The sequence below is a fragment of the Dermacentor variabilis genome, chromosome 1, assembly GCF_050947875.1.
Source record: "Dermacentor variabilis isolate Ectoservices chromosome 1, ASM5094787v1, whole genome shotgun sequence".
Lineage (NCBI taxonomy): Eukaryota > Metazoa > Arthropoda > Arachnida > Ixodida > Ixodidae > Dermacentor > Dermacentor variabilis.
The window spans coordinates 180599343-180671431 of NC_134568.1; the positions used below are offsets into that span (position 1 = coordinate 180599343).

The window sequence follows — 72089 nt, forward strand, 5'->3', positions numbered from 1 at the left end:
TCGCGTCCCTCAACGCTCGGCTGTGGCTTGCGTCCCCTATTATAATACTGCCTAATATCTGGCCCGGCCAGATCGGCGACCGGCGTAAACCTTTCTGACGCTGGGCATCTGGAATTAGCCACTACAGAAAGTTTGTCGTTTGGACGGCAATAGTACGGCTCAATTACTTCAGGCTTAAGTGAAAGTGTGGTGAACCGGTAAGACGAAATGCCGCCTCTCGACAAGAGACACAGAGCGGACTACGGCAAACGAACGCGGGCCACATCAGTCAGCCCAGGCTGCGGACAAATGCCCCTCCCCCTCCCCCCCCCCCCCGACATGGCGCCACCACCGACCGCAGCATCCGTAGAACTTCCAACGCCACAAAAAGGCTCGCTCGACACTGCGGGCGTCTCAAAGAGCTAGTTGGCTTTCGGCGACAAACGCAACCCGCGACTCGATTGGATAGTTCAAGGTTACTTGGATAGATTCTTCAAATCACAACCAAAATTGCAACAAAGCAGTGTTATCTGAGCCCCGGAATGTTCTATCGACAAAGAGGTCTTTTCCGGCTCCTATAGAATCTTTGCGCAGCATTGGTGCACTCTCCGTAACGCCTCGTCGAGCCATGGAGTATTACCGCCTCTTCAGGCTCTGAACCAGTGACACATTGCAATCAACGCTCGTACACTATGACTTATCAACTTGGAAAGATACTCTGAGCCCTTGCTTGAAAGCGCAGCCAGTCTTCCGTATTGCGTTTGCAAAGTTTTATGCCGAAATGTTTTCCGCACAGCAACAATTCTAAACTTTATTTTACAATCCAGTGGAGCACTGTAAAGGCTCCAGCAAAAGCTTAAAGAATGCTAACGTCGCCCCCCGCCCCTCATGCACCTAAAATTACTTAAATTCTTCAGCATTCTGGCCTCAACAGACAATTTGTACCTGCATTTATTTATTCTGTTTATTCCTTGAAAAGCAAAAAAAAAAACGCAAGATATTTCAGTCTACCGACAAACATCGAGAAGAACCTCAAATAGCAAATGTTTTTCACAACTCACGATGGCTCAGAACATCCTGGAACAATAAAAATTTATATAATAGCGTTCTGTGTTTCTCACACACGATAAGATGTTATTAGCGCGTTAACAATGACGCTGAAAGAGAGAAACAATGTACCCTGAACTATGCAACTAGCAAGCAGAATACTTTAGGATTACCTGCCATCGTTGTCGTGACCCGCGAACGAAACATCTAGCTACGCCATTGCACAGAACAACGGATGCGTGTAAAACTAAACTCTTAGAGGTCCAATCCAGTAAACCTTAACCAGTAAAATGCTCAAAAGCAAGGAGTAACTACACGAAAACGACAGTCCCCTCGTGTTGGTGTTACGCCACATTTTTTTGCAGATTTTTACTTACGCTGCTCAAGAAAGCACGCGTCCCTGTCCCTTGCACTGATGCATTTTATATCATGTGCAGTGCTGTTTGATGGGCGAGCGAACAGGAAGACACAGAGCGCATATATTACAGGATCTGCTAGCGCTATGATGAACTTAACCAAAGGCTTTGCATTTCGTAACGAAAAGCATCACGGTACAATCCTTTCTACGCGAATAGACTCTTAAAATGCCGCTCGTAGTCCTTGTGCGTCTTTAACAAGAACTTTCTAGAGGCAATCATGCGTGCAGGTAAATTCTGGTGAAACGTTTTTTTTCCTTTAGTTTCCCGCTTCCTTTCTTCCCCTCCCAAAGCAGCTTTCAGTCGCCGCCAGCTGCGAGACGTTGACACGAGGCTCCGGCCCTTTTCCTGGACAGCGTACGTGCGGGTCAGAGCCGAGGAGAGAGCGGGGCCAGCATGGAGCAGTTAATCCCCGAGCACTAGAACCTGCTCCGGTGCCTTCTTGGTAGTAGCCGGGGGCAGCGAAGCGAGGCCGTTTCCTCGGTGTGCCGGGGAGACTCCAAGAGTGCGAGTGGGCGCGATCGACCGTGATTGACATTCGTAACTTCCTCGGACATACAAGAAGGAAACAAAGGAAACACGGTTAAGATGCAGGCAAGGAAAAGAGGTCTCGACTTAGCCGGATTCATTACAACATCCGTCCACAGGGAAAGACATCGACACGATAATGATTTCTGCACGCCGGATGAGCGGCCTTCATGTTGTTCTCGGTGTGGCTATAGTATGCCGTTTGTTCCTTTTCCTGCAACGCGGTTGCCCGCGCACGCAGCAACGAATGGAGGAAGAGTCGGGGCACGCGCGTCTCGACGCAGCTAGAGAAACGGCTTCCTTCTCTGATTACACATTACTCGATATCCTTCCTAGCGGCCACATACAAGCCCGCGATAAAGCACGCATTGCTGTCATGTATTGCTACGCCACACCAAGCGCAACCGTGGAGGGGTGACGGGGTAATGAGGTATTGACGTTTCTGGAGCGCTAAACGTATAGCATTCTACGCGACATATTTCTGCTGCAAAGCCTGCCACGTGCAATGGCATCAGTAGTGCCTGGGAGGGGTTGAGTACTTGCCCATCACTCGACTGACCGGCAGGTATATGTATCTGCAGCAGCAGTCACCTCATCTTGAAGTACTTGATAAAAGCAGGGGCAATGACAGGATTCCCAGTCTGTGCTTTTGTCGCCGTTGGTGCTGTAAAATGTGAAGGACTTCTTATCTCGAAGGAAGAAAGTAGTAAATTTATAAACACTTTATTTTGGCACTAGGTGACGTACTTTTCGAAAATGTGTTTTTTATTGTATCTTCAGAATTACGAAACATCAAATGTACCTATGGTTGGTGCAAGTGACTTGCAAATGTACCATGTTAGAGCCTGGATATTGCAGTTACTTGCAGAAATTTTCAACCTCTTAGTCTACTTGTCAGCCCCGCGGGCAGAAAACAAAGCTGCATGCGATTACAAAATGCTGCAGACAAAATGAGATGTGAATGCATAAACCTCTTCACATTTGTTAACGCTCGCCGGTGAGAGTCGATAGTGCACTAAAGGATGGAAACGTGGCGCAAAGCGAAATCGTCATGGTCGTGTTCTGGTTGTGACGTAAAGAAAACGTGCTTTACGCCTTATATGTCTCAGAAAAAAAACTTCAATTCCTCGTTCTTTTTATATTGAATCCCAAGAAATGAAAACTAAATGTAGCACTACCTTTCTTGGTGTTATTGACTCTAAGGTAAAATTCCACGACCATATTTTATCGACTATTAGGAAAATCGCACGAGGACTTAGGGCACTCATTCGCGCTCGAGCTTCTTCTTAGATCAGAGCACTTGTGACTTTATATTATGCATTTATTCACAGTCATATCAAGTATTGTATTGAATATTGTGGCAGCCCCTATAATATCTACCACCTCTACAACTATTCAACCTGATCACAAAATTGAACCTGACCACAAAAAAAAAAGATGGCACAAGCTTGTGCCATTCGTCAATTTTGCCTACAACATGGCAGTTCAGCGCACCACCAGCTACTCGCCATTGTATTTGGTTTACGGCCGGTCGCCTACTTCCCTTGTAGCAAAGAATTCGTTTCACGACTCTCTCAGTGTCGCCAGCACGCTCGCGTTGACACAGCGGCCAGATAACAAGACCGGAAGATCATTTATGACGCATTTCATCCCGTTGTGCCCTTCCGACCTGGTGACGAGGTACTCCTATTGACGCCCCTTCGAACTCCTTATTTGGGTGGCAGGTTCCAACCGCGACTCATCGGGCCATACATAATCATGGAGGAGACATCACCCGTCAATTATTGCGCGAATCCTTTGGTAGCTGCAACGGGCCGTCGTTGTTGCAGCACCGAGGTCGTTTACGCTTCCCGCATGAAACCCTTCACGCGCCGTTCTTCGTCGCCCTGACCCGCGGCCAAGATGGCCGCTTCCCCGAAGGAGGGAAATTAGTGTCGGCATTTATTGCGCAAGTCTTCTTCATCCGTACGTTATCATCATCTTACGTTGATCGACCCTCATCTTCAGTGCCATAGGATCATCCTCATCATCGGGTGCTTGCCTTTGCTGGTTCGATGCCAAGTACTTGGGCAAAATAAACGACGTTCGAAGAGAGACGTCATAATATCTTTAATAAACAAAAATAGTATGCATCTGATGGTGAGCACCTAACCCTGTTCCGTAGCACTGCAGTCCAATGCTCAACCCTTCTATATGAATGAGCAACTAGATCTCGTTAAGATTAAAATCAAAAGTAAATTCTAGGGCTGTGCCAAAACCACGATCTGATTATGAGGCACGCCGTAGTGGAGGGGCTCCAGAATATTTTTAACCACTTGGGGTTCTTTAACGCGCACTCACTGCACGATGCACGAGAATACATATATATGCAAGGGTTGATCAAGAAATAAGGTTCCCATCAATTTTAGAAATTGACCGCATTGTTTGTTCTCAAAGAAACTTACACCATTGGAAAGATGTAAGTTTGTACTATTTTTCTACATAATCACCATGTTTTTCTACGAATTTTTGTAGACGCTCCTCCAATTTCTGTATCCCAATGTTTTAGAACTCCGCCGCCAACCCGTTGAGGAAGCGCTTCACATCTTCCTTCACTTCATCGTCGCTCCGGAAACGTTGGCCAGCCAAATGTTCCTTTAACTTTGGGAACAAGTGATAATCACCAGGTGCGAGGTCTGGACTGTACGGTGGGAGGGGCATGACAGTCCACCCAAAGTCTGTCAAAAGTTTCCGGGTTTGACGGGATACGTGAGGTCGGGCGTTGTCGTGAAGCAGCGTTACACCGGGTGCCAGTCATCCTCGCTGGCGGTTCTGGATAGCTCGCCCGAGTTTTCTTAGTGTTGCACAATAACTGCCTGAGTTGATTGTTGTCCCACGCTCCATTAAATCGATCAGCAGTATCCCCTTACGATCCCCCCCCCCAAAAAAAAACACTGGCCTAAACACTAAACTAACTGCACCACTTTCGGACGTGTTGAACGGCAACTCGCAGCACGTACTGCCGTTCGCGGACCGCAGTTCGGCGGTGGTTTTTCTCGTGAATGGCGAAATTTCCTTGCCGCAGAGAGGATGCGACTGGGACCCATTTGTGGGGCAGCCGCACAGCGAAGTGGCCAACAAGCTAGCGAGGAGTGGTCACTATGGCCGCGACGGCAGCCTCACCGCCGCTGATCGCTCGGCGGCGCCGATATCGTCGCTAGGCCGTCTCCGGTTCACTTCTACGCTAAAGCTTACGGCGCTTCGGAATAAACCACCGACGATTACTAGCCGCAATATTTTCTTGCCATTGTTATCGCTCTTCGCAATAATTCTACACAAAAAAGAAAATACGCCAATATCAGCGGCACCGTCGGCTGCGATGCGAGCACAACCGAGCCGGTCGTCTGCCGTCCGTAGCCATGCATTGCAGCTGAGCTCGACAAGTATCGGAGCTCTCGTTTCTGTTTAACGTTTGGTAGTGAACATCGTTTTCCATAAAATGTACCCAATTTGCGCATCGCGTTACATAGTGGAAAATATTTTGCTTGGAACAGAAGCTGCAGCCTATGTTTGCGCCGCCAGGGGTGCAGGCGCGCCTCTTTGCAGCCGTCGATTGGCCCGTCGGTCGTGCGGCGGGTGGTGCGGCGGCCGAAGTGCTGTCTACTTCGGACACCTCTCGAATGGCAGACGTTCTACTGCGGTTCTACGGCACTGGAGGCCGGTTCATCGTTACGGCATTTTTGCCGCTAGCGTGGACGTGCCTTTAGTCGCGACGGCCTTGATCAGCTGAGCGCCTATCGAGATTCGGCTAGTAGCCGCACGTCGTCTTCCGCCTTCATCCGTCTTGGATGCCGCACATCCTGTTAAGGTGTAAACTGATTAGGCACGTAAGAGTGTCACAATATAATGACAATGGAATGACGAGGAACGTATCACGACGATGGCGCGACGACGATTCGACTCTATGAGGACGACGATGCTATCACCAGCATGGGATGTCGAAGGTGGAATGGCGACGATGGAACGACCACGACGGAACCACCGCAACGGTGTGATAACGAATCCACAAGGAATGTATGATGACGACGCAATGACGACGAAGACAAGGCGCGGATATATAACTGCGATTGAATGACGGTAGCGTGATTATTATGGAATGAAGAAGGATTGATGTCCAGAGAACGACGAAGTCGCTATGACAAAGATGCCATGACGACAATTAAAGGACAATTCTGAAATTATGACGATGGAATAACGAACAGCCTGACGACGACGGCATGATGATAATGGGATGACTGCTATGGCGTGACAACGACTGTATATATGGTGATGATATGATGTATGGTGATGATGGCCACGATATGCTTCGTCGTGTCTGGTAGAAGTCCATGTTCCGGGGGCAGCTGCTGTAGCCGGCGGCTTGCTCCATGTTCCGGGACGACGATGGTGTTGTCTTTACGGTCCGGGCTTGGATCACGGCTTGTCGGGGGCGTCCGGTACATGAACGTAAAGCACCTCCACCTGATGTCACGTGGTAGTGACGTAAAACAACAAAGTAGCAATACAATGAAAGACGAAACTAACTTTTATTGGGCGAACTTGTGCCCACAAAAACAGGTTACACTTAAAGAACGGCGACAGCGGCGAACACAGTCGGCGATCGTCAAAATCTGAGCTGCCGGTCAAGCGCGTCGGCTTTTATACATCAGTCGTCGAATGTTCCAGAGTAATCGCTGGGACCCGCGTGTTTTCCACAGAGTTGTACATTATTCGCGTCACGCATGCATCCAATCAGATTCAACAAGGTTAGGTGACCAGACATCGGATGGAACCATCGATAACATTCCAGAAACTTCCGATACACGCAGGCGCGTCCTGCGCTGTGCGATAACATTTGGTAGGTGGTGAAACGCGGTCGCTCGATAAAGATAAACATGTACACGTGTCAATATTGTGACGACGATGGTATGACGAGAACTGGATGACGAAGGTGGAAAGACGACGATGGAACGACCATGGCGGCATCACAACGAACGCATGACGACGACTGTATGACGACGATGGGATGACAATGGCGGCATAATTACGATTGAATGACGACAGCATGATTACGATGGAATGACGTCAACAGAACGACGAAAGCGGTATAACGACGATGGCATGGCGACGATGAGATGACGTTTCTGAAATGGTGATGACAGTACGATGATTATGACATGACAATAATGAGATGACAAGGACTGTCCAGGATAGGAGACAACTTAAGGTCACGGTGACCGAATGGGACTAGACAGACAGACAGACAGACAGACAGACAGACAGACAGACAGACAGAGAGAAGTAGGCAATAATGCTAACTGTATTAAAATTTATTGAAACATTAGAATTGCCAATGTTTAAACATTGCATCATAAACTGGAGTCGAAGGAATAAATCAATATCACATGACATGAGTATTCACACTGCTGGCGTTCTCTTTTTCTTTTTTCTGTAGGATTTAAGCACGAATGATCACAGACGGTTCCGAAGACGCTGAATTACTAGTTTACATGCAATAGGAACACGACCATTTTATACGCCTGGCAGAAGAGGCACATACATATATGACAAGAACAGGACTTTTGTACGGGGGCCATCGTGAGTGTATTTCGTTTAAAGCATTTATACAACGATGTAGAATTTTTTACACGACGTTGCTTTTGTAATCTTAGTTTGCGCATATCGTTGCATACGTGCGGCGCTCATAAACTACTGCGTTCGATATTATCAAAGCCTATTGGATGTACACCGAAGAATGAAGGCTTCGCCGAGAATTTTCCGATTACCCAAGTCTTGCGTCATTTGACAACATCAGAAGCATACAAATTTTCTACTCTTGTCATACCATATATAATCCTCTGCTGTTCGCCTATTATGTTTCTTTTGTCTCTGACTCCACTCCACTCCACTACTCCACTTGACCACCGGTTACCTGCCCTACGTCAGGTGATGCGTACGCATCACCTGACGGGTACTTTGATGTCAGGTACACTAATTTGATCTCGAATCTATGGAGTCGCGTTCTTGTCAACTTAGCTTTAGGCATATAATTTTTCATTTCAACGCTAATTTCCGCAGTAATTAGCTTCTCTATTTTGCTTGCTAATTTCTAAGCCTAAGGGTCATAGCCTCATAGCGACAGAGTGCCCAAGTTGATTAGTTTTCGAGGGCGTTGGTAACTTCTCAAGAATATCGCTAAAAGTTGGCGGTCACTGATTTTCGTTCCCACCTCCCGAGTTCCCCTTCGTGTCGTACAATGGGTATCCAAAGCAACGCACACTGTGTGAAGTGTGGAATGACAGTTCGTGACTTCAACATTGTTCCAACTAAGTGTGCACGGGATGTTGATATGTCGCTTTCGAGTGAAAATATTTATCCACAATTATCGACTCGCAGTAGAAAGGTCATTCGCCCACCTCAGGCACTGGTTAGGAAAAAGAGAAGCGTCGTGCTGCTTGTTCAGTAGGCAGTCGCTCTCGCAAACTCTAGATTTACACGCGGCTTTCCCCCGCCTGTGCTATACGTCCACCAATGTCTACGCGGTCGGAGAAAAGCTATAGGAGCCTTACTGACGGAGAAGGTGGTGCACGCGAGACGATGAAGAGAATACGAATTCTTTCCCAAAAGTTCATGCAGCGAGTCGGCAATAAAAACGGTGAGAGGCTGTAGAATCGCCGCTCTCGCTCTCCCCACTAGAAAGGACCCGGTGGACCTCTAACACGAGCCGGTCTACTGTATGATTAGGCAGAATCCTTAGTCTGTAAAAATGGAGCCGCTTGAACAGATGGCAGAGAGGATGAATAACAAATTTCTTGTGCAAATGGACAAAAATGGGTGCAGAAATTTGCCAAATCTTGCGTAAGTCCTGTGGAAAGAATGTCCTAAAGGAAATAACTATGTTCAAGTGGGTCCAATGTTTTCGGGGAGGCTGTGAAGACCCCAAGAACGAGGCATGATCAGGACGCCCCTGTACCTTGCGCGAACATGAAAACATCAATTTCGGCTAGTCGTAAATGCGTGAAATTATTACGTGCCCATCAGAGGGGAAAGTCCGAAGCTGGAAAACTGTGCGGAAACCACTTACTTACCATTCACATGGGCGTCATCAAGCCTGCTAAAATATATTTTACGCTGCGTAATGATTCTGTTGTTAGTCGCGTGAGCAATGCCAGCCATAAAACTTGTTGGTACTTCATGACGAAATTTTTTAGCGCGCAGGAACTATAGACACAAAAGGAATAGGAGCCCCCGCGGTCGCCATGCGCCTATGGAGTTGCGTTGCTAATTTCGAACTCCAGGTCGCGGATTCGATGCCGGCGGCGGTGGCCACATTCTGAAGGCGGCGGAATGAAAAGCGCCCGTGTACTGAGCATTGGGTGCACTGTAATAAACCCCAGATGGTCAAAATTGATTAGGAGCTCCCCATTACACATTCCACATAATCAGATTAGTGTTTTGGCACGTAATGCCTCATAACTTATATTCAACAGATTTGTGCTAGCCTTATCCCTTTCGTGTTAGTGGTTTCTGTGCGATAAAAGTGTCTTGTTCGTGCTCAAATGTGCACTATGTCATTACGGATTAGAAAGAACGCACTACGTGAAACGTCTTCTAGCCACGCTAACAATGAAGAATTGCGCGGCTGTATAGACGGATTGTGAGCGGGTGACGCCCTCGTGAAAAATACCCTCTAGTATGAGTTTTCTGTTCTATTTTTGGAATACCAACTGCGCCATAAAACGCGTTCAGAACACTACTTTGTGTACGTAGAACTAACATAGCTATAGTTTTCCTCATATTTGATTCTAACGTTTGCAGGGTTCTGTGCACATTTATCGCATCAAAGAAGTGGAATAACAGGCGCGGACTACAGCGTAGTGATCTCCTTGAACAGACAATAAAAAAGTCACAATTTCCTTGAAAAGGCAAAGGTTCGACAGCTACAGCATACCATTAGACTATTTCACAAAGCAAGGCTGTAGCTACTGAAACTATAAACAGCAGTTGACGTTAGCTTCCTAACAAAACAAACGTGGTGTTACGCTCTTAAAGACGCGATGATCTCGAGCACTCGCCGTCCCAATGCGGCCGTGATGACGAGCGCATGCAGTGCTTGTAAATTAGCGCTGTCGGTGATGTTTATACCAAGAATAAAAAAAGTCGTAGTTTCGAGTGAAAGGCGGAACATCTATTGCCATTGAGCGAGATTGCCAGATTAAGCCGCTATCGCCGACTCACCCTCGCACGCTTTCACTCAGACATACAGCCTACAGCTCGCGGAGAAGTTGTTACCGCCCTTGAAATTGATGCGGAACCTCAAGGCGACGTCGACGGTGAAGGCAGAAATGCACCTGGAATGTCCCTGTAACTGCTATCGCAATAAAATTCACGCATAAACTCGTTCGGGAGTTGTCTAAGGATGCGTTGTGCCGCTTGCCCATCTCCACGCAGCCCAGTGTCATTACCAATGTCATGAAACCTGATCCGACCAGTATAAACGACCGCGTATTTAAGAAAAAAATCTGCCAGAAAAAGACGCACACAGGAAACATACAAGAAGACACGAAAGGGGCTGGAAACGACAGCGCTGCGGCGACACAAACTGCTGGGGACAGTGGCGCAAGGTGAATTGATGGAGCAAGTGCACTACTGCAGCTCTACTGCAGGTGGCGGCGCCAGGTGCTCTAATGACGTTCAGATCATCATAAGCCGTTATCGCTATTTAGCGCCTAATCCACCCGCGTCGAACCATTATCAACCGTGATCAACCTTACTCTGGCGCTGGCTGGATAAGGTGCGGCCACGCGGGCCATATATCGAAAGTAACCTGCGATGGGGACAGAATGCGCCGACTGCTGAAAGCTTCGTCTGCGCTGTGTTCTCGCCGCTTAGTTCGCGTTGAAGCGACAGGCAGCAGGACTGTCAATGCACTCGCTGCTGCGGGCCCTATATTGAAAGCGATCGCCTTAGGTGACGGACGGATGGGTTTCCTCATTGGGTAAGCTCAGAAATACCTACGCACTTATTAACTCCAGAGGATTTGATTTCTCTAGTATGCAGTAAAGTCACCGTTTTTTTCCGTATAGCATTTCAGATGCGCGCATCCTAGCTAGTCAGACGCACGGAAGGGTCCTCTATTAAGTGCTCACTGACGGGGACCAACAAGGGACCAACCGGTGACGGGGACCAACCGGTTATCATGACGCGCGTTTTCAAATAACAGCATGACCAGCTGTGATGCTAGAGCTTGGGAGAAGCCATACCGCGCAGCGTCCTTGCCTAGCAACTACTTTCAACGTCTGTACTTATTCGGCCGGAAAAGATGCATTGCACACGGACATGTGCTTTTTCCTACAGCTTCTGTCACTCTGGCCATTCTCAATGCTTTACTATTTTTTGACAACCTAAATTACCATTTTCCTCAGTGTGCTTCACCTATTTCCACCACTGAATATGACGAACGGGTAGTTGTTGTTTCTGAGGAGGTTTGAAAGGAGTGCCAATATATATATATATATATATATATATATATATATATATATATATATATATATATATATATATATATATATATATATATATATATACACTTGACGGAACGAAGGGGCACACTAACGAAAATTGCACGTTTAATGCTTTAACGTTTCGGCCATGTCAGCGCAGTGGCCCGTTTCGGGCGCAACATTAAACCATTACTCGTGCAATTTTCGTAAGTGTGCCCCTTCGTATCTTCCACTACCTATGCACCGGACCTACATAACTTTTCCTTAATATATATATATATATATATATATATATATATATATATATATATATATATATATATATATATATATATATATATATATATATATATATATATATATATATACAAGCTGTCCCACATAAATTGAGCCAAATTTTTAAAAAGAAGACACTCTGGACGCCAGTTGCACCGAATACAATGTTGGCACGGGCCTAGAGTTGCTCAGACTGTATTTATTTTCCCCTTAACTTAAGGATCAGTTTAGTTTAGTTAATCACCTTTTTAAGTATTGGCTGCAGACCCCAAGTGTGATACTCAAAGTTGTAGACCGCCTTGAGAAACCTCTCAATATATAGTTTCCAACACAATTTATCTCCGCTATTGCAAAAACCAGTGTCTTCCAGTGTGAAACCAGCGCGTTTTTGGCACTGGATCGAACTGGGTACGCTGTCGCTCGCTGGGACTGACTGGGACACCAGTGAGAACGCTGAATAAGAGCTGGGTCACACTGGAAGAGACGCTGGTTCCACTGCCATGACGCTGGGGCGCACTGGTTTGTGCTGTACAGGCGCTGGTTCTCGCTGCAGTTGGCTGGTTCGCACTGGAGACTGCGCTGGTTGTGTTTGTGCCGCACTGGTTCCAGTACGCAAGAACGAGCGCTGCTGAATATTAAATGCTTTATACAATTTCATCGCTTGATACTAGTCTCTTGTCCTAAATAACGCTATATCTTGGGGTCATAAAACCATGTTTCGCGTCGCAGCTTGGAATAAAGGCGCGTGAGCTACCCTGTTTATTCATGGACATTTGACACTGCCAATCACTTTCGTTTTTTGCATTTTCCCTTTTGACTGGGCGGATAGCCAAATTCTTGAACGAAACCACGCAAACGCAGAGCACGCCACATTTTTTGGTAGTTCGCACGCAACATATGACTGGGAGTTGTCGCCGTTGTCGCAGTGTTGTGGAGTGGACATGAAATGCAGAAGTCGTACGGACGCGCGCGAACGGACCCCGAGTTCGAAGCCTATCGCTGACTGATATTATCGCACCGGTAACAAAGCTGAGTTGATTCGTGTTCTCCCACTTTCCCTCTTGTACTACAAAAAGTTCTAAGGCTCCAATACACACATTTTAGCTTTCACTAGCTACCCGCGCCGAGATCGGTCTCCACCGATGCTTAGGCCTAGCGTATCCGCCGAGTCCCTCTTCACGGTATCGGCGCGTCTAGGCTCAGGAATGAAGAAGTGTAACAAGGATAAATCCCTCTTTATTTCAGCTTTCCCAATGGTGTTCTTAATAATTTTTTCATGTCTACAGTGCCAGCACATGAAGTGATGACCGCCGATGTTGCGAGAAAAATAACTATTTTTCTTTTGTTCGGTCAAATCATGCATAATCAGTGTGTACACGTCATATCAGATGAGGAGCTATCGCGGTTTTCGTGACGTCGCATGACAGACAGGTGAAGTGGGGGTGGTTCAAAAGTCTTTGACCAATCGCGTAGGTCCGATTGCAGAATTGGAATAGAAAAGTTTGGAATAGTTTTACGTTATAGCGCACCTGCTGCTGTGGGCTGCTGTCGCTCACACACGTCGGGGGGTGGGTCAGAGCGAGTAACGGGCCCGAGCTCTACACCCAGCTGCCCGGCCAGAACGCCGCCGCCGTCTGCTCGTGCCGCCAAGCCGCCTGCTTTACCTCTCCACGCCAGAGCTGGCGCGCTCCGGTCGCCCGGTCAGTCAACTCACACCACGACCTTTGGTGAGACCGGCGCAACTCCTTGCGCCAACTTGTTGCCGCGTCTCCGCATCGAGACTGTTAAGCGTCCCTGCCGTCGTGGCAAGCCCGGACTCGCGCACTAGTCAGCTTCATACCAGCCCCAAATGTGTCTTACCGCCGTGATGTCTATTTGAGTGTTTATTTTATTCTTTCTATTTCTTTCTATAATTTATGTTACGCTTCTAGTTTGATTAAAAGTCTTTGTGTGTGTGTTCGAAACCGACGGCTTTGTCCTCAATTGAGTTCTCGGTTCTCCGCCTAAGAGAACTGTTAAAACCTTTGAGTACACGAACCGTTGTACCCATATTTGGGCATCACAAATTGGCGTCCGCGACAGGACAAAGCCGTTCGTTCGGATTTTTCGTCTAAAGGCTAGGAACTATGGCTGCTACCACACGATATCTGTTAGCCCTAGCCGAACGCATGGGGCTAGAAGGCGCGGAGTTGAGGGCATGGTTGAACGAGCAGGAAGCGCGCGCGCGAGAAGAGCGGGCAGCAGAGCGCGAGGCTAAAAAGCAGGAGCTTGTACTAGAGGAAAAGAATTTACAGTTACGGCTTAAAGTCACGGAAGCTGAGGGCAATCGTGGTAAGACGAGCCAACGGCAGCTAGAATTGGAGGAGGGAACGCTTCAGTTGCGCCTTCAAATGGCGGCAACGGATGCTGCAAGAACAGCTGACCGAGGGCCTGGATGGAGTGCCCCATTCAGCGTGAATCCTTAGTTTAATGCCGGGATTCAATGAAAGCCGGGACGACTTGGATGCCTATTTAAAAAGGTTCGACAGCGTCGCCACCGGACAAGAATGCTTCAGCGGAGAAGCTCTGAAAGTCTTTGGACGTCTGTCTCCGGAAGACTCCCTCGACTACGATAAAGCCAAGTTGGCGTTGCTCCAGCGTTTTCGTTTTACGGCGGAAGGCTACCGGGAGAAGTTCCGACAGAGCAAACCCCAAGATGGCGAAACTGGAAAGCAGTACACAACCAGGCTACTGAGTTTCTTTGATCGGTGGGTGGAAATGTCCAAAACCGAAAAGGAGTAGTTGGCACTTCACAACCTAGTGGTGACGGAGCAGTTTCTGAACAACTGTCATCATCGGTTAGGACTCTTCCTGCGCGAGAAGAGCTACCGCCAGCTAGATGACATGGCCGAAGCTGCCGATAATTTCTTAGAGGCTCAGAGACAGCCCAATTTGTTAGTGTTCCGGCAGAAATCGGAAGGCATTAGCCCTACGGAGAAAACCGGAAGCTCATCCGAGAGAGTTCCAATGCGATGCTTCGTATGTGGAAAGCTGGGTCATGGGGCATCGGACTGCCGATCTAAGCTGAGGCAACCGTACTGCGGATATTGCCGTAAGCCCGGGCATGATGTCAAAGCCTGCACCAAGAAAAACGGTCCACCAATGAAGACGTCTTGCCTATTGTCGCCAGAAGAGCGCCTGGAAGATTCCAACGCAGTAGTCGTTGAACAAGAAGACATAGCTAGCACGGTGAAGACCCACACAAGGACTGTAGCACGCAAGATGCCAGTGCTAAAGGGCGTCATCTTCGGACAGACCGCGTCAGTCTTGCGAGATACGGGAAGCAATACACTGGTCGTGCGTCGTTCCCTCGTGCCAGACAAGGCTCTGACAGGTACCACCGCTAAGCTTGTCCTGGCGGATGACAGCAGTATTGAAGTTCCCGAGGCTAAGGTTGAAATTCATTCACCTTATTTTTCTGGTACGTCGATTGTCAAGTGTATGACAGCTCCTTTATTTGATGTTATTATCGGAAATGTACCAGGCTCACGAGAAGCTCATGATCCAGATAAAACCTAGACAGAAAGGCTGAAGAAGAAGCCCATCGAACATGGTATAGCAAGTGAGAAAAGAACCAAGGGAGAAGACCATTCCCCGGATGCTTTGCTGGTCGGCATCAAGAGCCGAGACCAACAGCCGAAAACATCCACGATCAATTTCAGCACCTTGAAAATAACCAGGAAGGATTTTACCACGGCCCAGAACGAAGATAAGACCTTAGAATCTTGCAGGAACAAAGTGGGCCAAATGTTCCAAGGCAAAGGATTAGCATCCCACTCACTCGAAGTAGTAAGGGGAGTGCTGTACCGTCGTTACCGGCTACCCTCGGGTAAAATGACCGAACAAGTGATAGTACCTCAAAGATTACGCTGCCATGTGCTCACTTTCGCACACGAAAGCCTTATGTCAGGGCACCAAGGAATTAAGAGAACAATTGATCGTGTTCTAGAATCCTTCTACTGGCCAGGAGTCCAAGAAGCAGTGAGAAGATACGTACGCTGTTGCGACACTTGCCAGCGAACGTATCCTAAGAGCAAGGTGGGCAAGGCACCTCTTGGTCGCGTGCCTTTGATAGACACTCCATTTGAATGAGTGGCGGTGGACATAATTGGACCCTTAAAGCCTACGTCAAATAAGGGTAACCGATACATACTGACCCTGGTGGACTTTGCTACACGATATCCAGGTGCGATAGCTTTGCCGTCGATCGATTCGGCTACGGTGGCCGAAGGACTGATAGAAATGTTTTCTCGCATTGGATTTCCACGTGAGATACTGTGCGATCAGGCCTCCTGTTTCACGTCGGACCTAATGAGAGAGATAAATGACTTGCTGGCTATCAAACATCTAAGCTCGACGCCGTACCATCCCGTGTGTAATGGTCTGGTGGAGCGATTTAATGGCACGTTGAAACAAATGCTACGAAAGATGTGCCAAGAAGGACCAAAGTCATGGGACCGATTACTAGCACCCCTCTTGTTTGCGTATCGTGAAGTGCCTCAAGCCAGGATGGGGTTTTCTCCTTTCGAGTTGATCTACGGTCGACACGTCCGAGGCCCACTCAGTCTACTTAAGGAACTATGGACAGGAGACCACCTAGGCGAAGAAATCAAGACCAGATACGGGTATGTCTTGGATCTCCGAGATCGTCTGGAAAAGACACTACGGTTGGCACAAGAGAAGTTGTCGCGATCTAAAACGACCCAGAAAAAATACAGCGACCGGGGAAGCAAGATACGCCAGCTGAAAGTTGGTGACCGTGCCCTTATCCTGCTTCCAACAACGGCAAACAAACTGTTGATGCACTGGAAGGGGCCTTTCTTGGTCACAGGAAAAAAAAGCAACTGTGACTACTGGTTGGACTTGGGACATACTACAAAACTGTTCCATATTAACATGCTGAAGTGCTATGAAGAGCGGTCCACACAGTCAGCATCACTCCTCGGGGTGGTAGAGGAGGTGACGGACACCCCTATACCTACCTTCACAACAAATGAGGGCTCGGGTGTAGAAGCAATTGAACTTGGCGATGACCTTCAAGAAAGCCAATGTGCGGAACTTCGTAGGGCGGACTACATGAGTAGAATACAGGGGGGGCTGCAACCCTACGCCTCTTGATGTTACCCTTACTATAGCAAGCTTGTGTCCTCGTAATTATTAGTCTTTGATGCTAGTTTTTCTTCCTTTTCACTTGCTGTGCTTTCCTTGAATTAGTGTTTTCCTTCAATGTTTTTTTCTGTGTGCTCAGTGAACTCTGCCACGGAAGCATACAGTGAGTTCTTGTGAACGGACCATGACTGTAGTGTTCCGAGCATGCGTGAACTATGTCGCGCACTGAGCGGCAGTTTTTCTTCTGAAAAACTTGTTAAAAAAGGGGCTTATGTGATGTGTGGTGCGCGACATGGTGCGGTGATCGGGACGGTCAGGAGCAGACGACAAGGAGTGCGCGCGCCAAGGCAAATTCCGTGCTGGAAGGTGAAAAACGACAACGCCGAAGAGCGTCCGGCACGTGAACGCGCGGCGCAAGAAAAACAACTAAAGGAAGAAAAGCAAACCAATTAGGAAAGACCACGGGGCGTCAGGCAGCCAATCGGAGAATGCCTAATCGGCTAGAGAGAAGAAAAAGCGTGGTGCTCTGGCAGAACAGAGGAGACGCAGAGAGACGCAGGGGAGACGCCGGGGGGTTCCAGGAAGCGACGCCAGGAGGAGGTCAACCACCGGACCGGGAGTTGAAGACGGGCAGTCGGGTTCCGGACCCGAGCCACCAGGACTTCACCCGACCGGGGCCTCCTGCCAGCCCGTTCCTGTGCCGCGGCCGTTTACCCGAGCGTGCCGCCAGCTGCTCAAGGCTGGTGAGCGTCTGCGCCCGTAGGCAGGGCGAGACCAGTCGGGCTACGAGCCCGAGTTCTACGCCAGCTGCCCGGCCAGAACGCCGCCCCCGTCTGTCGTGCCGCCTGCAGCCCGAGGCCGGCGTTCGAGCTTCTGTGCCCGTGGCCAGGACAAGAGCAGTCGGGCTACGGGCCCGAGCTCTACACCCAGCTGCCCGGCCAGAACGCCGCCACCGTCTGCTCGTGCCGCCAAGCTGCCTGCTTTACCTCTCCACGCCAGAGCTGGCGCGCTCCGGTCGCCCTGTCAGTCAATTCACACCACGACCTTTGGTGAGACCGGCGCAACTCCTCGCGCCAACTTGTCGCCGCGTCTCCGCATCGAGACTGTTATGCGTCCGTGCCCTCGTGGCAAGCCCGGACTCGCGCACTAGTCAGCTTCATACCAGCCCCAAATGTGTCTTACCGCCGTGATGTCTATTTGACTGTTTATTTTATTCGTTCTATTTCTTTCTATAACTTAATTTACGATGTTAGTTTGATTAAAAGTCTTTGTGTGTGTGTCGAAACCGACGGCTTTGTCCTCAATTGGGTTCTCGGAGGCTCCGCCTAAGAGAACCGTTAAAACCTTTGAGTACACGAACCGTTGTCCCCATATTTGGGCATCACACATGGGAACAAGCAGACGAAGCTGAAGTTCATCTCTCTTGCTTCGGTGCGAAGCAAAACAAAAAAAAACGCACAAACATTACGCTCGTGTGTTTTATTATGTCTCTAAACTTCAATTCGTCAGTTCAAGCAACATATCGCACAGATAACATATATCTTGAATAATTCTCGAAGTGAAGTGTCACCATGAGCGACGTCGCACTGCGGACACGACTACGTAGGCGCAGGGGCATGACTACGTCACGATCCGGCTTGGTGCGCGGTGGCCGCGAGGAGAAGGAAAAACGGCGTTCGGTTTGAAATTTCAGATATTTCCACGACGCGTAGCGTTGTAATACTTTGCAGACACGATCGTTATCGCGCAATATATGCTCTGCGCTTCTGAGCTCAAAATGGCCCTACCTGGTGAGGGGCCCTTTGAGTTCAAGGTATGGTACAGTACGTTGCTGCTATTTCTGAAAAATAAACGCCATGCAAATATGTCAAGCGGGCAACTTACGCATGGCGTTAAGAAGCAGAGCCGCAATAATCAAAGTGCACCGCAGGGTGCCGGAGACACTACTGAAGTGGTCAACCGTCAAATCGACACTTCTGTGCCCGTCGCGTTAGCTATGCGGCTATGGCATTGCTAGAGGTCGTGGATTTGATCCCAATTGCGGCAGCCGCCTTTCGACGCGGCGAAATAGAAAACGCACGTGCACTTCATTTTGGGACACGTTAGAGAACATGTCAAAACTAATCCGGAGTGCGCCACTACTGCTTGCCTCATAATCCGAGTACGGTTTTGACACGTACAGCCCCATAATCCCATTCAAGCTTAATACTTCGGCCACAATGCGATGCGCCATGTGAGGAAATGACAACGCTCAACCCTCAACCCTCTGAGAGGTTATAAAATAAGGCGCACAACAACGCCTCAAGCAAATACCTCTCCCTGTGTGTTCTGTGTATTACGCTAACAAACAGCAGTGGTGCACGCAAGGTAACGTTCAACATCAACTCCCAACTCTCGTGCTAGCCTAAATGTTGAGGAAATTAATCTTTAGCCGTCAACATCACCGCTAATTATCGTCAAGCAAAGAATCCAGCACGGAAATATTCGCTTACATCAATTCCGACAGCGCGTAGGATCTGGATAATCTTTTGACGCTTGAAATGGGCAATAGCTGGCAGCCTGCCAACTGAGTGTAATGGGGTCGGGTTGGGAGAAGGCGTTAGGGCAGGAATGATTTTCCAGTGACCTTCAATCTAAAAAGTGCCCTTTGATTATAATGCGTGTTCGAAGAGGTCATCATCTGCTGCAATGCACATTTGGCATCTCATAGGCACATTTTCAGAGGCGTTCTTGATGATGCTATCAAGGATGGAGTTGAAGATTTGTCTTATTTTTTTAGGTTATCTGATGTTGTGGTTGGTATCCGGTATACTTGATCCTTGACGTAGCCCCAGAGAAACAAATTGAGGGGAGTTAAATGTGGCGACCGTGCCGGCCATGCAATGGGCCCATGCCGTCCAATTCACTGCTGCGGGAAGATTTCATGCAGCCATTTGCAAGCTTTGCGGCTGCCGTGCGCGGGAGCACCATCATGTTGATACCAATTATCCTTGATCGTAGCCAATGGAACTTCGCAAAGAAAATCCTCAAGCGCCCCATAAAGGATGTCGTTGACGTATCTTTCACGTGCAAACGTGTTATCAAAAAACACGGGGCCAATGATAGTGGCACCGTAAATTCCGCACCATACATTAACCCACCACTGATATTGTTGATGTGTCTTCGAAACCCAGTGAGGGTTTTCGTCGCTCCAATAGCGAGCTTTCTGAATGTTCCCTTGGGCATTACGTCCGAAGGTAGCTTCATCGGTACACAGTATTTTATGACAAAGCCTGGGTCCTCTTCCGTCCTGATTATAATCCAGTTTGCAAAGTTCTTTCGATTTTGGAAATCGCGGGGCTCCAACATCTGGTGCAGCTGCGCGTGGTACGGATGAGTTGCCTCTTCTTAGGTGCTCTCCACACTGAAGACTTCGACGCTCCAGTTTCAGCACCCACACTACGAACACTTGCATGTGGGTCTCAAGAAAGCTTTGAGAAAATATTTGTCGCCACTTCTTCGCGAAGAATTGAAGATCTATGTCGTTTCTTTGTAAAAGTCCCAGTCTGTCTCAGCGTTTCATTTGCACGCCCAATCGTCATTGAGCTCGGACGCGTACCTGGATGCCATCGTTAAAATAGCTCAACTGCGCGCTTTCTATGTCCACTTAACGCACCAAGAGCTAAAACCATATGCGCTCTTTCCTCATTGGAGTAAGCTATATCTGCTGCTCAATGTTGGTCACAGCCAAATAACGTTGCTGCAGAGAACGCGCAGGGATACGGGCGCCTGAGGAGCACTGGATATATTGCAGTTCGTTGGGATTGGTTCAAACGAGGTACTTAAGGTATGATCAACATCCGGTAATTTGGAAGGTCCTGCGGGCACACTGTCTCAGGTGCTGACGCGCCAGTCACGGTGCACAAGTGTGACGCCAGACGCGGCCACCCGATACTGCGACCACGAAGCGATGTGCACGTGCGGGGTTCGAGATCAAAAGGGAACATCCGGCAGACAGTGTGAGAAGGCTAGCAGACGAGGCCAGTGCAAAAAGAGTCATCGTCTGAAGAACACATGCGTAACCTTCCTTGAATACAGCCAAGGTTTTTTTTTACCATTGGTTAGTTTTGTCCCCGTGTGATTCATCCGCTATTATTTGAGCCCTAAGGTTTAAAGTTGTAGCATCATCGTTCAATTCGAAAACTACCGCAAGGTCGTGTGTGTACAAAGGCAAACCTGTTGCAGCCGTCATCGCATTTCCATCGTTCTCACGCGCTTTCCCCTTTCCTTCTTTCAAGCAGAACCAAAATGCTGCTTTCGACTTTTCGTTTTCGTGGCCTCAGACGCTTTATCTCTTCGGCAACGCTCGGCCAGCAGAAATGTATTTGCACCGTCATGCGACAAGAGCCGCATGCACAGATACTTAAACCAGGCATGACGCGCTGTCGTGGGCCAGTCTCGCCGCAGGCGACCTTATTCATACATCGTACGTTCGAGAGCAGCACAATAACAGTGCCCAAGAACCCGTAATATGGTATTTTTTATCATATTTCGCGGGCTTTTTTGGAACGGGGGAAAAAGGACCACGTGAAATATATCGTGTTGGAAACAATTTATAGATAGGTTTCTCAAGGTGCTCTACAACTTAGCGTATCACACTTGGGGTCTGCAGCCAGTACTTAAAAAGTTGATTAATTAAACATAACTGATCCTTTAGTTAAGGGGAAATGAAAAAAATGGCCTGTGTTACTCAAGGCCAGTGCCAACATTATGCATGCGGTTAAACTCACGTCCGGAGTGCCTTCCATTTTTAAAACTTTACCTATATCTATATATATATATATATATATATATATATATATATATATATATATATATATATATATATATATATATCGTGCGTTCCGTCAGGCCATTTGTTTGGGGATGATACGGGGTGGAATGTTGAAACCATGAAGCACGTAGACGAAGCATCTCTTCGACTACATCTGCAGTGAAGTGCCGCCGACGATCCCTGATGATGACTCTGGGAGGTCCATGTTGGAGAATGACAAAACGTAGCATAAAATACACACTTCGGTTGCAGTAGCCGATGGTATTGCAGCTGTCTCACAGTAGCGTGTCAAGTTATCGGCACACACGATAATCCAGCGATTCCCATCGGATGAACGCGGGAAATGACCGAGGAGGTCGATGCCAACTTACTCAAAGGGAGTGATGGGGGGTGGCACTGGATGGAGTTGACCAGGAGGAGCACTCATCGGACGTTTGTAACGTTGACATTCGCTGCAGCTGGACACATACTAGACGGTCGTCTGGCGCATTTTGGGCCAGTAGAACCAGTAGTAGAGCATTTTAGGCCAGTAGAGAGTTCGCGCAGAACCCAAATGACCAGATGGATCGTCGTGAATAGCGCGCAAGACGGAGACACGGAGACTCTCCGGGACCACCAGAAGATATCGTGGGCATATAGCAGAATAGTTCTGTTTGTAAAGAACCCCATCACGAACGCAGAAAAGAGTGGATGGTGCTGATTGCCTTGCAGTAATGAGCAGTGGTTCTAAAGTTCTGTCATTTCGTTGCTCGACCTTGAAGATATTTATATAAGAAAATCCCGGCTCCAGTGAATCGTGGGCCTATAGCAGAATAGTTCTTTTTGTAAAGAACCCCATCACGAACGCAGAAAAGAGTGGATGGTGCTGATTGCCTTGCAGTAATGAGCAGTGGATCTAAAGTTCTGTCTTTTCGTTGCTCGACCTTGAAGATATCTATATAAGGAAATCCCGGCTCCAGTGATGCGATATAGCAGTCGAAGTTGTCCGCGTCGCAGTCCGTCGTTGGAAGCGGCATGCGCGAAAGGCAGTCAGCGTCGGCGAGTCGGCGGCCGCTTTTATAAGAAACGGTAAAGTTATATTCCTGTAAACGATCGGTCCAACGCGCAAGCCGGCCCGACGGATCACGGAGATTAACCAGCCAGCAGAGAGAATGATGGTCTGTCACCACAGTGAAGGGGCGCCCGTACAGGTACGACCGGAAGCGCTGTATTGCGAAAATAACCGCAAGACATTCTTGCTCTGTAACGGTGTAGTTACGCTCGGACTTACTTAAAGAGCGACTCGCATAGGCGACGAAGTGTTCTTTGGTGTCGACGCGTTGAATAAGGACAGCGCCGATGCCAATACCGCTAGCGTCCGTATGAACTTCTGTGGGAGCCGCATGGTCGAAGTGTCGGAGAATGGGATGGGATGTCAGACGAGACTTCAGCTCACGAAAACTAGCTTCACATTCAGGAGTCTATTCAAAGGGAACGCCCTTCTGGAGGGGGCATGTCAGCTGATACGCGATGTTGGCAAATCCACGAATAAACCGGCGGAAGTACGAGCAAAGCCCTAGGAAACTGCGTAGCTCTTTTACATGACGACGTTGCTTGAAGGCTTCCACCGTAGCAGTCATCGCTGGATCAGGTCGTATACCGTCCTTATCCACTAGGTGTCCCAGAACGAGTGTTTGGCGCTGTCCAAAATGACACTCCTTCGAGTTGAGCCCCAAACCCGCTTAGTCCAAGCAGTCTAGCACAAGATCGAGACGTGCTTTGTGCTCACTGAACGTGCGCCCGAAAATCACTACATCGTCTAGATAGCACATGCATACTTCCCACTCCAAACCATGCAGGAGGTTGTCGATGAAGCGCTAGAAAGTTGCAGGCGCATTACAGGGCCCGAGCGGCATCACATTAAATTCAAAAAAATCCATCAGGTGTCACAAACGCCGTTTTCTCCTTGTCTGCCTTGTGCATAGGAATCTGCCAGTACCCCGACCTCAAGTCAACAGACGAAAAGCAAGAAGTGATGGTGTTGAGGCGGCGGTAGTCAACACAAAATCGCCATGTACTATCTTTCTTTCTAACCAGAATCACTGGCGTTGCCCACGGAGTACAGGATTCTTGGATTACATTTTTTTTAGCATTTCGTGGACTTGGTCATTGATCACTTTGCGTTCCGATGGTGAGACTCTGTACGGTTTCTCTCGCAACGGTTGGGTAGATCCTGTATCTATGCGATGGTGTATACGAGAAGGAGGAAACAATGGTGGCCCCTCTTGCTGGAATAAGTCAAACAGTCGGGCATGTTTTAGCAGAATATTCGCCACTTCGGGACGCTGCTTAGTGCTGAGTGACTTGTTTACCATAGTCAGAAATGAGGAGTGCGCCGCAGGGCAGGCATTAACGAAATGGCGCTCGTCTGCAAAATCAAGGGCCTCTGTAAGAATGGCGAGCGCTAACACTTGATCTTCATGGTAGGCGGCAAGTTTCAGACCCTTTGGTAGTATTGCAGGTTCACTCGAACAGTTTACTGCCCATAAGTTAGTGCGTCCCTGAACAACTGACAGCGTGCAATACAGTATCAGTACATTCCTCTTGATGCAACTCAGATGAATGGGCTCCACGGTAGCCTCAAATTTTCCGTCGGTGGTAGGGAAACAGGCAACTGAAACACACGTTGCGGATAACGGAGGCACAACTGTATCCCTGGATACACAAAGCACACTTTCACGATAGGTTGGGCCTTCCATAAACGCAGCAGAAAAGCTCGTACCTACACTGATTTCACCAGTTTTGCAGTTGACGGTGGCACCATACAGTTTGAAAAAATCAAGGCCCAGGATTACGTCATGCGTAGAATGAGGTAGGACAGCGAACTCCGCGTTGAATATCTGACCACCCAAGGTAACGTCTACATTATACACGCCACAGGATACAACAACTCCCCACTCACTCCGCGAAACGTATCGGCACGGTCCCAGCGAAACATCACTTTTCGTCCTAGGAGGCTTTTGAACGCAAGACTCATCACTGAAACGGTTGCTCCCGTGTCCACTAAGGCCATGGATGAAACCCTGTCAAATAATACAGACACCTTATTCTTAAACATAGAAATGATTGGAGGTATCTGTGTCGACATCGAAGATTGTCCAGTGACCTCACCTCCAACGGCCGCGCTGGCTAGTTTTCCGGAGGTGGCGACGGGTATCGACGCCGCGGAGAAGGCGATCGGCTTACACGAGGAGCGGGTGGTGGTGTCAAGCTGCGATCGGATGCTGGAGAACGGTTCCGCAGCGGCGCCGGGTGCTGGTGAGGCAAGCTGCCTAAATATGTGTGTGAGGGCGAATATGCTTCGCCCAGAGGAGCGCGGTACCGCCTAGACATCGTCGATCGGTCGAACCTCGGTGGATGGCGGCGATTGCAGTACCTGGCAATGTGACCCAAGTCGCCACAGCTGTAACGCACAGGTAAACGACGATCGATGAACTGCCCTTCGAAGCACTCAGCCATGGGGGGTCGTGTAGCAGAGCGAAGCGGCTGAGCCTGCTGCACAGGAGCAACGGTCGGTCTGCGTGCAAACCTGCTGGGGCGAGGGTGTTGTGGAGGTCGGTGTTCGGGCGTACATGTGCCCTCACGTGGCCATGGAGCTCCTCTGTGGTTAACGTCTGTGACACATACCGCCGGTTGCCAGGAAGCGCAGGGTGCGACAGGCGCGATGTGTTGCGGGTAATAAGCATCAGGTTGTCGTATGACGTCACGTGCAAGTTCCTGGTGCCGCAGCAGTTCTTCACGCACGATCTGCCGTATAGTAGACGAAAGATCGGTGGACGGGCTCTCATCGACGCTGGCAACGGTTGTCACATTCGCAAGGCGTCCAAATTTTGACACAATGCGACGTCTTTTCTACGTCTCAAACGTACGGCGATGACGCAAGACATCTGAGATGGAATCAACGTGTTCCCGGCTTATGAGGAAATTGTATATATCTTCTGCAATTCCTTTGAGGAGATGTCCGACTCGGTCTTCCTCGGACATCTGCGAATTTACGATTTTGCACAGCTTGAGGATTTCCTCTATTTATATAGTGCTTGCTTCTCCAGGAGCTTGAGCTCTTTGGGCTAGTGTTCTCTCGGCGCGTTTCTGTTTGGCGTAGGAGTCGCCAAAACGCTTCTTAATTTCCTCAACGAAGCGCTCCCACGTTGTTAGGGAGTCTTCATGGTTTTCATACCACATCAGCGCTGTCTCACTCAGAAAGAGTACGACATATTCAAGCTGAGTGACAGAATCCCTACGGTTGCAGCGGCTCACCCTTGCGTAGTGCGTCAGCCACTCGTCGACGTCTTCACCCACTTTTCCCGCGAACGAGCGTGGTTCCATGTAGTGCTGGAAAGGTCCAACTGGCGCTGATCTTTGAGCAGGTGAAACTAGAGCTGGCATTTGTCCACCTCCGTCCTGAGCCACAGGGAAAGTCGTTGGCAAGAGACCGGGAAGACGACGGCTCCGGCGAAGTTCTAGATGTTGCGACTCCGTGGTACGTTGTGTCGTACCCAGCACCTCCACCACATTGTTACGCCCACAAAAGGCGTTACTTTGAAGCCGGGTAGCGTTAGATGCGATGGCCTCGATCAGCTGAGCGCCTGTCGAGATTCAGCTAGCCAGCCACCCGTCGTCTTCGTTCACCACTCTTCGGTGCCCCCGCATACTGCTTGTTGAGGCGTGAACCCACTCTGCACGTAAGAGCGTCACTATATATATATATATATATATATATATTGTGAGCATTATTCATACGCTTCATATTCTCACCTGTACATACTCATCATCACCGTTTTGGACCCTGGTGGTGGGGCTCTCACTCGGGAGAATAAAGAAGAGACTGGCTGCCTAAACCTCGTCTCACAAGTGGTGGAGTGTGCTGTCCGGTTCCTTCGCCCTCTCGCTCCCGGTCTCTCTCCAGCTTCACCTACGCTACATCCCTGGAGCTCCGCTCGGGTCGCCGCCTCTACCAACTGCACTCAACCATGTCGCAAGACCAGCAGACCAGTACCACGACATCCACCTTGCCTACTCCTGCGGGAACCCCTTCTTGGACAGTCACCACCCCTCAGAAGGATCCACCGCTCTTTGCTGGGCTTCCAGGCGACGACGTTGAAGACTGGTTGGAGCTATACGAGCGCGTGAGTGACTTTAACCACTGGAACGAATCAGCAAAACTTGCTCACGTCGCCTTCTACCTAACCGGAGTTGCGAAAACTTGGTTTTCCAATCATGAGCTCGATTTGGTCAACTGGAGCATCTTTAAACACCATCTACGCCAGATTTTCGCGAACTCGTCTGTCCGCTCCGATATCGCTAAGAAGAAGCTTGCTGAGCGTGTACAGCACTCAGGCGAGTCCTATACTTCGTACATAGAGGACGTCCTCGCCCTCTGCCGCCGCGTGAACACCTCGATGGCAGAGAGTGACCGTGTACGCCACCTGCTCAAGGGTATTGGGACTGCGGCATTCAATGCTCTTGTAGTGCTGAATCCAACTACCGTCGCCGACATCATCAGTACGTGTCAGCGTCTCGATGACCTTCATATGCTCCGCTTACACCCTGACACGTCTGATTTCAAGGCGTCCAACGACAGCGAGCTACGTGCTTTGATTCGCTCCATCATCCGTGAGGAACTGCACGCCCAAGCTTCGTCAAACCCTCCTGAGGTCCATCTGATGCCCCCTGGTCGCGGCCTACGCCATATCGTGAGGGAAGAGCTAGCTGCCGTGACCTGCCCGCAAATCACGAGCCCGCGCCCTATCCATACGCCAACGTACGCTCAGGTTGCCTCTATAGCGCCACCCTCCCAGCAGCCACCACAACAGGCACCTGCACCGCACATGTCCCTGAATCCTATTACTGCAAGGCCATCGCCTGTTCCGTCTTATAACGCATGGAGCCCACCTCGAACGGTTTGTTACTACTGCGGCATCCGTGGCCACATTTCCAGGTTTTGCCGACGCCGTCAGCAAGATGAAAGACGTGGCTATGACGGCTTTGAAAGGGATCAGTTTTCTGGCCCTGTACCACGACGTCGGCGTTCTGACTACGATTATTATCCACGACGTTCCCCATCTCCACAGGACTTCAACACTGCCGGTTCATTGCGTTTCCCGCGTCGTCGCTCTCCATCACCGAGGCGGCGCTCTTCTTCCCCTCTACGACCGGCTACTTCGTCCTCCGATCACCGCCCGGAAAACTAAATGGTGCAGCTTCAGGAGGGAAAGCTGCATCTTTTGGACAACGTGAAACTCCTCCGGTGCGCCCGTCAAATGTACTTTTGGTGTGTGTTGAAGGTGTCCGAATCGAAGCCTTGGTTGACACAGGTGCATCGCTTTCCGTTATTAGTGCTGACTTGTGTTCTCGATTGCGAAAAGTGAAGACACCGTATAATGGCCCTCCCCTTCGTTGTGCTAATACAGTTCTTGTTCAGCCCTCCAGTGTTTGCACTGCGCGCGTTTTCATTGATGGCATCCTCCACCACATTCAGTTCGTCGTGCTATCTTCGTGCACTTACGCGATGATTTTGGGATGGGACTTCCTGTCCTCCGCCTCAGCTTTCATCTCTTGCCGTCAGCGAACTATTCATATGACGGACACTGAATCTTCGTCCGCTGTCAATGCTCATAGCCTGCGTTTTGTCACGTCTACCGACTGTTTCATTCCCGCGGGTAATGAGCATATTCTGACGCTGACTTCCGACACTATTATTTATGGTGATGTGTTCCTTGCACCGAGCGGTTACTGCATTTCTGGTGGGCTTAGCCTTACTCCTAGCCTAGTACGGTTTCAGGATGGTAGAGCGTTAGTCGCTGTTCATAACCCTACTTCTTCGCCAGTTGTGCTCTCCCAGGGCTCTACTGTGACATGCTTTACTGACACCGAACCTCTTTCGCTGGTACCGCTTCACACCGAATCACCACCTTTGTCTACCACAATTGATTATCACACTGCTACCGCTGCTTTAACGGCCGCGATAAATCCCGATTTGACCGCTGCGCAGAAAGAAGACCTTCTGGCACTCCTGCACAAACACAGAGCCTTATTTGACGTCCACTCCAAGCTTCTGGGGCGCACTTCCGTCGCAGTACATCGCATCGAAACCGAAGGCAGTTCGGTTGTACGCCGCCGCCCGTATCGCGTGTCTTCCACAGAACGGAAAATCATTGCGGATAACGTTGATGACATGCTCAAGAGAGACATCATTCGGCCATCCTCCAGTTCTTGGTCGTCTCCTGTCGTGCTGGTTCGCAAGAAAGACGGCTCTGTACGATTCTGCGTCGATTATCGAGCCCTTAATAAGATCACGCGCAAAGACGTATATCCGCTGCCAAGAATTGACGATGCCATTGACTCCCTCCAGGGTGCAGAATATTTCTCTAGTCTAGACCTCCGATCCGGATACTGGCAAATCCCCATGCACGATGCGGACAAGGACAAGACAGCCTTTGCAACACCAGACGGACTTTACGAGTTCAACGTCATGCCATTCGGTTTATGTAATGCCCCTGCAACATTTGAACGCATGATCGACACAGTTTTACGTGGCCTTAAGTGGAAGACCTGTCTGTGCTATTTAGATGACATCGTTATTTTTTCTACAACTTCTCGTCAGCACCTTGAGCGCTTGGACGAAGTTTTCACATGCATTTCCAACGCTGGACTCCAACTCAACACAAAGAAATGCCAATTTGCCAGAAGGAACATCACAGTGTTGGGCCATCTTATCAGCAAAGATGGCGTTCGACCGGATCCCGAAAAGGTTGCTGCCGTGCTTCGCTTCCCTCGCCCTGAAAATCAAAAGCAATTAAGAAGTTTCTTGGGCCTGGCATCCTACTTCCGCCGCTTTATCAGTCATTTTGCGGCCGTGGCGTCGCCGCTACACAAGTTGCTCACGTCGGGCACTGCTTTCCCTTGGACAGATGAATGCGAACTTTCTTTTCAAGCCCTCAAGCAGGCATTAACCACCGACCCTGTCCTCTGTCACTTCGATGAGAACGCACCAACTTGCTTGCACACCGACGCTAGTGGCCATGGGATCGGTGCTGTACTTTTACAGCGTGATACCACCTCACGAGAGAGAGTTGTTGCCTATGCCAGTCGCGCACTAACACCTGCCGAAAAGAATTACTCGATCACAGAACAGGAATGTCTCGCAGTAGTTTGGGCAATCCAAAAATTTCGACCATATCTTTACGGACGCCATTTCACGGTCATAACCGACCACCACGCCTTATGCTGGTTGTCGTCAATCAAAAATTTGTCCGGACGACTTGGTCGCTGGGTGGTACGCTTACAAGAGTACGATTTTGACGTTGTCTACAAGTCTGGGAAAAAGCATCAAGATGCCGACGCTCTCTCTCGCTGCCCGCTGCCACTATTAGCTTCGAGTACACCTCCCCATTGCTCGCCACTTGATGATGAGACTAAGTCGTCAGTCCCGTTATTACCGTTATTACCTCTATCGGTTACTGACACGTTATCTTCCAATCGCGTCACTCACCTCGCCTCGTGTCAACGTTCTGACCCCTACTGCGACAGCATCATCCAACGCCTGTGCGGAACTACATCTGCACCAAATGCCAGATTACGTCGACAGCTGCGACTATTTAAGCTTGACAACGATGTGCTGTACCGCTACGTATACAACTCCGACGGACACCGCTGGGTACCTATTCTTCCACGTTCGATGCGCACACAAGTCCTTGAAGCCTTGCACGACGACCCATCTGCTGGCCATTTGGGATTCCACAAAACATACCACCGCGTTAGGAGCCGTTTCTTTTGGCCGGGCATGTCTACCTTTGTGGCCAAGTACGTCGCTTCTTGCGTTCAGTGTCAACGGCGGAAACGTCCGACTTCGCCTCCTGCTGGGCTTTTACAGCCCATTCCATGTCCCGAGACACCGTTTGCCATCGTTGGGATAGACCTAGTCGGCCCTCTGCCCATAACGCCAGCGGGTCATCGATGGGTCGTGACAGCTGTTGACCAGCTCACACGTTACGCAGAGACCGCTCCTCTACGCTCTAGTTCGGCCTCCGACGTTGCCACCTTCTTTCTAGATGCCATTGTGCTGCGCCATGGTGCACCTCGTGTACTGTTAAGCGACCGCGGCAAGACTTTCATGTCAACTATGCTAGCGGAAGTACTCGGAGCTTGTGGCACAGTTCATAAGACAACATCCGCATATCACCCACAAACAAATGGCTTAACCGAGCGATTTCATCGCACACTGATAGATATGATATCCATGTATATCGGGCCAAACCACGACAACTGGGACAAACTTTTACCTTTCGTGACTTTTGCTCACAACACCGCTATCCAACGAACTACGGGATACTCACCTTTCTACCTAGTTTACGGCCGTTCCCCGACATTCACCATCGACGCCGCTTTCTTCAATGCCCCAACTAACACCTCGGCCAGTATACCCGAACAGTTCGTCTCGAGACTTGAGGAATGCCGTCAACGTGCTCGCTTCAACACAGAAGTCAGTCAGCTAGATCGCAAGCAACGTTACGACATCTCTCGTCGCGATGTCTCCTTTCGTCCTGGAGAGGAAGTGCTCCTTTGGACGCCCATTCGTGCACCCGGTTTGTGCGAGAAGTTTGAATCCCGCTTTCTTGGACCCTATATTATTAACGAACAAACATCCCCCGTGAACTATCGCGTTACTCCCGTAGACGTTTCTTCCGACCATCGTTGTCGTGGTTCGGAGATCGTTCACGTTTCGCGCCTAAAACGATTCGTTCGGCGTTCCCCTCCTGGCTAAGTCGCGGCCTGGCTGGCCGCTTGCGCGTGCGGGGAAATTAGTGTGAGCATTATTCATACGCTTCATATTCTCACCTGTACATACTCATCATCACCGTTTTGGACCCTGGTGGTGGGGCTCTCACTCGGGAGAATAAAGAAGAGACTGGCTGCCTAAACCTCGTCTCACAATATATATATATATATATATATATATATATATATATATATATATATATATATATATATATATATATATATATATATATATATATATATATATATATATATATATATCTGTATATATATATATGTGTGTGTGTGTGTGTGTGTGTGTGTGCGTGTGTCTATTTATCGAACCATCTCAATCAAACAAAACCAACGAAGTCCGACATTTAAGGTCGCGTCACAATAAACGCAATAAACAAATACATTTATTCCAATAAAACAACATTCAGTTACATATTACGCACACACACAATACTCCCTTTGGAACACAGCACTTGCGAACGGTTACCATTACAGCGATAGAGGATCCAGCAGTACATTGTAACGCGTTTTACAATCCCAGGGTAAGGTGCCGTACGTAACACTCTTGAGACACTATTTGGTGGTTTTGCAGACAAGGTCTTCTTAACTGACTTCCCAGGGGGTTAACTTATCTGGGAGCTCGTTATCTAGCAACCAGATTACGAAAAAATTGGGTATTTCGCACTGCCAGAGCTTAGAGAGTCGCAAAACGTATGAAAAAAAAAAAAGAAAAAGCGAGAATCAGTCTCATAGTAAAATAACTTTACGGGTGTAATTCGCGTCAATATAGCCGAAAATTCACCAATGCGCAAAACCCCTGTTAAGAGTGCACCGCCGTAGAAGCAGACATAATGAGGCGAAGCCGTCGTACTGCACGCTTTCGGCAAATTGAACGAGTTCGCCTTGAGTAAGCAGGGCACAGCTGGGACAATGGTGTCTGGAAGGGGGTTTCCCCGGTGTCCAACAGGAAGCGAGAATTAGTCGAGCAGTAGGTAAACTTAACAGTACGGGCGTAATAAGCACCAATATAATCGCAAGTTAACTACATTGCACCACATGCTGGACAACCTCTGGGACCGGTCCAACTGGGCTATTGATCAAAAGAAAAATAAAAGAGAAAGAAAGCGCCAGCCAACTATTGATGCTGTAGAAGACAAGGTCGACGCAATTGCACTTGAAATAAAACACGAATAAGTTATGAGAAGAGTGAATAACGAATATGAAAGAAACCCAGAGACAGAATAGAGAGATGTAATCAACATTTCATCATTGAATTATTTGAACCGGCATGTAACAAAGAAAGGAATCTGGGGGTTCCATGCTCCCAACTTCCCAATAGGTGGGTGTCCTTCCAAGCGTCTCGAACTCCCCTAGTTGCAGATCACCAGGCCGGGAGCGCGCTTGTACCTGTTTTAGCAGTAGGAACCCGGTGACAGCACTCGTCTGCCTGCCACAGCAGCGGCGGACGCTCGACTATTTCAACAAAGCTGTCGTGGGGAGAAGGGGTGTCCAGAGATCGTAGAAGACCTCTATAGGGCCAACTTTCGAGATGACAATGTATATAAAGAACCGAACGCCACGCTGTGGTCTACTGTACCCATGTAAAGAAAAAGAACGGTGGGTTTCCAGCACCACCAAGATTCGAAGCCAGTGCTACCTGCATACAAACCAGACGCTCTACTATTTAACCACCGCTACTGCTGTGCTCTTTAGCGTCGACACTTGGTTCGCACTTTCTTTTTATGCTACGCGTTCTTTGCCTACCTCTCCACGTTTCGGCATTTTGTCGTCGCATGTCACGTAGAGTAAACATTCTCAATAAATCAATAAAACGCCTAAGCGTTTTTAATGAGTTCTGTATGCGAAAGCATTAAGGCTCATTCTTACCGACGAATGACAGCGGTTGCGGGACCAAGTTGGTCGCAAATGGTCGCTTTTTTTCGAAAATTGACTACGTTGAGTCAGTCGCTCGCTGCTCGATTTTTCAGTTGCGCGACCATGGCCGCCAAACTGCTAAACCAATGAGCGGCGCGGCAAAAATTGATTTCATCCGGCATCCTCCTGCGTCCCGCCATATACAAAGTCCACACCACCCAAGCAGACTGCAAGCCTGTAATTGGTTTCTTGCCTTGTGATGCTGGGGAGCAACAGTTGCAGCAACATATCGAATGTACGCGGCGGCATTCGCAGGAAGCTAAACAGCAAGGGAAGAAAACCCCGAAAACACCGATTCCCATGCAACGCGAACTAAAAATTACAACTTACTCTCGATATTTACTCCTCGTGATGCGCGCGGAGTTCGGGCAGGAGGCGACTTGCGTTATATTATCACGAATGGAGGCAGTGGCGCCACCACTAGCGTCGCTTTTTCTTCAGAGGCTTTCGCGCTGCCACAGCTGACACCACGGCAGATTTCGTTTGGTTTGGCGCATACGGATGTGGCTCAACCCACGACGGGGGATCGGCCACGAATCGGGCGGCAGTAGATAAGAAGGAGAATACTTAAATAGAATTTTGCAGTTTAGAATGATATTAAATAAATTCTAATCCTTATTATCAATTTTCGGGCTGCATTATTTTAATATGTTCAGTTAATATTTTTGTGTTCATATTGAGGAAAGTAAAGCCATGAAATGATCGTGGCAGTATCTTTGTTTTAATTATAAAATTAAATATGCCATCAAATACGTTCCAGTGTCCTATTGCCGACGCCCATAGAGACAGTATCACAGGGAGCGTAATGCCCAATCGAAGTTGGTGAAGGGGACCTTCCAGCAGTCATTTTCTGTGCAGGTCGAACCTACGACATTCTATAAAGGAATGTCCCATAGTTTCAGGTTCTATGCAATAAAAATAATGAGGGGAAGGTGCCCTACCAGACCTGTGGGAATAGAAATTGTGCGTTGGTATTCGACAACGCATTCTAGTGAATGAAACTTCAAATGTTCTTGTTGAACAGCACTTGCTCGGCCAAGGGAATCTGAGGTGCTGGAAATCGGTGTTATTTAATACACATGATTTATCATGTTCTTCTTGAACACAAAATTTTCTAAATCTTTCAGTCGTGATGTATACCGAAGGTTTCAGGATCCTCAGTACCGGGCATCTAAGATATGCCGCCGCTAGTGCGTCTGCTGACCAATTTAAGGTGAGTCGAGTGTCCTGGTACTCATACCAAATGGATGAGGCGGAAATGTTGGGGGAAAGATGAATGTACCTCGGAGAATGGTATAGATGAATTTGGCACTGTTAGAGCAGAACAAATGGATAAAGAGTCGGTTATGATGACGGCTGAATAAGTAGATGAGGGAAGTTTTCGTAGACATAGAATGATATCCAATAGCTCTGCCTGAAATATTGGGGTAAAGTTGACCAGCCGAAAAGAGAAAGACCAATTTAATGACGGCGAAAAAATGCCCATTCCTGCCTTCTCTCCACTGACGGTAGTATCTGTGGATATTACTGTATTTGTAGGGAGGTTCTCAGGGTGGTCATCTAGCAAACCTTTTAGGTATATAATCGGCAGAAGCTTAGCGTTATTAGGTAATATATTATCGAATTGAACGCTTAGTGTTGCAGTAGGTAAATTTGTGAAAACCACATCACGGATTGATACTTGCAATGGTTCTAATAGCTTCTGCGTCAAAATTACCTGGGGACGATGCAGTCGGGACCATTGACTCGCAAAGAATGCAATCGTCTCTCGAATGAACACATAGGAGGAGCGTCTCCGGGTAGAAGCATAGATATTCAGTAATGTCTGGACTGTGAGTATCCGAAATATAGTTTGAAGAGAAGGCAGGTGAGTTTTGTGATAAAGAATATTATTCGCTACAAATTTTGGAAGGCCGAGACATAGACGTAATGATCAGCGTTCTAAAAGAACGAGAGGGCGTAATTTATAAGCAGAATCTCCAGAAAATAATGCGCAACCAAACCCTAAAATGGGGCCGACATACACATCATAAATCATCAGCAGTGTTTCCCTGCGCATTCTAATATGACTGTTGCTGACTCTTCGTAATAAACGAACAGCCCGTGCTCCTTTAGATGCGATGTATTCTACGTCCGTCCGCCAATTGAGCGTTTCTGTATAAATCATCCCGAGATACTTTAATGATTGTACCTGTGGAATTATCTCCTGATCATACGTCAGTGTTATCCGAATGGGAAAAGTTAAGGGGAAAACTATGATGGCACTTTTGTTGACATTTAGCGACATTTTTATTCCCTTCAGCTACATCTCAATCAGATTCAAATACGACTGTAATGCTTTATAAAGGCTATATGTATCGCTTGACACCGACAAAAATTCAATTTTAGCGTATACATATACCTGCACATCACGGTGTGTAGGAATATGACTCAGTAAAATATTAATAAAATGGGGGAGAGTACTGCGCTTTGGGAACACCCCTTGTGTGTTTGTAACATTGAGCAGAAACACCGTTATGGCAGCAATAAAATGTACGTTCACTCAGGAAATTACGAATCGGTGCAATCATATACTGTGGGAGATTCACACTTTCAAGTCTGTCGACCAAGATGGTGTGCTCCACACTGTCATACGTCTTCGCAATGTCTAATGTCACTAAGGCCGCGTACTGATTGTTGCGGCGAGCGAGTTCAATTGGACTCTCCAAGTCAACATAAGCACACCAAATTGAGCACCCAGGCCTGAATCCTATTTGAGAGTCACTTAATATTTAGTTGTCACCTATCCACCTTTCGATATGACCATGCAATACTCTCTTGATTAACTTTAGAAGATTTCAAATGAGAGAAATAGGCCTAATGCTGTCTACTGTCTATCCATCGCCGTGCTTTTTAAGTATCGGAATTACTTGGTACCTTCCGAATCTGTATAAATTTGTGAACATTGAACTGAAAAAATTATAAATTTAAGCAAATACTGGGGAGAGAATTAATTGGAATGTTATTTTTTTCACTGCTGTAAACACAATCAGGACCTGGAGCTGAAGCTGGCAGTGACTTGACCACTTTCCCTAATTCTTCTAATGTGACTGCTGTGAATTCAACAGCTTGTTCAGATGCCGGCATATGATAGGGTAGAAGTGACGTAAATCGACTCTCTAAGCCTTTTTCAATCTCCTTCAATGACTTCACCAATTCCGTGAAAGTTAAACTAACACAGATTCTACATTTATTGGTGCTGAAACAATATTTTAGACCGAAGAAACCTAAACAGGGCTTTTTTATAACAAGACTGTGATAGATAACTGTAATGTTTTCCATTATAATTTTCTTTCGCTTTGTCAACTGTCTGCCTGAATATAGCTGCAACAAATATATAGTCATTCCAATTACGTAAACAGTGGTTACACAGTAACTTTTTCCACGCTGCTTTTTTCTTCTGTATTCGTGTTCACAGTCAGGATACCACCAGGCGGAATAAGTACTACCTTTACTTGACTGCATATACATACTGAATCTGAACTTTGTCTAACTCTCACTTATCACGTGACACAAGTGCCTTTACTTCATCACTTAGTCCTCGCTGTTTATTTAAATTTGATTGCAATGAATGTTGAAATTTGCTCTCATTACTATAGATGCGGACATGCTTGTTGACGGCATTAATTTGGCACACAATATCACAAATTATTGGAAAGTGGTGGCTGTTTGTGGCCGAGGTCATAGCAGACCAGGACAACATGATTGAACCCGAACTGGAAAAAGTCAGGTCTAGCACCAAGCGCGATTTACTGGATGCGTAGGTTGGCGTTCTCGCATTTACACAATTAAGGTCATTTGATGAAGTCCAATCTAACAATCGTTTGCCACAAGAATCGGACCAATAGCCCCATGATACATGGTGAGAATTGAAATCACCAGCTATCATTATATTCTTTCAGCATGCTGCAGCCGGGGCATCAAGAGAAACTGTATTTATAACTACAGTTGGAAAACAAACATTGACTATCAAAAATGGGGCACAAACAGGCCGCATTAGGTCCAATGCTAGTACCCCACTTTCTCTAGAGAATGGCTGGTGACTAATCTTAGGTCTGACAAATTTTATATTAGATAAAAAATGCTAAATCCCCTCTACGAGAAGGGTGATCCAGAGGAAAGCTGCGATAATTCTTTAAATGATATCTCTTATCTGTAGATAACCATGTTTCTTGCAAAATAATCAAATCAGGAGAAAGTTCTTTCACAAAGGTATAACAAATGATTGGCTGCAGCAAAAAATGGAATGACAGTTCCACTGCAGCACTTTTAAGGTCCTTATATTGACGATATAACGACAGTATTAACTGCCGTCTATAAAATACTACCTTTTAGGAAATCATTCTTTGATAGGTTGTCACTTTAATTCTTTTAGCCTTCATTTTATGAAAGATAGTAGTTCTAGAGGTGTACGGAATAGTGCGGCGTCCACACGTTCGAGCATCCAAATCCATGTTATCAATGTTTTCTGAACCAGACACGCAACTTTTACCACCCTGGCGTTCGACATTAGATGCGGAAGGTTCTGTGTCGTCAGCAGTGCGGTGCGAGGTCTCTGCCGATAGGCCTTTGTCTGTATTCTCTTGACAAGCTCTAATGTAGGAAACAACACTTGGTCGCGCAGCAACCTGCAGAAGTTGTGACATCTGAGCAGTGAAAACTTGCCCTATGGTCTCGGAAAGGTTCGAAAAAGGATTGTCAAGGGCTTTTGCCATAGCTTTCTCCACAGCAGCTGCTACAACGTCACCAAGAGATGCATCCATAGCTTTTCAATGACGTGCAGCAGCTTCAGCGTACACACATGATTTCTCTTCACGAGCTTCACGATGCGAGCATCGATTACGTTCTATAACTTGTAAAATGTGAAGCTCTTGGTCTCTCGCAGGTCAGGGTGGAAACCTTGGCACAAGCAGCATCGCTCGGTCTGAGAGGGACACGTCTTGGCATCATGGCATTCTCCATAAATGCGGCACGGAAGGTTTCATCTATATTCCTTAATGCTGTGACTATATCGCCGACACTGAATTCATTGCAGTGGGCGGGGATAAGGCGCTTCAACCCTGTAAATTCGATGCCATGCCTTGATCTCTGAGGGCCTAGTTGTGCCTGTAAAGGTGTCAATAACCGACTCTGTGGGAACTCTGATTATCAGAAACTCGGGAACATCGATAGACAGATATGGCACCTGCCATGGAAAACATCTGCTGTGCCTCGGAAGAACACAGACTCGCGTCGACTCCCCGAACTAGTCCCTTGATGCGAGCTATATGAGAAGGAATAAAATGGCTCACCGGGTGACTCGCGAACATTCCACAATTTAGAAGGTCGGAGACACAGGTCCTGTGCGGCGAACAACACAGAATGCCCCTATGCCAAATTGTCCGGCATCGGTTATGCTCTGGAAGTGCAGGGTAGCTTTCCACAGCTTTTCTTGAATTGTCTTTGGGTTCTGCACGCGGATGAATCGCCCATTGGTCGGCACTAGGGCAAATAGAACGCTGTGAATGCCACTGCTCAAGAAAGCATCTATAGAGATATCACTAGTGGGAAGGGAAGCCGTCCAGAGGAAAGACCGCTTATCGGGGGAAGAAAGAGACATTATGAACTCACTATGAGATCAACCTGATTATAAGAGTAAAATATTAAACAAAACAAAAACAAATAAACCGCCCGATAATTGACCAATAACCCGCAACACCAGGCCTAGAGAGAGCGTCCGTAGAAACCCAAACCAAACCGTCGACCAGTTCGGCGCGCTGTCGACTCTTCTCTTACTCTTCTCTCGAATCAAAATCCATGGCTGTTGCCGGAACGCGACACCAGCGAAGTGCGCGCGAACTGCGTAAATGCCTAGAGTTCTCGCTGAGAACGATAATCTCCGGGATTGCGACTTGCATGTTGCGCTCAGCCGTATTTGCCGGTGTGAGCCTCTGTCGCTTTCAGTCGCTTTTTGGTCACCAGTGGCAAATGGTCACACGACCTCCTCAAGTCACCGGTAGGATTGAGCCTTAATGCACAATTGAACGTCACTGACCGGTCCTTCGAGATATGAACTCCTCGCAGGCAAGCGAGCACGTTGAGACGCATGGCATGTTTTGATTTGGCCTTACCGAGGCGCATTTAGAGCGCAGGCGAGGGTTTGCGCGGACGAGGAACGTGCGTATAACACAGGCTTCTGAAAGCGAGAGTGATTTGACGTCGCGACGATGCGCACTCCCCTCACGCAACACCTGGCGCACTATTTCTACAGTAGGTGTACCCTTTCGACCTCTCTGCTCCATCAAGGGCCTCTCGTGCCGTAGCATCCTTGCCAATGGGAACTCCATCAAGGCGTGCTCGTGACGTGATGCTACAGCCACTGAGAATTTAGGTGCTGTTTCGCTGCTACAGATGCCGGACGCCTGCTTTTATACACTCTAAAAACTTAGGGAGTGCCGGGCACTCTCTTTGAGGGAGTAGCTGCTTGTCCCATATTTCACTATCTTTTCGAGAGTAGATCGACCCTCTTTGAGAGAGAGTAGGTCAACTCCTCTTGACAGAGTTTTGTTACTCCACCGCAAGGGATTGCTAGTACTCTTCCGCAGAGTGATAATACTCTTCCCACAGGGAGTGCTAGTACTCTTCCGCAGAGTGCTAATACTCTCCCCGCAGGGTTAATAGTACACCGCCAGACCGAGTACTTCTACTCCCCCAAACAGAGTGCTTGTACTCCTTCAGAACAGAGTGCTAGTACTCTTCCCAATACCCTCTTAGCGAAGTCCTGGTCACGCATGCAGGCAGGAAGGAAATCAGATCAAATTAGGGCCGCTGATATACTGTTCCTAGGCGGCTCCTCAGAGACACTGGCCCGATTCCAAGCGGCCTTCAGAATAGGCGTGAGCAAAGTTATGCAGGATTTTAAAGTCATTTTTTCCTGGCTATTTGCTGCCTACCGTGAGGCGTGACTACTCTGAAGCGGCCTATGCGTATGCGTCACGAACGCCACTGAGGAGAAAAAAAGCGAATTAACACTTAATCTGCAAATATCTTCGCAAATTTCACCATCAGGAGTCACGCAATCTAATTAGAATACAATTGTCAAGGGAATCACATACTTATCAAGAATCACAATGCTCTATACATCATGTGAATTCGAACCCGCGTACACTCTCATTTGTACAATTCAAAACACACATCATAACCATTACACCACAGCGCCGCCACGCCCAGTCGTGTTCTTTTAGAGGTTATATATACACCAAACGTATTTGATGAATCGGCTGTGGTGGGTGGGGTTTCTCTGCAGTGTGCTGTGCTGTTGTGTACTGGAATACGTGTGCGTTTGCATCATTTCCATTCCTTGCTACGACTAACGAAGGAAGACAACGTAGACGACAACGTGAGAACTATTCACGGCTTGTCGTCACCGCAGGAAAATAACAAATGTGCCGTTCAGCTCATGATCGAGTGCTTCTCCAGTCCATGTTCTCCAAAATACGCGGATACAAAGTATTGCGCCAACCATCCACGTATGTGAATTTAATTTGCGCGTATACTGGTGAGCAACTGCGACGCCAGTACCAGGCATTTCGACGTGCCTCACGCTGCCGTGTAGGCGTTCTTTTCAAGTGCATTAGTTTAGAGTTTGGTTCAGTCCGCTGTGAGCTGTTGTCCTGCATTAGCAGCGGATCGTTAGCGTTTTGAAGCGCATGCATTCCAACATTTGGAGACTGCTTATGCCGATAGCCGCGTCAAATGCATTGGCACGCATGTTTAAATGACTAATGTGTCCACTTGTTACGCGTGCACTGCTCGTATCCTGTGGCAGTGCTCGTTCTAAAAGCTTCGAAGGCCATCTACACTCATGCGTGTGTTCAATTTATATATGCACAGGATGGACTTGCCGGCTAGTTGGTTGAGCATTTTAGAAGAAACAGCGCAACACAAGGACGACGCAAAAACATGCCACACCACGAAGCGCTGGTGTGGTTGATGCTTTTTTTCGTCCTTGTGTTTGCGCTGTTTCTTCTTCCACGATACACGCACACCACAGGTACGCGAAAGTTTAGGAGCATAAGTGGTTAACTCTGTTTTCCCCGTTTTCTCTCGGTGTCAATGGCACAGTGCGTTGCCCGGAATTGTGCACGCTTACCCCCATATGCAGAAATGCATCATAACTTGAAGCCCATGCTTGACTTGATCTAAACGACGCAAGTCGTGAACGCACCAAAAGAAAGGCAGTGAGCGTCTTGGGGGACGTTCGCACCAGGCGTCGTTTATATCAAGTCAAGCATGAGCTTTGTATTAAGATACATTTCTGAATACGGGGGCTAGACATCTGCTTCTTCCAGAAAATGTCGAAGAAACGCCCGCCAAAACGAGGCACATTCGTAAACTTAACTAGGCAATACGAAGCTCCATAGAAAAAAAGAAGAGTGGTATTAAACGCTTTCAGTATTTTTCTTTACTCCAAAATAGTTGCGCTCTCGTGGCTTCACTGTACAGAGATAGTGCAGCGTTAGCTAGAAAGCATGAATTTCCTAACTCCATGCCAAAATAAGCTTGTAAAATTATTTAGGTGCTAGAATCCAGGGTTTGTAGCAATCCTTGAAAATCCTTTATTTCTAAAATGCCATTTTCAAGGCATTGAAAACCCTTGAATTTTTAGAAGTACTGGAAAGTCCTTAAACTTGTACACTTGGCTAGACTTAGCAGACATTGCCAAGCGCTTTTTTTCCCTTCTGTGACACTCTTTCGCATGTCACAGAAAATTGTCTCTGGAGGTAATAGAAGGAAAGCGACATCCTTAAAGTTGAAATTACAAAGGAGCTGCAGATACCAGCTTTATGCACATGGAACCGGTGACAAATGTGCTTGGAGGAGCAGAAGCAGGAAGCTCAACAGTTAAGGCACTCGAAGAGAAGCCGTGAAGAGTAAATTGAGAGCGACAGACACAATAAAAAGAAATTAGAAATGACTATTGCTTATTTGATGGTGAAAAAAGCTGAGGCAACAGATGACATCACATACACTGTCAAACCAAACAGTATTCAAAAACTGCAAATGTTGCAGGTCCAAGTAGTTAATTGTGCTATTGCAGAAAAACTGAGCGCTTTCTTGAAATGCTTCCTTGTGTGCGTTTAGTGGTGGGCGGTGAAAGGCAAATTAGCAGTCTTTCAAATGTTTGAAATCACTGAAATGCGATTTGTTTTGTTTTCTTTTGTTTGCATTAAAGTTAACGGTGTTCTTGAACAAGTTATTGCCTGTCCAAACTACTACACATATTGCACGAGGTCCTTGAAGTTACTGTGTCGGGGCCTCGAAAGTCCTTGAAAACCATTGAATTTTTTTCTTCAATATTGCTACGAACCCAGTAGAACAACTGTCATGGAATAAAAACCTTGGCTGAACAGGGGCTTATACGCAGAGTACAGGAAGACTAGAAATGCAGTAGTAGGCATGGAGGGCCCTGAAAAAAATGTGCCACATCCGCTCCTCTGCCTTATGTTTCTGCACAGACTGTCGCATTTTTAATAGAAACGCACTTTCTGTTCTACTCCAATAAACGCAACATTACGAACTCCAGTGTGGGGCAGTCCTTCAGCCAGTGCAGAACTTTTTCTGTACATCCGAGTCAGCTCTGTCATTTTCCCAGCATTGAAGTACAAGATTTGTTAAACTGGTTTAGCAGAATATGAGCAGTATACTCTTAAATTAGCTGTTTATTTGTATGCACAAGTTCAGGTCCTCAGTTTGGTTGCATGACAAATTGCCATACCTCAATAGATACAAGAAAGAATTTTATTACAGTTTAATAAAATCCAAACAGTAATAATCACAACAATATAATGACATACATTTCTTTTGGTACGTATACAGCCTATGTCTTGGCAGTGTATAAATTCAACTATACACCGCAAGTACTGTGTCCTGACCACTATTATTCACATGTGTAAAACCATCACAGCAATTCAACAAATATCACAGTAATTAGTGACATACACATTGTAACTGCTTTACATGAGCATAATGTATACAAATGGTCCCTGTGTACCTACACATGACTAGTGCCACCCGAGTACTATTACTCACAGGTGTAAAACCAACAAAGCAGTTCTTTAAAAAATATCACAGCGCTTAGTGACGTACATGCTGTAACTCCCTTGTAGAAACTTAATACAAACACGTGAGGACACAGAAAGCTGGCAGTGGGCATACATGGGAATACCACCGCCTCAATACTAATTCACAAGTGTAAAACCAACCAAGCAGTTCTTTAAAGAATATCACAATGCTTAGTGACATACATTTTCTAACTAGCTTATATAAGCTTTATACAAACATGAGAACCTACACAAAGCTAGCGGTGCACCCGCATAGAAGTGCGGCCATCTGAACACGATTATTTGCAAGTGTAAGCTCAACAGAACAGTTCGTTATAGTGACGCACATTTTGTAACTGCCTTATACAAGCTTAGTGCAAGCACAAGAATGCAGAAAAATATAAATTAAAAACTTGCTCTATGCATACACAAACAGATCAACACAAATGGTAAACACCGCTTTGAAGACAAATGTGACTGTGGCAAAGCGCAGTGCTGTGCCGGTTGAAATTGCCACCCACAAAAGTATTGAGCAATGCTTAAACCACAGGCAATAAAGTGCTGAAAGAGTGCGTCTCTAACGTAACTATTTTAATTCAAATTTCTTGAATATAGGGCTCGCTTGCAGATAAGGCATCTGATCCAACTGACCTGATTTTACACCTGCTACATGCATACAATGCACTCAGATATAACTGGTAATAATAATTATAAAAGGCATTTAAAAACTTGATAGTATGATGAAGATGCATGACTAGAAAAGTTCTGTCCCCCTCGTACTTGTTAAAAAGGTGTAAGTACGACACATGTTCTTTTTTTCCTCAATTTTTGCATTAATGGACAGCCGGGAACCTCGAACCGACACAAAAAGAAGATACTGCTATGTTAATAGTGTTATGAATAATTTTTTGTGAAAGCTTTTTTACAGACAAGTTGCAGTCTCGTTTCTGGACGTTGAGCTGTATCTTGCAAAATAACTTGAAAAGTGGTCACATGGGAGCATGACACTATATCATAATGTTAGTTTCAGTTGACTCTCTTGCCCTACAAGTCGCTGCTCACTGTGGCCAGTGATGCAACAGCAATGTCTGTGTGATTTTCATCACACTTCTGTCCTATGCCATTCTTACCAGAGTTGGCGGCACATAGATACCCAAATTTCGATAGTGTTGCTTTCTCAGGTGGTTGCTTTTGATTTGCTCAATATCAGTTGGCACTTCAGCTGCATCAAACTTCTTTTTTACCTCTTCAACAACAACATCAACAACAATCTTATGACACCTGTGTTGTCCTTCTAGTTGCCTACAAAGACCAGTCAATCTAGCAACAACACTGACAGTCTCTACTATCTTGTAATGGGGGAGAGGTGTGTCCCACCATGTGTTCCACATTGTTGCCCTATGTGGGCTGGCTGGGGAGGCAACAACTGTAATATGTTTGCATTTGCATATATTAAAGTGATGCTTGTACTGTGTTATAACACCTAACTTAGTCTTGCACTTGCTGCACAATAACACTGGCTCACAGTCGTGGTGAAAAGCTTTTGTATGTTGAGCAAATGAGTTGTATCGACTACAAAAAAAGTCAGTGATAGCACACATGTTGCTCTACCAGGCCTGGTGTGGTTCCTTCTGACACTGCTGCTGATGCTGACGCGCTGCTGCTTGCCTCGTACACTGTTGCAGCTGTAGTAGACGTGGCAGTCTCTGTATCTATTGCTGCCGTGTCATCTGTCATGGTAACTTCCAAGTGGTACCGGGCTCACTTCTGCAACAGAGATGTTGTTTGCCCCTTGAGGGCTCTCATGATCAGGGCCAATAATTTCGTAGGCATTGTCTCCTGCATCGAAGAACCAATAAGAACAGCATGAATTAATAAACATAGCTCTAAAAAGTACGGACATCAAGACTTAACCACAAGCTTTGCACATAAGTGACCGGGCTTAATGAATAATACTTGCAGGAGGAGTTACAATTGTTTGTGTATATTACAGTAAAGCCTCATCAGAAGATATTCAAGAGGCACGGGAAACATGTCTCTCGAAACCAAAAATTTTGAGACACTGAGGAGCCAGACTAGATCACTTTATTATGCATCATCACTAAAGTATGTTTTGATATATCTGAAGGAATAAATGGTCAGGGTGGCTTAAAGGGCCCCTAAACCACTTCTCGACATTTTTTAAACATTTCAAGTAAACACGCGTATCGAAATCAGAATGCCGTCACGATCGACGAAGCCAAATGCCAGAGTGCGTAGCACTGCCGGAGCACCACAATATGAAGAAAATGCCCCCTGCACCTCTCTGGACCTATCCTGCACCCCCCAGTTTGTCCTGACGTCACCAGGCTGTCTCTGATGATGTCACCAGTTTCCGGTGCTGTCGATTGGTCGAACGAAAGTGTACGACTGCCGGCAAGGCCTGCAAGCAAATACACACACTCCTTCTTCCTCGTCGCGTTGCGCGCGATGCCATTGTGGGCAGCCAATGGGGGCAAAGAACAGAAACGCCAACAGAAGGGTCTCCCTACGAGGCTCTTCAACACGAGTCACCATATAGTTCCGTTGTATTAGCGCCACCCCTCGCAGGACGACGGGCCAGCGTGGCAGCAACAGAGCTCGTTGGTGTTGGCCTGTCCCGTAACATTTGGAGGTGTACTAGGCAAGGAAAAGACGATACAGTCCATATGGCGTGTACCAGATGAAAGAGTAAAATGAGTGGGGACTACTTTTCGATAATCAAACACACGTAGCTCCACTATTACTGCACCGTTTCGAAAAATTCTCGTGGCTACCTGTTCATTGCCTTATTGTGTAGAACTGCAACACCGCAACTAAATTTCAACCTCGGTAGTTTAGGGGCCCTTTAAAGAAGACATTCACAGCTTTTTAGTGACTGTAGATTGTGTTAGCTTCCTTCCCAACTTCTGGAATTTAAACACTTCACTTTGCAAGCCTTGTTGCTCGCAGCACCTTTGAGGTGCTCTTAGACGCTCGTCAGCTTCAACTGCCGACACTTTCTGCCCTGCACTGTCCTCGTTGCCCTCCTTTTCTGGTTCATGCTAAAAGAGACATGCGCGATTGACTTGTGTAACGATTGCTTGATCTTTACGCCCTTCGGAGCACACAAGGTGCACAAAGTGAATGTGTCTGGGTTGTGTCCCTTCAAAGTAGTGAATACTTAAGTCATCCTTAGTAACAAAGGTGTCTCTTGTATACAGTATTGTTAACGTGGCAAACATCGGAAAACCAACCAAACCATTTTCAGATGTCTCTTACAACCAAGTGCATCTTGTAATGAGATTCTACTGTACTGAATATTTTTCAGCTATGGATCATCTGCATGTACATATAGTCACAAAGACATGTTGTGTGGAATGGCGAATCGGGAAACAGTTCGTACTTTTACTTTTTGTCCCTAACATAAGCAGCTGATAACAATATGATAAAAAAGCAGGCAATGAGGCTAGAATGGAACATAATCCTTCAGCTCTAAACAGTTTTTTGGGCCCACACCATTCCCTCATATGACATAAGGAAACAACTTGATTGCAGTAATGGCTGCATGTGATCTGAGTTGATTGAAACAAACTATACGTAAGGTTGTCCTGTATGTAATTTTATCGGAGTGCTTTTTAGATGTCCTGCTGGTGATCCTGGCTGCGCGATGCTTCTCATGCTTTTTGGCACGATTCCTTTTTTTCCACTCCACTTTTTTTTCAGATTTTCTCCCCTTTCCCTTCCCCCTTGTGTAAAATAGCACACTTGAAGTATCAAATCTGTTGAACTAACGTGTGTATCAAACCTGTTAACATGTGTGCTTCTCTGTGGTCTGTGTTGTATTTTTGCGCTGCACAATTCAATTCAAGATGAAAGATGGAACGTCCCTGCCTTTAGTTTAATTGTGTGTGTGTGTGTGTGTGTGTGTGTGTGTGTGTGTGTGTGTGTGTGTGTGTGTGTGTGTGTGTGTGTGTGTGTGTGTGTGTGTGTGTATACGTCTCTCTCATGTTTTGAAATATATGTACATTCAGGAGTGCCTGCATGCCCTTCTCTCCTGCTCCAGTGACGAAAAGGAGAGCCTGTTTATGTACCATAGTAAAAAATTCAAAGGTTTTCGCTGTGCCCATTACATCCCTTATCACATGGATCAGTCACAATACAGAGTAGCAGTGGTCCATAATACTAGCCCATCCCAACATAATTATAAATTAACACATACCGACATGCTGCGAAACAGCTGTTGCAAAGCCGCTGGTGAAGGCAATTTCCGCAGCACTGCACTGGTACAGCCGAGTTCCACCTGTATAGTGACAAATCCATATGCGTGTTAGCAACTCAGTAGTTGCTGATGGTTTCATAAGCTTTACACTACACAATAAAGTAATCTAGACAACTTTGTTGGAACAAATGCACATAATTAGGACACCACTTAAACACTAACACGATTAATTGCCCCCAATCTCTCACTCACTAAGGGATAATACTACTGAAACATCGGTGGAGAGCTCAGATTAACACTGCCCATAAAGGACAAGCGTTCTTTGAGGAAAACAGCTATAACAGCGGTTAGTTTTCTTGATCATTTTATGTGGTAGCTTTGATTTAAATGTCATGCAGTACTATAAAATACGAAGTGCCGCATTTCTAGCAGCAGAAGGCGTTGTCAGGCTCATGGTACAACAGATTTTTGCACTGTCTGTCAGTGAGCCGACACATACGAAGAAACCCGAATTCACACATACATATACAGTGTCAAGTGCACTTCTCCTTCTGAAAACGCAGCCACCAGTTCCAATGTTGCTGAAAGGAAAGGTATAAAAGTGTGAGACTGCATGGAACTGCCACTTATGACTGTAAATGTATGGTCTGCTGATTGCAGAGGTAGTCACATGCTATTTCTAGTCTCTTTTAGAAGCATTACTAAAGAATAAATTAAAATCTATTCATAAGTCACGAATTTCATGCATCCACAGTTTGGCTAAATAACCTGTGAGAAAAAGACATGTTTACCTGGAATAGCAACCTTTTTTCCTGCTGCAAAACTTTCCTTCGAATTAATGAAATAACTTTAAAGCGTCATAATGCGTTTCTCGCAACTACTTGCCGGCAGTGGCGAGTTAGTGTTTATATCCGACTCATTGGGCGACAATACTGCCAAACACAAATGCTTCACGAACACGAGAACACGTCCCTCGCAGAGAATAGCAACCATATATGCCTCTGTGAGACATGATCGCACCTTTATGGTCAAAATGTACATTAGAACGACATCACCATCTCATTAAAAAAAAGCCTCCGTACAAAGCAGCCGCCAACTGCATAATGTGAAATTGCAACTGATGTCCACTTACTGGTGGCCTGTGTTTGAGTCACTTTTGGCAGTTGACTGGGTGCTGAGAAATGCACGTCCTGGGTTGTCCCTGCAAAACATACAGGGTTATGTCAAATGTTGAAAATATATATATGCCGGCATTTCATCAGTCGCAAAACAAACGAGTAAACTAATAAACAACTGTAATGTAAACAGAGTACACATCATAAGATAGGCTGTCAGCTGTTAATGCATTACGCAAAAAACCTGATGCATAGGAAAGACTATATGTATACACACGAAACTGACACACAATTTAATTCGCTCTAGGTTTTTCCGTGCAGTATATTCAAATTATTATGTCTCGTGGTTAGAGCAAAATTAGTGTAAATTACGAACTAAATTATCTACCCTGGAAACTTTTCTTCAACATGCACCTGTGCGCGCTTCGAACGAGTAGTGTTGTAAAATTTACGTACATGGCATTTAACATAGTTGCTGAACACGGATTTCCTTTGCCCTGTGTCGTGTACAGTGAGCTACATATATCTGCCCCCCCCTTTTTTGTACTAGCCATACTGCGTGCCACTGCACCTATACGCACGTCAATAAACCTCACGACACAGAAATAAAAAAAGCGCCAATCACCCATGCCTGCATGTTGTAGTGGGCCTAACCTAACCAAGCATGGGCTGTTGCTTTTTATAGTAAACACAGGCACCGTGCTCATTGCAAGTATGTATCATGTCGCTAATCAAATATGCAATTTCATTGTACCACTATTTTTTTATCACATGGATATATCTGTTGAGAGGCAAGACAAAAAGCAGTCACTTCTCAGAACTAATCAGCTTTCTTAAAACACATTTTTAACTTTTCAATGACACTTGCTGCTATGTGTTTGTCTCCAGAGAGCATACTTGATTTGACTTTCCAATCAGAGACATTACATAAATATACCATGTTAAGATGACTGCCTGGAGCACGTGAGAATTTTCATCTTTGTGTAACATACTGTATCTTGATTTTGTTGACATTTGGTCAAATGGTACACCCAATATACCCACATACTAGTTTTCTTGTCCAAATAACATGCCAATGTATTTTGATTTTTTGGCATTGGCTCCTCTGCACTACGTGAAGTCGCGCTGCACTGGCTCTTTCACATCCTCGTGTCCTTGCAGCTGCCTTCTTGCGTTATATAAAGCGGGTGCCTGAAAAATATCGTATGCAAAAGTCAACACAAGGGCATGGTGCAAAACAACATCAAGACAGTCAAGGCCATGGCAATAAAAAAGTCTTAGCTCTTAGTCTTCCTAGTGAAATGCATGCAAAACATCCAAATGACTGCAACAGTCAACTGCTAAACTAACTTCAATTTTTACATTTAAGCAAAAAAACAAATAAACCACAGTTCATCCTTGTTTTTCATGAATGTTAGAATACTCCTGCTAATGAATAGAATATTGGTCATTTTCAGACGTCATAGGTCTGTCATGAGTCTGGTGTATCGCAAACACCACTTGTGACACATCCTAAGCACGTGCCCAGTGTGCCCCCCCCCGCACCATCCCTGGTTGTGCCACTGCTGAAGCCATAATTTGAGGATTATAGCTGCAAACATGATACTCAGTAGGGATGAAAATATTGTCCTTCAGCTCAATGGATATATGGATGTGCCTATAAAAAAGGGCAACAAGGCTTGTTATGGCAAGCTTACCCACATTTCAATACTAACAAGTTCACTGCGGCCTGCATCTAAGCTTACTAAAACGCATGAACTTATTTTCATGCATGAGGTGCGCAGTGGAGTTCATTTTTGACAGACCCGACTACTGCTGCAGTTTGAAATCTAGCGTTTTAGATTCTTGTAGGCATGTAAAAGTTGCAGTTAAACCGCAATTAGTTTATTACACCAACCTATTGTTCTGTGTACGACAGACTGGTAACACGGAATTAAAGCAAGATTTTATTTTGATATTTTATTTCTCTACTAAAATATTTAAGCGATAAACACATCTTGATCTGCCATGCTATAGCAAAATGCACACATTACGCTTGTAACCCCCAGAGGAAGGCTGATTTAGCTGTTCATATGACATAACTCTGACACGCCAACTCATATTAGCAAATGCACAGGCATGTCCAAAACAATAAGCGTATGCAAAACGCCCCTGCAATTGTTTTTCCACACAGCAGCCGTTATATTCGATGCCGATGCGTAGCGTAACTAGCTGCTCGACAATTCACCGAGTTCGTAGACATAAGCATCCTTTCAGTTTCGCACCGTGCACGAAAACCGCAACAGGAGACAAAACCAGACCTATAATCACACCATTTCAACATGAGCAAAAACAGTTCAGTCTTAGGGATAAACACTGTGAGAGCGATTTAGTGCGCGACGGCGACGAGCGACGGCTCCGAGCGACAAAACGGGCCGTCGCTTGAACAGATGGCTCGGTTCTGGAAATCTAGAAATCGTCGCTCGTCGCCCGAAAGTGCTATGAGCGACTAGCCAATAGCGCGAAGCCGGAACTGGATGTACATACATCGCTCAAATACTACCGATTGTCGCGCGGAACGAGCAAATGATTCAATTTTTATACGTGCAAGGATAAGAACGTACTGCAAGACCTCCGGAAATATTTTATGCTACTTTTTATAGTAAAATACATCAACGTAAATTACTAAAGCACGCGTCACGCGTGACTGCAGCCCTCATTCCGGCAACACCGGGGAGGCGTCGCTCAAAATCGTCGCTCGCACGGAGTACGACTTGTAGGCGACGAGCGAACGCGACAGCCATCTCCGTTGCGTCGCTTGTAGCTGCCGCGCGCAAGATCGCTTATATGGGGTTTATACTTTTTTCAGCATAAAACATGGATTCCTCATGCGTTTTCAGTAAGTTCAAGATAACGCGCCAAACTGACCTCTTGCAGCATGCAGCTGAATGCCTGCGGCAAAGTTTCTAACTAGCACTGGTGCTGCACGTAACTTCAGTGGTCGCAGATTCCCCCTGCGCGAGACACCGTCAAGCGCGCGGTTTATTTATAAAAAAAATGCATGCTGCCAGCAAAATGACGTTTTCTGTTATGTGATTCCTTAGTTCAACAGCGTTCCGTACACAGTAGACTGCCAAACTGAATAAATTCAAACACACAAAACGCACGCTAATCACGCTCCGCATAGGCTCGGAATCACGGGCTGGTGAACTAACCATTTTAAGCGTCCTCTCGCCTGGCGTCTTATTGAACATACCATATAGTTCTGGCAGCGCTTGCGATTTTTAAAGCTCTTACGGACAACGGCAAAGTGATAAAATCACATGCAGTTATCGCGACGACTGGCTTTTTCGATTCACATCGAGAGACACAGCGCGTATGCCTAGTCCTTTGTCAATCGCGTCGGCTAAGCGCAGCGACGACTTCCTGGCGATAGCATGACATATACGGACAATGTGCACCTAAGTTAGAATTCACTTACCGTGGAGGATTTGCTGTTATATCCAAGCCATGACGAACGACAGTCGTGTTTTCGTGGCGACGCGAGATGGCTGACATACGATCTCCCTTGGCTGGCCTTTGCTGCTGAAATGCATTGGCTGCTGCTGTGCTGCTCGGCGGACGGTCACCTTTCTCCGGTGCTGTGTTGTTCCGCGATCTTGAGCGCGCGCGCGCTCGGTGGAGCAACTCCGAGTGAAAAAGTAGAGCGCTCGTTACGCGTTCCGTTGAACTGCGGCGGCCTGTTCTCTTAGAAGCAAAACGATGTGTTCTTTGCTCAGCGTGCATGAATGATACATTGCCATGTTCGGGGCCAGCCACCTACAGTTGAAGCAGAAGATTACGCTACGTTTTGTTTTCTATTGCCGCAAGAGTCTCTCTTTTCTAATGTCGCAAGAGTCTTTTCACTCTCTCTCTCTGAAGGGGAGAGTGAAAAGCACATTTCACTCTCTCCTTGGTGACAGAGTGAACAATGCATTTCACTCTCCTCGACATTTTGCGAGAGTAAAACGACGCTTTGAAGAGTGAACCGGCAGCTTCCCTCCTGCGATACCCTTCCTAATTTTTAGAGTGTAGGGATAGTGGTTATATGGACACTCCAGACGCATTTCTGGCGTCGCCGTCGCCGTAAGGTTCCCTATAAAGTCCAAGGACAATAAAATCATCGCCCCGCGCCGTATGGTGTATGTTAGAGTGAAAGTGTGCGAGGGTAAGCGGGTAATGGAGGGTCAATCTCGCGCACGCAAGGTAGGAAATCGGAGCGGAAGCGCACCGTCTTCCGTCACCCTCAAGGCTCCGAGGAATTGTAGTGAGGGGAGGCGCGTTCTACTCCGGTCGGCCCGGGCGGCCATGCGCCCCTGCCCCAGCCGCTGCATCTCGAAATACAATCTGCGACACGGACAGAGTCCACCACGCGCTGTGTTTTCGCGCATTAGTTCGCGTTGCTGTGAGACGCAGCAAAAAGGTCAATTAGCTCGCTGCTGCTGCCGCGCTTCCTCACTCCAGTCTTTTGACAGGGATTTTCTGCGTTCATCATGTGAGATCATGTTGGCTTGTGCGCATGTGACACAATGGTTGTTAATTTATTTACTATGCTTATGTGTACAAGTTTACACGACCGATGAAACTACTATTCCTATTTCGTGTAGCTGTCCACTAATTTGCAATCGCAATGAATGCGTCGCCTTTCGGGCGAAACAGCCACCATGTTCACTCAATGAGCTATTTGACGTTTTCGCATCAAACATTACGCGTCCGATGGTGGAGTTTGAACACAAGTGCCTCAGTGCAACAGCCAGATCTTCTACCAATTAAGCTACAGAGAAATGCATTGAAAGCTGAGGTTTCCACACTTCGTGGTAAATTCATATATATACATAAATGCAGTCTGGGGTCTACCGTATACAGAATGGATCTTCTTGCATCATCATACCATGGCCCAGTTTAGCTTCTCGCTGACAGAGAGAAAAAATAAATTACAGGGTTTTACGTGCCGCAACCACGATGGGATTATGAGGCACGCTGTGTTAGGGGTCTCTGGAAATTGGGACCATCGGGAGTTCTTTAACCTGCGCCCAAATCTAAGTACACAGATGTTTTCGCATTTCGCCCCTTAGGAAATGCGACCGCCGCTGACTCAGAGAGAATTATGAATGAAAGTCAGGGAGTTTAACCAGGACTGAGGCCGAGTGACTACACTGCGCCGGGAAAGTGGCAAAGGAGACTAAGATGAGAAGTAGGAGAGAAAGTCCCGTTTCAAAGTCTCTCGCTGAGAGTTTTCGTGCTATATTTCCAACATCACAGCTGTAAAGCCCGAATGGCGCATTTTTCTCCCTGTTCATGCGCTCATTTTGCCAGTTCGCCGGCTAGTTCATTTCGGAATCGCCGGTATGACTGGGAACCTCCTAAAATGAAAGTTCATGACCGCTTTTTTGCACAACGTATGCCAGCTTCGAATTTTCCCCGATGAACTTATTCTGGCCACTTTCCCCCTGGGCATTGCAGAGGAGTTCAAGCGCACAATGTGAATCTGCGTAAACGACCCATCTGTCTGGAGGTTGACTTGTGGCAATAAACCATGTCGCCTCCGAAATCGCGTACAGTTCGGCGGACATTAGAGTAGCACAACACAACAAAGCTGAAACATACAGTCAACCACAAAATTTTACGGAAGACAAGATCTGAGAAAAAGATAAATACCTGCGTAGCCTCACTACGCAGCTAGTATTCAAGTTTTTAGCCTCTACTAGTATACGTGAACAACATTGTGATGTTCGGTTTTACTGACTACATTTACAGGCTGCTCGAAAATTGAACGTTTTCTGAAATCCCGTTGTCCGTAAGCTTTCGTGGTTGATTGTACGTGGTATTGTTTAATGACGCTACAACAGAAGCACGTGCACGATTAGTAAAATTTCATTTTTTATATATTTTCTCTTTTTCTAACAGAGTCATGAATGATGCATCGTCGTCATAGACTTCAATATCTTTAGTTTCTGTAAAAACATCTGAAACGGTTTGTACTTTTCCTTGTATATGACTGCTTTAGTTCAGTCTGAGAAAAAACGGAAGAAAATCGAGCGTCAAGTTTCTAAATCTTCGAGTGGACCAATGAGTCAATGAATCAATGAATCAGTGGTATATCAAAATTTTGTCCTAAATCTTGATGTTTTGTGCTACTGACTTACAACATTTTCTAGTCATATATGGCAAAATGGCACAACTGAATGCATTATCCGTTTTCTGACTAATGGTCATGGTGCATTATCAAAGTGTGCTGCATTTGATGTTATAATATATACATTACATTTGGTGTTTACGACGCCCTGAAATATACGCGAGGGCCTAAGTTAAGTGAAGTACAAAATCAAATGCTATTGAAACACATACGTGAAAGATGAGAAAACTAATGAGACGGAAGTGTAATATTATGCTTGGCAGAAAATGGTGTGTGTGTGTGAAAACTTTTATTGTAATGAGGTCCGGAGGCTCGACTTCTTAAGCCAAGGCTCCCACGTTGGCAGTGTCAGGCCAAGCCTTTCAGCGACATCATGGGCCCTCTCGACTGTCCTTAGTTGGTCTTGAAACAATCGGCTTTGAATCCTTTTCTCCCACTGTGTCCATTCTTCAACGAGGTTGGGGAGAGTCACGGGACACCCTGCCAGCATATGTCTGATTCCAATGATGCCATTACAATCATTGCAGTCCATCTTAATCTCCCTCTCTGCATATATTTTATTAATGCTATACGGTGTGGGATATGCACCGGTTTGCAATAAGCGTAGTGAGACTGCCTGAGCCCTGTTCAGTTTTGAACGTGGCAATGGGGATTGTCTGCGTCCTAAATAGTAATGTTTGGTAACGCCATTGTATGTTATTAAATGATCTCTAGATTCCCTGGCTTGATGGTGAACGGCTCGGTTGTGACTGTCACGGTTAGCAAGTCCTCGTGCCAAGTCATGAGCAACCTCATTGAGGTTTACCCGAGTCTCGTCCACTTTCCCCACATGCGCAGTAAACCATCGTATTTCAGTTCTCATAATCCCAATGTTTTCTAAAAGTTCAGCTGCAATTCCAGCTACGTAGCCTTTATCAAAACACTTTACAGCGGATTTCGAATCAATGTGAATGCAGGCCCACTTATTTCTCCTGATGGCTAGAGCAATTGCCGCTTGTTCCGCCACCATGGGATCCTTGGTAAAAATAGTGAGAGCGTCTTGCACCTTCCCTTGATAATTTGATACAATGGCCGTATATGCATCATTACCTTTCACCCAGGCAGCATCAACTATAGCTGTCATTTGGTTCTGCTACTCTATTTCTTGCAAGAGTGCTTTAGCTCTTGCCTTTCTCCTTTCGACATTATATTCTGGATGCATGTTTCTGCGGAGAGGGTTGGTTCTGATCTTGTTCCTAACTTCAGTCCTTAATTCTACTTCAGCCTCTATTGGGCTCCTTGATGTATTCAATTCTGCACCTATTGCCTGTAATATATTCCTGCCAGCTCGTGACTTTGTCAATCTTTCGTGTTGCGCTAGCTGTTGGGCTTCCGCGATTTCTTCCATTGTGTTGTGCACCCCTAGACTCATGAGTTTGTCGGTTGCAGCGTTACTGGGTATCCCTAGGGCTACTTTAACGAGCTTCCTGAGCGTCACATTACGTTTGTTAAGTTCTGCCTGCTTCTATTTGAATAATCCAGCCACATAAGTGAAGTGACAGAGAGAAAAGGCGTGTATTAGCCTCAAAGCGCTGTCTTCTCCTATGCCTCTGTGTCTATTGGTAATTCTCCTTAGTAACCTAATGACTTCATCTGTTTTATTCGAGATATGTTGTGTTGTTCTATAGTTACCATTGTTTTCGGCTATGTGATACCCAAGAACCTTGATTTTTTCAACTAGCCTGATTGCGGATCCTTCATGAGTGTATAAGCACATCTTCACGGGCCTCCTCTTCCTTTAGGCCGGACGCCTCGATGAGCGCCGAACCAATCGTGGTGGTGCTCACCTGGTTCAAATTGAGCCCTCCTCGAGGCCGTATAATGATCTTTCTGTGCTCCTCAGGCAGTTGAGGCATCCTCGAAGCTTTGATAATCCGATTCTTAACCATTCCACCGACGGCGGTTTTCTTGATGTCATGCTCTCGCTGATTACGTGGCAATGTGCTCTCCTCATCCACAGCCTTTGTGCTAGCTCGTGATCTTCGGCGAGCCACTACTTGCCAGCCGAAGTCGTCCTGAGCATTGTTTCCTTCATTTTCAGCGAAATCTTCATCTTCCATGTTTGTATCCGCCATACATGCGGGCAGGTGGGCTTACTAGGCCCAACAAATGTCCTACTCCTTACTAAGCTTAGCTCCGCTAAGCTCAAGTCGGCGTCTAGGAGCAGAAAAGGTTCCGTAAAATTGTGAACATACGAGCCCCACCTTGAATCTTGGTGCCAGTCGATTCGCCGCCGCTTCGCGGATGTAGTGGTATGTTTCTTTTCGTTGTACTCTCAAAATTGGCGAGCGGTGCATGGAAAAAAAGACGGAGCCGATGCTTCCATGTCTGCACTGCTCCGGCAGGAAATGGTATGGTCAGTAATATTTTCACTTGCAAGGTGATACCCATCTGCTAGCGCATGCAGCTCCTGTGCTGGCCCTTTGAACTATACTAAGCCTGACTGGAAGGAAAATTTGCTTGGATATGTAAATCGCGGAGTGCCTTTGAATGCAGCTGCTAACAGTACAGAACTTGTACTTTGTGTGCCGGCAATAGAAAGGCATTTACCGCATTCGCAACAAAGTTCCTGTACGAGTAGATATGATTATGATATTATGAGTGAAGTGATGACATTACTAGCAAGTACATAGAGATACTTCCGCAAAGCTCCTTCGTAATCTCAATTGGCAAAATAGTTCTAAGAAAGACGATTTTAGATATAGGAGCTTAGTTATGAGCCGCAATGACCCAAAGCAGCGCAGTAGATTTCCATGTACTGCAATAGAAAGAAAGAGAGGATGAATAAAAATATTCACCGACGATTACAATACTCCCTAATGTGAAATTGCAGCGCAGCTCTATACGTGTTCAAATTTCGCATTATCTTGAGGCCAACAATTTGAGAGAGACATGCAGCAGAGTCGGCAATCGTCGAAAACCTGATCGGCGAGTCAAGTGCGTGGGCTTTTATAGATGACTCGTCGAGGGTTCCAGTGCAATTGCTGGAGCTGCGCGGCTTCCAGAAAGTACAACGCAATTCGCGTGGCGCTTACAATCAGATTACAAAACAATCTCAAGCCATGACAATCAAAAGAAGCGCGAACGAGACAAAATAAGACGAAGCAAGCGAGAGCTGACGCGAGCAGACGACAGTACGAAACGAGAAGTCCGGCTGAGACCAGGGCCGCTATCTTGTACACGTTCGAAAAGCCGACGTTCGATTTCGCCTCACGCGATTGGACCAGATTGGCCTAGGCCGCGATATCGGCGCAGCCTGGACAATCGCGCGAGGCGAAATCGAACGTCGGCTTTTCGAACGTGTACAAGATAGCGGCCCAGATACGAGTACGCATCGAGAGGTCAGGCTGGTCCGCATGATTTAGTTTCCCGCGCACTCATAACCGAAGAGGGCGCATTCATTGGTCTCCGCCATTCGTGGCTCGCGTCTTTTATCTCCCGCTCCGCGTTCGCTGTGGTCTTTCGCTGTGCTCGTTCGCTCGCTTATGCCGTCGACGCCGCCAGCGACGATGTTCGCCACCGGAACGGGGGACTAAAGGCCCAACCACTGGCATGCGTCGATACGCTTTGGCACGTACCATTGCGCCAAGTGCGTCAAAAGCATTGATCGCAAGCAGGGTGACGCGTGGCGACGCGTAGAGATTTTGCCGACACCCGATGACGATGATCGGCGGCGCGTGGCGACGCGTCACCAGCGTGCGCCAATCAGAGGCTGCGACGCGTCGCCGGCGTCTACCAATCAGAGGCAGAGAGGCCTCCGGCTGCTATGCCTATATATGATGGCGCCGATGCGAAGACGCCGACTTCAACGATCGACCGAGTTCTTTGGACGCACGACGCGCGCGACAGTGTTCCTGAAAAACATTATTTTGATACAAGGCCGGCAACGACACGACCGACTACCGTGAGTTGTGGTCATGTCACGATTGCCGAATCACGATTGCCGCAACGTCCGTACGTATATTATGTCGTGCTGGAAACTAACGCACACATGCTTCCGAACTACGAAGTCTGGATAGGTCTGGCAGACGGTCCGATATTTTCCCTCGCGCCTTTCCCTCGCATTACAAACAATTCTCGCATTAGAGCTTCTTTGTGAACAAGGGCCAACAATTTTCTCGAGTACAACAGGACTATGCTTTTTCTTCAATGAATTAAACTGTATGGCGTACTAGCGCAATAAAAAACGAAGCTCACTGATAAGATCCTAACACAGAACCACCTAATAACAGCGGGAAATGTAATGTTGTGAAGCTTGGATTTGCAGAAAGCCTTCTCGTGATGATATTTTCGACATATAATCTGGTGGCTTTTTCTTCTACTCAAAAAAATATGAAAAGTTCGATATATTGGCTGATCTCCAAGAAGAGGGTAAGCACATTTACCCTTTCTCTAGCCAATGGAACAGTTTTATTCTTTAACTTCTGTAGAGCATGGCGGCTGTAATTCCACATTCGAAACGCTTGCTACGTGACAAGGATCAGACGCATTGAACAAAATAAGGACAGACGCAAGAAAACTCTTTTACGGCAGTCACAAGGGTTCAAGGGCAACGTTAAAGATCCCTGGGTGGCGAAATAACCATTCAACGCGCTAATGTCCTGTGTCACGCAATGTAAAGAGCGGACAGCTTGAAGCGGCTCAGTTCATTCTCAGGACACTTCAAAGATGCAAATGGCGATACGTCACGACATTCATCTACCGCTGTGTAAAAAAAAAACGAGGAGGAGGAGGAGAAAAAGAGGAACATCATTTTACAGGGGCGCACACGGTTCAGGCGGTCACTTAAGATGGCTTGAAACTTAACTGACCTGTCTTCTTTTTTTTTTTACACATACTCCTTTTCTAGATTTCTGCCTTACAATAATACGAATGTCAGCCTTTATTTTTAAATCTTAATGATTCAGAAACTGCATTATGGACTTGGAAACTGTACGTCGCCTTGCTTGAAAATGAAGGGGGTTTTAGCTTGGAACGTACGACCCCTTTTCCTATTTTCAAGCTTAGCATGCAGTGAATTATTCTTTCGGATAAGAAATTTCTCTTTTGCACCGACGCTATTAAGAAAACACGCAAACCAACTGATCTGTACCATGAAAATAAAAAGTACGGCCGCGATACTAGCAAATGTTGATCGCGTTAATTAACCGCCTTTACGTGAATCTAGTACACAATGGATAAAAGTTGTGATGTTGGGGTCAGCGTAATCGCAGTTCCAAGCTTTAGGAACTTGGAACTCTTATCCACTTTGATCAAAGCACGCAAGTTCAGAATCACCAGTTTGCGACATGAACCTGCTGGCTTTCGGAATAGTTGTTTTTAACAAATTAGCAAGCGATTTCTAAATATAATAAAAGGTGATAAGAGGCTAACCGTCTCATGTCATAATAGGCCATATGTCAGTGTGCCTCCTAGCACATCGGGAAGCAAATTACGCCTCTGATTTTGATAGGCATCGGCCCGTATCAACTGTGCTATGAGGTGTGCATCACAATTAAACATTTAATTACTTTGTGAAACAGAGACAGCACAGAGAAACCGTTGTTGGTAGCCTCTCAACCAGCTCTCGTCTGAAGATGCTACACAACTTTCGCCGCTTGTATCAAACCTCAACTGAACTCATATGAGACACACGTAAGCTCCAAGGTTAATTTTTAAAAAATTCATGGATGATTACAATACTTGCTAATGCGAAATTTCAGTGCAGCTCTATACGGCTTTTTACTTGTCTATATATTGAGGCATCGCACTGATCACACCACCGACTGGCAGAGCCGCAGCGCGCAGCGCTATGTACTTACGACCGGCCAAACAGTTTCCGCTTCCTGGCAACTGCACCTTATGCAACCGTTACGTTTACCGGAAAACGCCTGCGGCAAGCGCTATGCACCAAGGCGAGCTTTGTGGTGCTGATTTTTCTTTCCCCCGCATGGCCGCTGCAACCCCGGCCGCGAATGCGTGGACATCAGCGCCATCTGCTGGTGCTTCAAGGTGACTTCCTCCGCGTTACTTCTCATGATACCGCTGTACCCTCCTCCTCCTCTTTCCTCCTTGCGCGCTCTTTGCTTTCACCGTTTTCCATCCGCCGCGGCGCCCGCTATGGCTCTTTCAACCTTCGCTGTGGTCGTTTGCTCGGTTACGCCGCGGTACGATGCCGAGGCCCACCTGAGCTCAATGCAGGAGCGGGCGTCCAAGAGCTGCGTTCTAAAATATACTCTCACCATTGAGGGGCACCAAGGAAAGGACCACTGCAGTCACAGAGGTATAAGGGCAAGTTAGCTTAACAACAATCGATTTTGCTACTTTACCCTCTATCGTCATAAGCGCCACTACACAGAGTGGTGGAAACACGAGGCATTGGCTGTATATCTCTTCGGCTACACGAAATAAAAAGCTTGTCGCTTTAGAAGTTTCTTAGAAAATACGATTGGTAGAGTCAATTGGTAGAGCATCGCACGCGAAATGCGAAGGTTGTGGGTTCGGCTCCCACCTGCGGCAAGTTGTTTTTTCATCCACTTTAATTTGCAATAAATAATTGTTTCTTTGTTTAATTTATTAAGCACAAGTAATTTCCCCTATGTTGTCCTTGGTGTCAGTGTTTGTTGGCTTCTGATGATATGACTAATAAAAATCGGGCCCCTCGGTTAACCCCCTTTCTTCTCGTTTATTAGAAAATACGAATAGCTTATGTTTATATTATGTTTATCAGCCTTTTGAGATGTGTCTGTGTAATGTAAATCTAAGATTCTTATATGTCGTTAAGTAGTTATCTAATATGCTACCTATGTGGTACTTGAGTGATCGATCCCCATTGGGCTGCGAAATATTTAACTTCTGTATGCGTTCTTGTCCAATTCGATGTGCTTTTATTTACTTATACAACTGTTGACGTTTATTTTGTATGGCTTCCTGGAGTCATCTAGGGAACTTTGAGCGTTTAGTGTGTTGCTGTAATCTGTGTTTTTAAACACATTTTGTGATAGCATTTTCTTTGCGAATCGACAAGGACTAGCCGATGTCACCTAAAACGCCATTTTCTCCTTTGCATCATGTCATTAAAAATATTTAGGTGCTGCGTTATAAATAGCGGCTGAATGATTTTGCAAGGACACTTCTTCGAAAATGAAACACGACTCTCAGAATAACATATCAATAAACCGTGGATAAATCAATTTGCATGAAAAGGTCTAAACAATGAAAGGGTTCAGTAGGCGTGCAATCTTCAAACCCTTGAGCTGGGCCATGTACGTGATGCGCAACTTATTTATACTTTTACTTGGTGAAATAAAATAAAATTGCGCATATTTGGCGGATTCATTCACCTCGTGACGCGTTTATTGCGACAGTAGCTACGATACCCGACTGCTCTGATGCAATTTTGTGCATTACTTTGATTCTCTTCAGAATCTCCCAACCGCAAGTGACGACGCGACAACAGCGTGATCATATCTCTGCTACCAATTGTTCATGTGGGCTGCGGCGCAGGGCTAATAAGAGTGATTGCGGGGCTGCCTTCAAATCACAGAATATAGCCCAGTGATTGCTACTGCCCATATAGATATAGCATGGCGCTATGGAGGGCGGAAACTTCTGATCCTGTCATTGTTGTGACGTTGTTGATCTTGAACATCTTCCAGATTAACACCGACGGAAAGACACACCGACAGTACCCACGCTTTTCCAGCAAACACTTTGAAAAGGTGACTGATTTAGAGGAATTTCTTCCTTAAATAGGAGACATAGGAGCTCCAGGAGAGGTCGCGGTCGACAATCATCCTTAAAAATCTATGGGTTCTCTTGTACGAGATAGGCTGGCCATTGATAGACACCGTGTATCCAGTCATCAATTTTCGCGTGATGGCGACTAATAGCACTTTTCTGTTGAAATTCCGAGTGCTTTTCTCTTGAAAATAGGTACACGCCATTGTGGCAGCCCTTTGTAATATTGCGCGAACCTGCGGCCGAGTCTCCCCTGACACGCAGATGCAGATATCATTTGCGTGAATTGAAAGACTGGCCGACTGTGTCAGGAATTCCGTCAGCCCAACCAAAGCGTGGTTTAATAAAACCGGGTTCAAAACGCCACCTCGTATAACACGACGGCTGGTGTAGTGGTCGGAAGTTTGACCATCCTCGATGACTATAATGCAGCCCCTTCCAGTCAGGTAGCTCCGTATCCACTGAAAAGTTCGGCCTCCAACTGCAGCAGCCACGAGCGAATCAAGAATGACTTCGTGAGAAACATTATCATAAGCGCCCCTCACATCTAAAAATAGCGCTACAGAGAGGCTTTTGGATTATTTCTGTTGTTGAATCGAAGGTACAAGATCAATGACGTTGTCGACCGGCGAACGGCCTCGTCGGAAACCTGTCATCGTGTTTGGGTGAACATTGTAATGCTCAAGAAGCCACTCAGCGCGCAAGAGGATGATCCTTTCCATCATGTTGCCAACACAGCTGGCAAGAGCAATAGGTCAATATGATGTCAGTTCAAGGGGAGAGTTTCCATGCTTTAAGATTGGGACAAGACGGCTACGATGCCACTCATAAGGAACAACTCCGTCACTTCATGAGACGTTGAGATGGCGCAGCAGGATCTCTCGTGCTTCATGGTCAAGGTGGCAGATAGCAACGTACGTGATGTTGTCGGGTCAGGGCGAAGAGGAACGCCAGCAAGTGGCTAGACCACCCTCCAGTTCTTCCATGGCGAAAGGTTCGTCCATTGCCGAAACTTGCGTGAAGGGAACTTTGTACAGTTTAAGATCTTGCAGTAGCTCTATGTAACCTGCAATTGCCTCAAAAAAGTATTGTCCAACATCCACTTTTCGACAACCTTGGTAGAGAGCCAGTGCCTTAAAAGGGTGCCTTAAAGCGAAGACATCGGAGAATTTGCCATACGCGAGAGAGCTTTGTGTGGCTCCACCGAGTTACAAAATAATTGCCATCGTTCGTTGTCTAAAGTTTCCATGCGACAACGTGTTTTCTTCTGCGTGCGCCTGGCCTCCCTAAGGTCTAGAATCGACTTTGTGCGCCTATATATCCTCTCGGCGCGCCGACGTACTGCACGAAGCCTTTCTAATTCAATGTCAAAGTCCGTGCGAGTAGCTGACCATGAGAAGCAGCGCGTTGCAGCATACATCGCGTTCACAGTCACAAGCTCTAAGCTACATGCAAGGTCGCCTTTTTATTCAGAGTTCATAAAGGCTTGAAATGTGAGCCAATCAATTGCTCGAGAGACCATAGGGCAAGACATCCTGCTTAGACCTTTGACAGCAACGTAAGTAGGAATATCACCACTTCCACATGTTTCCAAGTAAGTAAACCAGCAGACGCTCGAAGTAAGGCATCGTGACACCAAAGTAAGATCTAGGCAGCTACTGCATGACGAACTTTAAAGAATAGTCAAGGTCATGGTCCGAAGCAAAAGATACGAGAGTCCCGCCTCTTACGTTGGTTCTTGTACTTCCGCAAATTTGGTGGTGTTAAAATATCCTGTGATTATCCAACGACTGGAGGTCATCATAAAAACATTTGCAAGCCTTTTTCAGTCTAAACGACTTGATGGGGAAATGCAGCTTGCGATAAGTGTGAAAGAGAGCCTCTCCTTCATGCTAAGGCGCACCTACTGTTTGTCATGGGGAGGCACAGCCTTGGCCACGTAGGTGAGCTCCTTGCCAACATAAACGAGGACCTTGCTGCTTTTTCACACGTGGCGGAAACAAAAGATTCGTATCCTGATACTCTGAGGATGTTTGTCACGTTTGGTTCACAGATGACTAGCACCAGAAACCGATTTACATGTACAAAGTGACGAAAATTTAAAATACGTGATTTCGGGCCTCTCGCCTTCCACTGAATAATTGAGGCATTCATGACTCCTTGAAATGCTCGCTTCTGCAGAAGTGGGCGAGCTATGTTTCTAATGCGAGCTTTCAAGCAGAGGAGCGAGAGCATCCAGTACTTATAGAGCGCACTGAGCAGTCGAAGTTTGTGCATTTCCCAAAACTGTACGAATCCCAGCCATTAGCGACTTCATCAATATAACCACCTGCACATCCTGTTCAGGGAACTTTTCGAAAGCAGGACGTACGTTCGATGAAGGCGATATACGCCGCTCAGGCTCAGCAGGTGGGCGTGCATTTGGCAATTCAAGCCAGGCAAAATCATAAGCACTTTTGTGGGCTTCTTTGTCATTCATACGTTTGTGTCTGGTGTCGCACAATGACAGCTGTTCCACAATTCAAGGTCATGACGCCGCTGGACTAGGTTGGCGCTGTTGGGGGCCTTTCGCGTTCTTTTGCGAACGCCGGCGGTAGCGGCGGAAGCGTCGTTTTCTCAACAGAAGCGGCTGCTTCCCGGTGCGTAGAACCTTTCCTTACTATCTCCTTAAGTATACTCCACTTCTTCTTGATTCGGGGGCAACTGCTTGACACGGCTTGAAGCGATCCTTTGCAGTTTCTGCACTTAAATAGAGTTGCTTGGCGAAATTCCGTGCTGTAGGAGTCAGTGCAACGCGCACATACTGCCGTGTTATTAGAAACGCCTCTGACGTGACCCAAGCCGAACACACTTGTGACACTGCAGAGGTTTCGGAATGAACGGTATTACGAGGTGGTGAAAATGGCCCACATTGACAATTGTGAACGGTCGTGAGGCAGGGAACAAAGTTGGTTTATTATCACACAAGGGGCTGCATATATAAAGAGAGATACAAATATGAGCATGCGCACTTCGTACCGTGAGGGCACGTGTTAACATGACAGTGCGCATACTTACAACAATAAATGCTATTCTGTTGCCCTTTACTATCTTCACACACTGTGAATTGCCAATCCGAGATACCTGCATGATGGTAGGATCCAGAGCGGCTGCCTTGACTAGGATAGGCAAGTATTCATTTGGTATTGCAACAACTGCGTCGTAGATGATGCCTGTTGCTGTATCCTTGTCGACTGGAATGTGGGAGCGCACTCTGATCCCATTAGAATCGGTCACTGTACGCAAGATGTCAAAAGCGGTTGAATGCATGACATCTACGGCGAGTATGTTCTTGCGAGTGTTAATTCTTATAACTGTTACCTGACTTGGTACTAATCCTTCAAGAAAAGTCGAGACAGCTTGCCCATTCATGTGGTGCAAATTATCCGAGGGAACCACATGAGGAGTATGGGGGGTGCACGAGGATGGCTCGTATTTTGTACTGTGGACGTACTTGAAGGTGAAGGTGTCCTGAGGCTCTTCCGCATCGCCTTGTGGCTTCGCACGGATTCGAAGCCGTCTTCGGAGTCTGTCACTGGCGGTGTCATTCCGTTCAGTGTTACGCTTCTGCGATGGCGCCGCGGAACACGAGCCCAGGTCTGGAGCAAGCTGGGCAGTGTGATCTCCGATCCCTGCCGGTGGTGGACCGATGTGCCGCAGATAAACACCGGGGAAACCGAAAATCCGCAGGAGACGCGAAAGCACCACTAAACTAGAGACATACTTCGTCATCTTCCCCGCGTTGGGGCATAAAACGAAGAGCGGTCGTCCTTTACGTATAGTTCCGCGAAGTGGCTGTATGGAACCTGTAATCACTCTTTTTACATTGAACACTTACTAGTACACACATAGGTATGTTTCTTGCTGCATGCCTATTTTTCCTGCAGAGAACGTAGAACATACAGTACGTGTTATTTTATTTAAATGGAGCACTTAAAACCACTAAAAATCTTACTGGAAGCACTTGAATACAGATAAATTAACTGCCCAGGCCGACATCAATTGTAACAAAAAATAAGTAAAGCAATATTATCAGTAAATAAACTAATTGCATTAATTATCTGCTTAGTTACAAACCTTACGGCATGTGTTTATATTGAAAAGTTGAAGAGAACTATTTTAAAGTCTAGTTACATGTTTCACGAGAAGAAAGGGGGTTAACCGGCGGGCCCGATTTTTATTAGTCTTATCGTAAGAAGCCAACAAACACTGACACCAAGGACAACATAGGGGAAATTACTTGTGCTTAATAAATGATATAAAGAAACGATAAATTAATGGAAATTAAAGTGGATGAAAAAACATCTTGCCGCAGGTGGGAACCGAGCCCACAACTTTCGCATTTCGCGTGCGATGCTCTACCAATTGAGCTACCGCGGCGTCGTTTCCCCATCCACTTTCTTGGGTATTTATGTGTCCTAGTAGAACCCTGGGAGTGTTAGCCAGCGCCACAACTCACAGACCTTGGCGGCGGACGTGGAACGTCCTGTTTGCCGCAGGCGTCACGAGAACGTGATCTTTTTGGGTGAAGGCAACTGGTCAGTAATCCCACATATGCTACCTCAAGGCATCAATGTTGCCTGATTCGAGACCCTTGTTATGTAATCAACGAGAAGAAAGGGGTTAACCGAGGGGCCCGATATTTATTAGTCATATCACAAGAAGCCAACAAACACTGACACCAACGACAACATAGAGGAAATTACTTGTGCTTAATAAATGAAATAAAGAAACGATAAATTAATGGAAATTAAAGTGGATGAAGAAACAACTTGCCGCAGGTGGGAACCGAAGCCACAACCTTCGCAGACGGTCTCGCAGAAGCATGGATCGTCGTAAAGCGCGGAGCGTCCGCGCCGCTTGCCGAGCCAGAGCCAAAGAGGAAGAGCCTACTCCCCCTCTGGTGCCCGACCTCTAACCTGCCGGATTGATATACCTGCTGTAACCCGTGAGTGACCTCGTTTGCCTGACTATCCCAGGTAACGAAGAAAACCTATTTATTATTCATTACAAAATGCGCTTCCCTCTGCCGATGTCCCTTATTACTTGTAGCAATAAACGTTATAAGAGTTGACAGCGTTGTTTGCCTTATTCGTTCGGACCCGACGTATACCTGCGATTGCAGGCGCTACGGGTTGGAGAGTACCACGGAACGACTGCGTGTGGCTAGATTCGGATCTTGCCTTCAGCGCTAGCTTTACCCATAGCGGATAATGCAGGATAAGTAATTTTTTGCCTGTGTAAAGGTCAAATTCATACTTAGAAGGGAGTGTTTTCTTTTGTCTAATAAGTTTATGTAGCGTGCAAAGGGAGACGACGCTTACAGCAGCACATCCAGAGCAGGAAATGAACGCTTGTTTATTGAGAGCGTGGCCTATAAAGGACATGTCCAACCACGCTGTAGATACTGCGCATCCGCGCTGATACAATCACTACACCTGTCTGATACATCCTCCTTCGGGGAACAAACAAAAGAGACACTTATATAAATACTTATACACAATTGCCAAAGCTTGTGACACTTGCTTAAAATGTTCATCATAACAAAGCTTCTGGGGAGGCCGGATGGCCCGAGTCGACTTAGTAGCTTGCGTCGGTTGGGTGCCAGGCTAAGAATCGCAGCCAGCTGGTAGCCAGTTTCCAATTTGCCCTAGCTTGAGAAAGTCGAAGACACAACTGCAGCAACTACGACCACAGCACGTAGCGGCATTTTCCCCAGGTACGGCGTAGCTGTAGAAGTCTGCACGGATAACGGACCCCAGTTTTCTAGCCATGAACTTGCAAGTTTTGCCAAAGCGTAGGACGTCAACCATGTAACCTCCAGCCCTCGTTATGCACAGTCTAACGTCTTGGCTGAAAAAGGTGAGCAAATCATAAAGCGCATCCTGAAAAAGACTCGAGAGGCGAAGGAGGACTTTAGGCTGGGTCTATTAGCCTGTCGGTCAACACCACTGGAAGATGGGCATTCTCCGGGTGAACTTCTGCAAAGAAGGAGACTTCATTCTAACCTCCCTAATTTCAGCAGGGTGTCCCTGTCCCCTGTGAGGAAGCACCACCAAGCCAAGGCTGGGAAGCCTTTGGAAATACTGCGCAGAGGCATGAAGGTGAGGCTTCAGGATGCGGTGGGGTGGTCCCCAAAAAACAAGAGTTCGAGCCCTCTCTTTGCACTTTTGCAACTCGAGGTGGCCAGCATGAATTCTTTTCACGATTCTTCGTCGCATACTCTTCAGTATTACAACTTTCGAGCCATTCAGCGCTACTCCATTTACGACTGACAGTTCTTTCGAAAGAGGCTTGAGTTCCCCTTTTACTGCCTGCCCGCTCGCTAAGCTGTTCATCATGGTCGGTAGGCAGTCGTCACAAGACGTTTCCTGCTGCAGTAACCGCTGCGTTTCGGAAGTGACCATGCAGCTCAAGGACTGCACCGCATGAATCTCCATGTCGTCTGTGGTGCCAACTTGGTCTTCGCCCTGGTCAGCCGTCGACCGTGGCAACATGTCAGCGAGAACTAGCTGTATTGAGGGAATGTACAGCAAAACAAAGTAGTATTTTAGCAGTCGCAAAAATAATCTTTGCACTCGTTGTGGCATGTCGGCGATTTTCTTTTGCGCAATGGCTACCAGCGGCTTATGGTGTGTTTCGATAAGCACAAAGGCCGCGAAAGATGAACTAGTGTGCGATTGAGCTAGTGCGCGTAGCAGCTTTTCTGTAGGCCGCGGCATAAGTTGCGGTAGAACTATGATACTTCGGGTAGCTCCAACACGTGCAGCCAAGAGTGTCACTTTGAACCTCGACTAGGAGAGAGACTGGAAAATATTTGAACAGATGTAGTGGTAGAAACATGACGAAAAAAACTTAAACATGATGCACTGCATAGAAAAGAAATCAGTAACGCGAAACCTTCAACATCTTTCCTTGGTGCGTGGTAAGCGTGGATGTTTCTCTAAAGGCTGGGATTCAACTGCAATTTCATCACAACTTTTCAGTTTTCGAACCTGCCTCTTCCTACGTGTCACTGCTCGGGCTACGTCTTCAAATGGCGCGGGTACCCTCTCTCTGCTATAAACAGAAGATCGATAAGCAACCACTCCGGCCAATGGGAGCTGATTGGGCCGCATCGGACGGTCATGTCCAGTTTTCTTTCTAGCGGCGCCCCCTTTCTGCGTATATTCGCGAATTGCTTGTTCACTATACACGTCCACGCTAAGCTTGTAAATGTCCAGTGTTTCTTCTTGACACTGAGCGCAAGTTGCGACAGAGGTAGTATAGATTCTTGGGCAGTTCTGAAAAAGAATGCAGGAACACGAAGGCTCTAAGGGAGAAATGTTTTCAGAACAAGGCAGGCCTCTACAGCCCTAAACTTCATTGCAGAGAAGTACTCGAGCTTTTACGGCATCTAGCAGGTCTGGCAATGAAGGTTTTTTGTTTGTTTATGCTCCTGTTTGTTGTGGCACGTTAGACTTTGCGTTGAAATTCGCACAATCTACTCCAGAACTATAACAGTATACAACAGTAAACAGCGTCCTACCTCCACTGTCTATTGTTTCTCGATTTCGCGCTACACCATATTTGTGCGAACTTTCGTTTCAGCCCTTTCGGTGTTCATACAAGTGCCGAGGGCTGTTATATTTTTCTTGGCATATAAGGAAAACAAAAAGATGATCGATGACTACTTTGCGTTTGGCGCTTGCTTTCATATTTTACGACAGTTCTTTTATGTTGTCATTTCTGTGTTGAGCAAAGAAATAGGTTTACAGTAAATCTTTTCCTTTACTAGAACTAGAAGCCTACAAAAGTTATGATCATGAATACAGGCACTACATAAATAAATGTCATACGCACAATGCCGATGCAGATTGAACAGATTGGCGCCTACACCATCCATGGATCATAGCACTTGCCTTCCATTCCAGGGGAAATAAGGAATGAAAATGCTTGAATGTTATTGCTTGCTGTCCTGTGAAGAATTTAGGTACAAGAGAGGGTCTCCCCTTTTGACTCCATTTCTCTCTCCCCAATTCCTTATGCTTCCATTCATTCTCCTATGCCGCTTAGAAGGGCGGGGCCTATTGAACAAAGTCTAGTTAACCTCCATGCCTCTCCGGCTAGTGAACAAAAATATATGCTACACAAAAAAATTCAGTAATAGCGGTGTAGTTATCCCCTTCAAGTAACATGTCTCAATTGCGGAATTTATGCCAAGTATATTCATGAAGTCACATTAACTTAAAAGCCACACGGCGCTTAAGCACCAGCTTCCATGAGTGCGGCAAAATACACTGACGTTTAAGACGATACTTATTAGCACCTGATTCCTGTGTAGTGCTGATTAATGTTAACTGAAACGTCAGTGCAGTTTGCTACAGATTTTGACAACAAAATTTTCAAAACTAGTGCTCGGCAAATAATTTCTGCTAGTTGGATATGAGCACATTACTGCTAGGCCTTGATTTCTCATTTGGGGCACACTACCTGAAGTGGACAATTCCGCTTTTTGTCAGTTGCTTTCCTCGGTCTGTCAATGGCACAAATGCTGACACACCCCTAAGGGATGCAATGAGTTTTTCATTGTTTAACTCGTGTAGCGGCGTCACTTCTGGCAAAATATCTTGCCGAAATTGGAGGCGAAGACCATTGTCTAGGAGCCATCCCAGTCGCTAAGAATAAAGTGCTTACATCCTATTCATGCACCTTTTCTCTGTGCATCAGTGATCATTCGTTCGAAGCAAACTTGACGGCGTCAGCGTCGCTTAGCACAAGTACCTATTGACGTGGTAGGTATTTGGATCTCGCGCGCTATAATTAAAACGCGGAAAATTTAAATTTATGACTAATATTGGACGGGGCCGTATATTGTAACGGCTCATTTTGTTTTCCATCCTTTTCGTCCTTCATCAACGGCCAAGATATCACCGCGTCACCATCATCTCAGGGATGAGCCACTCAGTGCGACGGCTGATAGGAAAAAGAGATTGGGAAATGAAATGGAACGTTAAGAAATACGGGATTTCGAAACGATTTCTCCCCTTCCCCAAAGAGATCGCTTTTACGGTTTTCAAATTTGACATTCCAGGAATTGCTTCTTAGGAGTTAGAAAGGTCACTAATTATTACTAATTATTTGTTGAATTAGGCTCATAGCAAAATTAACCTCAGTTGCTCAGGGTGGCTGTATCGCGTATGGTTTGCATTTGCCTTTGTTACGTCTTGA

The 72089-nt window shown here is 46.7% G+C and overlaps 1 protein-coding gene across 2 annotated transcripts; it reads right to left on the bottom strand.

Annotated features, from left to right (window-relative positions):
* Positions 1-45290: 45290 nt before the first annotated feature.
* On the bottom strand, positions 45291-50662 carry LOC142588580 (uncharacterized). Of its 2 annotated transcripts, XM_075700421.1 has the most exons (4): positions 49977-50662; positions 48946-49014; positions 47814-47894; positions 45291-45433 (listed from the first exon to the last, which is right to left on the bottom strand). In XM_075700421.1, the coding sequence occupies exons 1-4, from the start codon at positions 50023-50025 to the stop codon at positions 45321-45323; spliced, it is 312 nt and encodes a 103-aa protein (XP_075556536.1). In that variant the 5' UTR covers positions 50026-50662; the 3' UTR covers positions 45291-45320. The 2 variants fall into 2 exon arrangements, 1 of the variants encoding a protein (XP_075556536.1); XR_012829736.1 differs by lacking the exons at positions 47814-47894; positions 49977-50662 and having other exon boundaries at positions 48946-49672.
* Positions 50663-72089: the final 21427 nt, after the last annotated feature.

Bases quoted from the DNA above. Each gene is read 5' to 3' on its own strand.
- LOC142588580 (XM_075700421.1), bottom strand. From the start codon at position 50,025: ATGCCAAAAAATCAAAATACATTGGCATGTTATTTGGACAAGAAAACT. The intron at 49,015-49,976 runs GTATGTGGGTAT...TATGTTTTGCAG, and splicing joins TTATTTGGACAAGAAAACTA to GGACAACCCAGGACGTGCAT. The intron at 47,895-48,945 runs GTAAGTGGACAT...GTCACTATACAG, and splicing joins GACTCAAACACAGGCCACCA to GTGGAACTCGGCTGTACCAG.